At 36.6% G+C, this 72089-nt stretch overlaps 1 protein-coding gene and 1 non-coding gene across 4 annotated transcripts; both read left to right on the forward strand.

The window, feature by feature from the left end:
* The first annotated feature begins 15317 nt into the window (after positions 1-15317).
* Positions 15318-18485, forward strand: LOC141672400 (large ribosomal subunit protein P1A-like). Of its 3 annotated transcripts, XR_012555506.1 has the most exons (6): positions 15322-15414; positions 15509-15586; positions 15812-16021; positions 16232-16410; positions 17168-17233; positions 17934-18001. XR_012555506.1 is itself a non-coding variant. In XM_074478987.1 (5 exons), the coding sequence occupies exons 2-5, from the start codon at positions 15518-15520 to the stop codon at positions 18003-18005; spliced, it is 417 nt and encodes a 138-aa protein (XP_074335088.1). In that variant the 5' UTR covers positions 15318-15414; positions 15512-15517; the 3' UTR covers positions 18006-18485. The 3 variants fall into 3 exon arrangements, 2 of the variants coding, with proteins under 2 accessions (XP_074335088.1, XP_074335087.1); XM_074478987.1 differs by lacking the exon at positions 16232-16410 and having other exon boundaries at positions 15318-15414; positions 15512-15586; positions 17934-18485; XM_074478986.1 differs by lacking the exon at positions 16232-16410 and having other exon boundaries at positions 17934-18485.
* A 31716-nt stretch (positions 18486-50201) lies between these two features.
* LOC141675872 (small nucleolar RNA R71) lies at positions 50202-50308 on the forward strand. Its single transcript, XR_012556500.1, has one exon. It is a non-coding gene; the product is annotated as a small nucleolar RNA R71 (small nucleolar RNA).
* The last annotated feature ends 21781 nt before the right edge of the window (positions 50309-72089 follow it).

Raw genomic sequence — 72089 nt, forward strand, 5'->3', positions numbered from 1 at the left:
TGTATTTTTACTACCCGAAACTCTCCCGAAAACTCCTTCCTAACCTAATCTGATAATTCTGAACACTTTTCATGTTTTGACTTTTTCGATCTGGGGTACGATTTGATCCATATGAGTCCCGGGGTGAAATTTTCAATACGCTAATCATTTCTATAGATTAATAAAACCCGTATTCTCGAAAGACGGGATAATGTTACTGTATTTTGTATAAAATTTTTAATAAGAGGCCCTGTTTTGATAATTATCCAAATCTAGTATTAAAATTGTATCGTTATAAAGTTACTTAGCGGCTAAGTAACCTATTTGCGGATCCAATATGTAAATGTAATTATCGAATTATTAAATAAATAAAATGTGTGATGGTTCTGTCAGCTATGTGTTGCCGTATTATTAATTGTTTGTGAATTGTTGGATGCGAAGATTAATTTTATAGTTAATTATTAAGCTGTATGAATTTAATTCATTTTTAAAGTGATTTCATTGAATATTTATTCTCATAAATGCTAAAATTGTTTTTAAAGTTATTCTTGTGTCTTTATAATTTTATTTATTATCTTTAGGAGTTTATAAAATTTAGAAATCAATATTTTATAGATTATTTATCTCTAAATGATTTTCTGATTTCATTTAATTGTAAAATAAGTATTTAATTCCAGAATGGTTCAAAAATCATGAAAATATTATTTTATTAAATTTAAAATATTTCAAGAATTTTAAAATTTATTCGAAAATTTTCTGGCTTTTAATTAACCGCACATGTACTCGTTAAAATTGTAAAATACGGGTCGGATGCGCGTTTCAAAAATGATTTTAAAATTATGAAATTTTTTATGATAATTAGTTTTAATTATCTCAAGAATTTTTAAATATGTTCGGATAAATTTTCTGATTGTTATTACTTGTAGATTATTATTGACAAGATCGTTAATTGCGTTACAAAACTGGATAATATCGGGAATAAAGTAGAAAGAAAGAAACAAAAAAAAAGAAACAAAACCGCAAATTCACCCCCTCTCCACCCCTGTTTTCTCTCTCACACGCCCCCATCCCTTCTCTCTCGATCTCTCTCCGCGCTAATCTCTCTCTTCTCTTCATTTCTTTCTTCTTTTTCTTTTTCCGTTTCTTCCCTGATTCCTGTCCGGTTTTACTCCCTTGTTCTTCCATTTCCTCCGCCTGCCGCTTCTCTCCAGTAACCGCCGTTGATATTGTCCGATTGTTTCAATTGGTTCCTGATTATACATACATATACGCGTATATATATATGCAGTTTAATTTATGTCCTGGATGTGTCTCTTGTTCTCCGGTTTCGATTTTGTTTTTCGGCCTGTGTTTCCGATTCCGGTTTAGTCCTTTTTGTCGACTGTTCTTTTGTGATGTTGTTTGTTTGGGTCTGTTCGATGCTGTTGGATTATTTTCTGTTATACGTATCTTAATACGGAATTTTTGGGATTATTGCAGGAAATTATTGAGTAATTATTCGTGAAATAAAAGATTTTCGTACATGAAATTAAATTGTATCGGTGAAATTTATTTGGAAACCCGGATATTTTCGGGCACCAATAAATTTTCCCGCCGTCGTCAATGGGCCTTGGCGAGCCGACGTTGGACGATGATGATTCATTCTGAGTCCTAAACTATAAATAAATAAAATTAGTTATAAAATAAAGTCTGAAACAAAAATGAATAATAATAATTAATAAAGTGAATTCGTATCGGTGGATGGGATTGATAAATGAATTTATGAATTGCTTGATGTTGCATTGTTGTTGTGGAGAATTGATTCCGACAGGTAGGCCGATAAACAAAGGAGACACTGCCCGATTTTTGGGAAATTGATTCCGAAAATACGGGAGTGTAAACCATAATTATCAGAGACGTCGAATAACCATATATAATTATATTATATGAACTTAATTGCGGTTGAGACAAGATAATTTATGAATAATCGATTACCCTGTTTTTCAAAATGATGAGTATACGTATTTTCCGAAAATAAATACCGAACTTAGTTTTGAAGGTGCAAGACATAATTGCTATGTGTATTTCAATAATACCTATAAATACGAGACGGGATATGAAATCGTATGGGTAAAAGTGATAGCGATTTGATGTTAAGCTTAAGCGATTATCTGAATTAGGGTATTTCAACCCTGTAGGTCCTAGATGGAAAACCGAGTATTGACATCAGACTAGGAATGATCTAGTGATTAGACGTCGAGATCAACAAAGTTCCAATCAAAAGACATGAAGGATGAAATTGTATCCAGAATAGGCTAGTGGCTTGACGATAAAGCCAAACGTTCAAATGGAACCAAAGTCAACTAGTAGTAGTGGTTAAAGCTTATCAAGGCAAGTATTCCTTACTTTTCTCGTAAAATACTGCAATTACTTTATTCCTATTCTATGTTCAGAATAGTTAACTGTTTTATATTTCGCTGCAATTACTCTTAATTATGCAAGTACCCTTCATTATTGTTCTTTTATTATCAATTGATCTCTTAAGCAAATACCTATTGTTCCGGGTTATTTGCGAACCCTGAATAGGGATGTTTTGAAATCAAAGTGATTTGACATCAAAATACTCTATGGACTAGATGGTTACGATACGGGACGGGTATAACCCGAACCCTTGATTATTAGGCCATAGTTGCCTGGGTACCCCCTATGTTGGTAGGGTCTATGCAGTTGGGTATAGATCCACACTATATCCTGACCGATCAGCAGGTTATAGTGCATATGTTGTTTCTAGTGTCCATTCTATTTTATTGTTGATCGGCATTAATGGCATTCTCTCTCTCGAAAAGTTTTATGATTCCAAAACCGGATAAAACACTGATTCAGGAGATGAATCTGGAAATCGTTTATCAGTTTTGGATAAATAATTAAAGGCTAGTAACAGCCAAATGTTTATTCTCCCAATTCCTTCAAATATATAGAATTGTTTTAAATTGTTTAAAACTTTTGTCCGGAAATTTTCATTTGAAACTAACGCTTAAAACTCAAATTATATACTTGTTGGGCATTTTTGGCTCACTCTTGCTTTGTAAATTCATATTTCTTTCAGAAGCAGATAAGGATAAAAGTGAATAGCTTTCGTTAGGCAGCAGAAGTTTGAGAGATCTCTGCTGTGAGAGACTGAAAATGTTAGAAACATATGATAAGGACGTTAGCATAAAGGTATTTACACTTGTATTGTAATAATTGTGAATTGTAGAAGGTTAGATTCTTGTTTCATACCATAACCTGTAAACGATCCGGATTCAAGGGGTTAACTGAATATTATTTTATTTTATGTAAAGATTGTTTAGTGACACCAAATCTTGACCCCGGATTTGGGTTGTTACACACAATGTGGAGTTTTGATATTTTTCTTGTTAGAGAAGAGAAATCCAACTTAGGCTAACTGAGTGATGCCTCATGTTATGAAGGGAACAGTTGAAATCACAAGATGAATGATTTAGATGAAATTAAAATATTCTTGTGCCTATGTGGATGTGTTCTTCACTTTCATGAAGCTCTAGTAAACTAGAGGGGATTCGAATGTATCTTCCACTCATATAGCATTCTCGAAACCCGGTTCCCTTTAGAGGGGACCACCACAAATGTGGACTTTTTATCATTCAACTTATTGTCTCAAGATTGAAGAAAATTCATCTTAGGGAATAGTTGTGAGGGATGTGGTTCTATCAAGTTGAGCCTCCATTTTGATTGGAGTGAATCTGAATGGCTTCCCCTCAGAAGTACCATTCTCAAACTATATAGTCATTGCAGATCTATTTGCGCCTGACATATGTTGATCATCACATGATCTTTACTAAAAAGTGAATCCCTTGGGTTTAATTTGGTATCATTAGGGTTTACCTCGGCATGTAAACTCTAACCAAGACTAAATGAAGGATCTGGGTTAGAAAGCACAATGCAAGCATTATGTTTCATCAAAGCTTGGCTTGGAATTAGAAAAAAAAATTCATTTTAAATTTTAGTGCAAGCAACTCAACAAGTTAAGCTTCTTGATTACAAAGAAATTTAGATATTAAGAAGAGAATTTGATCAGAAGCTGAGTGTTGGAAACTTCTTCTGAAAGTTAGACTATGTTTCAAGTGAAGTGATCTTATTCAAATATGTGTAATTCACTATTAACTCCTTTTTTCATGAAGTGGTTTTATGAAAATAGTGCAAATATCATAATTTGGTTCACTGGTGTCTTTTGAGAGATGGGTAGTGTTGGCACGAAAGGATGGGAGTTTAATCAACTTGACTCAGAGAGTTTCACTATTTCACTCAACCCACAGGTTCTATTTTCTGGTTTGTGTGTTCTTTATAATCTGATCACTTATGGTTCAAGAAAGATCAGAGGGGGTTAGTAACTTGTGGAATGCCTTTTTATTACCCTCAAAGGCCACGTTACTTGTTTCTGATAACCATAAGTGTCATAGAACTATTTATGATCTCTTTGAAATAATTTCATCGGTGAGATGTGTTAGTTGACAAATCTATTTTGATGTCATTCCTCTTTGTCACAAAGCTAAAAAAGTCAAATTATCATCACAATTAATCATGTCAGAGTTTAATCAATTGTTAGACTATATCAGATATTATTACATGTTAAGTTCAGAAAAATTTGCAAATTAGACTGAATCGGCACACCTGATTAGTTCAATTTAACTCTTAAACATGATTAATCTTGATTTTAAACATCAATTCATTCACAGGAACAAGTATAAACTAGCATAACAATTTAAAAATATAACATTCCATTTGCACACATGGCAACATCATGTTTTTTATGAGAGATCAATAGTTCATAAGGTAGTAAGTTCCATTTATCATGCCCAATTAATCATATAAGATTTAATTAGTTATGATTGAGGCTAAAATGGCAAATTAATATTCATTGACTCAGTAATAGATAAAAGAGCAAAATAAAATCTAGGCTCTAAATGACTTTGGATCATCACTAAAGTTAAAAGTTGTGAGAAATAAGCATAAAAGGTTGTTTCATTAATGGATAAAGATTTGAATTACATAGAAGGGTAAGATAATCAAGGAAATGAAGGAATCCTAATCTATGAAGAGTTCTTCTTCAGTTTTTTCTTCCATCTTTCCAAAAACAGGATAGCTAGCTTGATTATCTATTCTTATTCGCATAGCTTCTCCCTCTCCATTGCTAAGTGAATTCCGTGGTTAAAGGTAAGTAAATGAAGCTCCCTTGTCAGCACACAACCAAATATTTTCCAAACATCTATAGGTATATTAGTGACATAATAGATTACACCATCAACGTGGACTAGAAAACCTAGCATAGTTGATCTGAACCACCATTGATTTGGTTAAGTGTTGAGAAGAAATATGAGATTGATGTGAAGTTGAGAATGAGAGGGTTTTGGGAGTGTGAAGAAAGAGATGAAATATTGGTTGTTTATAAAGATGAGAGAGGGAAATATGAATAGTCATCTTAATTTTGAAGAGAGATAACCAATCAAATTTTTAATCAAAAATTGATTTAATAATTTTTCTCTAAAATTAGGAGTCACTGATAAATGATAATTATGCTAGTGCACATAAATTAAGAATAACCAGGAAAACACATAGCATGCAAACACATTTATCTATTCATACACTTCTAAACTCATCATTACAACATAGCAAGATGTGCAAAATAAAGAAAAACTTACATGAGCAAAAGATTTTAAACCCTGATTAGCCAATCTCAGTAGAACTTCTTTAACAAGTTTCCTCCATTTTTCTTCTTTTTGGCTTGTTATGCTTCTTTCCCTGCAACATTTTCTAAAATAATCTACAAACTAATCGTTAAGGAATTATATTGTAAAGTCTAAACAATAAGAAATTAAATACTTGACTATATAGTAAAATTCATGTAATTTATTCAAGAGATATATTTTATAGTTAATCAATCTTGAACAAACGGATCAAGAATTTGCTGACAATTGATAGAAAGAATTTAAATTAATTTTGAACAACTCGATATATTAGATTAATCTACCATGAAATTTTTCATTATAATACATATTGGATTTAATAAGATAGTGAAGTCCAATATCCATTACATCATGAAGTCCCGAAATTTCATATATTAACTCGAATATGTACCATATCGAGAAGTCCAAAATTTCTCATTCAGCAAATCCTTGTTTATCAAAAAATAAATTATTAATACTCATAATAATTCATGATTAAAATGTCAAGGAATATATTTGAGAGGGGTTGTCGGTTTTACAACGTTAATGCAAGAGCACGTCGCAACAAGTAATACATAAATTCGTTCTCATAAAGACTATTAATAAGTTGTTAAATACCAATTACTATTTGTATTTCAATTAAAGTAAAATAAAAATTAGGTGAGGTTTTTTCATTGAATTACCATTAAATAATTAAAATAACACAAAAGCGAATAATAAATTCCAAGAGAATGGAAACTAGGCCTTTAACTTCATCTTATGTTCTTCAACAAGCTTCTTCTTTACCCTCTATTCTCGTAGTCTAATTGCTAGTCTAAGACAATCATGTATTCACAAGGACCTTTCCAATCTCATGTAACTCTAATGCATGCAATAACCCTCATATTCTTATGTAAGATTTAAAAGAATAAACAACATTATGTTTCATCTTAATCGAACTTTTTAGGGTGTTTAAGTGTATTCCTATCCTAACCATGAATTAATATAAATATTAATCCTAAGATATATTGAATGGGCCTTAACTTAGCATTTCTCTTCCAAGTCCACCCAAATTATGAAATCAATCTCAAGGCTGATCAATCTTTGAGAAGCATTAAACACAAATCAACATAAATAACTAATACCACCACAAAAATAGAGAGAAACGAATAAAGCTTAAATATTAACAAAAGAATCCACTAAAGGCCTAGACATAAAATTAGTTCATTATCTCAAAAGAAAATAATACACAAGAGTATGTAAACATAATGGAAAATCAAGGAGAAAAAAGATAAAATATGTATCCGCGGAAATCTCCTCTTCTTCAGCTTTTTTACTCTTGAGTATAGCCTCTCTTTTTCTTCTCTAGGAACCTTAATACATAATAATCATATATGATATATCTATATATCTAATTAATGTATTTTTAATATTTTGAGGAAAATACAAATAAGTTTCCCAACTAATTATATTTTTCTAGTAAAATTCATAGTTGACTTTTTTTCAGAAAGTTTGGGTCGCTCTAGAGGGAATTTGTTAGGTCCCGGAATATCGTAGAAGGGGGGGGTTGAATATGATACTCACTAAATTAAAAAATTCTCTTGAATCTATCGTGGATAAAAAATTTAGTGTTAGCTTAGTTGTTCCGTGTTCTTTAGGTGAATAGTGTTTAGGACATTAAAACGAGAAACACAAGATATTTTTGCATATATTCTTGCACAAGAACAGCTCTTCTATTCTTCTTTATTACCATTATACCTTGGCATTGTGTCTCTAAGGCATCGAATATCTCTTTTGCAATCTTGCAGAAAATCACCATGTTGGACATCACATTGTCCAAACTATTGTGCAGAATATTCCTGACTTTTGCATCTTTAAGCATTGACGCTTTCTCGGCGTCTGACCATTCTGATTTTTCTTTTTGGATATAGTGCTTAGGAAAATCTGTTGTCATGGGCACATACTTCATAGGATAGTGAGGTCCATCTTTGATGATGTCAATATATGCATCATCAATTGCTTCTAGGAACATCAACATCTTTATTCTCCATGTAGAGTAATCGGCTTTCTTCAGGATGGGAATTTTCATGCTTTTATACTTACTTCCAGATATCTTGACCTTTTCAAATTAAAAGTTAATCTGATTGCTCTGATTCCACTTGTTTCTCAGTAAAGTGATTGTTTAAGGGGGTTGGATACAATTACTAAATAAATCGATTTATTACGGACATATCTAAATCAACTATGATCCTATAAATTAGCACCTTCTTATGTATCTCGCAACTCTAACTTGTCATTCAAGTCATTCTCAACGGATAAGCTGATCAACGGATATATGATGTAGCTTCAACAGATATTCATATATAGATATCAACAGATGACTGAATAGATCATCAACAGATGATAATGAAGCTTCCAACAGATAATCATATCCTGACAATTGATCATATCCTGATTGTTAGACAGTTAATGATTCTTGACTTAGCCAATTCTCAACATTTATTATCAGGGTATCGAAACAAACACAAAATAATTCTTAGAGAGAACAAATCCCAGTATATTGGTAGCAAAAACTCATTAATGGGGTACTAAAATCTCGATGATGAGAGAAATTTATTGATAAACAAAACAAAATCTAAAGAGAACGATAAAGGAGGGGGCTTATTATTAACCAAATGGCTAAACTAGAAAATAAAATTTAGAGTTCTTAGCCACAAAAAAGAGAGAAATTGCATGATTCTTTATAAATAAACTGATTAACACTCACAAATTATACATGTTAACAGAATATTTGCTTTTGAAGTAACGAAAGAAGTCATCTCTCCATTTCAGCCTACTGTTATTTTATTTTAGTTTATTCATTTATATATATACAGACAATCACAAGGTTTAGATTAACATTAAATTGCTAATCAAGGTGGGGTATCTCTAGATTGTTTGTGGTCCATTTTTACCGGCCTCCAACTTTTACATTTTATATTATTCAAACTATTTTGTTGCTCTTGGTTCTACGTGTGGATGAAAATGGTGAAGCCACAATTGGATTAATGGATTGTTACTTTAATATAAATCGAGTGTCATCATTTCTTCCTTTTTCACTTTATGATTGTCTGGTTGTTTTAAATTGTTTTTACAAGATATGCTACCTCTAGGGGCAATCACGGTTTGGGTTAAATTGTATAATTCTCATAAATCGAACCGATATTAAATTGACCCAAACTGAAAATGAAATCGAAATCGAAATGTGATTTGCGATAACGGTTCAACTACCAGATAGTAGGACAGGTGATCACAAGCTTTTGGGTGCAAACTGCAGGATGAATTCAAAGTTCTTCAATGAGGACACCCATTGAACACAAGAATAGAGCTCCTAAAGCACACACCAAGGTTAACCCAGCATCCTCAACGAGGATAGTACTTGAATATAAAAGGAGACCTTCATTCATTAGGCATGCCCTTGGAAGCCTTCAAGCTTTTAACGGACAGCCCCCTCCTTAACCGACTCATGGAGAGAATTCTTCAAAAATACCCACAACAAATACTTTAGTGAAAATAATCTCCATTGATTTCTCCATATTTTCTTGTTCTAAGTTTTCCATGTTGACTTTGTCCGGGATGAGGGCAAGTCCAACCATACGAGCCAAGGCTTTCATCTCCCTTAGTCAGGGTGTGCCCTCACTATGTGGGGTGCACCCCTTCCCTTGAATTAGAATCATATGTATAAATAGCTCATATATCCTCAATTCCATCTTAGTGAGGGCACGTCCTCACCTCATGCATTGTAGTCTATAACCTAATTATTCATCCTTTTGCCCTAATTTAATTCCAATTGACATGTACTTCACGCGAAATCTTTCAACACCAAATATTGGATATAACAACTACCTCCCAAATTCCATATGAAGTTGAAAATAAAATTGGAATTTTAATAGAAAGATATCAACAAACATTTGCATCACTTTTCAATTTTCTGGAGGACGCGTCCTCACTACTAGGCGTGTCATCCTCTCGTTTGATCGTCATCAAAATTTGAATCATTTTTATACGTTGTGTTATAGCCGTCACACATGTCACCTTCCCCCTTTTTCCTTTTTCCTATAAATACCCTCATAAGTTAAAAACCCTAGCTTTGACATCTCCTCTCGAAAACCGTCGTTATCTCCGCTGTAAAAAGTTGAAGCCCAGAATCCAGAAATTTCACCACTTATTCCTCAATGTTTTCCATTCAATCGACTCCATAACTTGCAAGGTATATAATTCTTACTTCATTTTTCAATTTCATGTTTAAAATCGTCTACAATGTGCAAGAAACTGTTCGTGTTCTTCATTTTTTTGCTATTATTCGTGGTATGTTGTATGTATATGTGTATAGATGCATTTTGATTCATATATTGCTTTTGTGATTTTCAATTTCATGTTTCTAGGATTTAGATAATTTCCCCCAAATCGATATAATCATTTCGTATTCTAGTACAATTGAGAGGGTGCGCCTTCCTCCCATTGCGCGTCCGCCTTGAAGTTTTGTTGGTTTCGGTTGTAACATTTATACCATGCATGATAAAATTTATAACGGGGGCGCGCCCTCCAGGTGTGCGAGCCTGGCACTTTCCTTAACCATTATAGACTAGGGTACATTCTTCATTTTGGCGCACTTTTTTATACCATTTCAAATCTATTAACTCACTTGTAAACTGTCTTTCGATCATAATTAGGTTGTCCAACCCTTTTTTATCTTGCCTTCTACTTTCTTTAACATTTTCTTTTCTTTTTAAATCATGGGCGCGCCTTCAGGATTTTATTTTCTTAATTCCACTGGAAGGAGAAAGCACGTCTTCTTCTATTCCACTTCACCCGTTTGAAGGTATCAATAGCAACTTGGGTTTAATTTTTCGTAATCTATTTCATTTCCTCCTTGATTTCTGGTGTATTACAAAACCCCTTCTTTTCTTGAGGCTGAAGCTCAAATTTTTGAGGAAATCAAATCTACAAGATCCATTATGTTGGCCTCCAGTCATGATTTGATTGATGAGATTCCTCTAAGCTCGAGAATGGGAAAAAGGAGACTTGAGCAAAAAATAACTCCCCAGGCTACTCGTGGATCTACTATAGAGGATTGGATAGACGACGAAATTATCCCTTCATCTTCTCAGAAATCCCAGCCCCAAATGATAAATTCTGATCCATAATCAAAGGAGTCACCTATTCAGGATGAGCATGTTCATGAGGACGCGTCAGCATTGAAGGGCACGTCACCCTCCCAGGGTGCGCCCTCTCCTCATAGTGAGAATGAATTCAATAAAATGGCACCCCAAAAATACCTTTATTCCCCTCAAAAATCTGATTCCCCTTTTGAACATTGGGACCCAAAAAATGTGGAACTAGACCTCGATTGGAGGGAGCTTGAGGATATTCCCGAACCAGAAAAGAATGTCTGGAGGAAGAAGGTGAAAAAGCTTGCATGCATTGGTCTCAATTCTATATCCACTGATTTAGAGATTGGCCGGAGCATGGAGACTATGACATTGAGGGCATTTTGGCATGCCCTCTACGTAAGATGAGACCATATATTTTTTATATCGAGAATCTTAGAGTTCCGAGGATGGTGTTGAGCCCAAAACTTCTTTCTCTTGGGGTGGGCGCGCCTTTGCATCCCTATATCAAGTAAATTCTTAAATGTTATAATATTTTACCCCAATTCAACTTTCTCCCAGTTCCTATAAATTGGCATGGGGCCTTTACATCATGTACCATGATTTGAAGTTGGGAGCGCCCTCAATGAAGGAGTTTAGTTTCTTCTTCAGCATTTGAAAATCTATCCCTAGTTATCACTATTTTATATTGACCAAATGGCACAATAATAAGGGCTTCAATGAGGGAAAAATTAGCCATGAAAGGGATAGAAAGGAGCCATTCTTCTATCTTAATAGTGTCAAGAGAGCTCGAGTCTGTATTGACTTGGAGCCAAGTAAATGACAATACGTCTTAGACCTAGGGTGTGTCCACCCTTTTTTATGTACTTCAGTCTTCTTTTTCTTATATTGACTAATGTTCTTTTTCTTTAAACAAGAGAACTCAAAAAGACTTTTCAGGAAAAATAAAAAAGAGAGCTGAAAAGGTTTTGAAGTATGCTGAAAGGAACTTCAACCTTAAGGAAATGATTACAGACGTCAACTTGAAAAGAGTTGGTGCTCTTTCTAGAAGAGTGGGCTCTCTAATTTAATTCTATAAATTTACAAGAGGGAAGCTAGTATCAACAGATTCTGAGGAGAATGGGTATGACGTTTATGAGTTAGTGCAAATTGATATCAACAACAAAGTTGATCTTGGACAAGGTAATTAAGCTGATGAGCATTGGGCACGTCTTCGTTGTAGGGGCGCGCTTTATCAGTATATTTGATCCAAAAAATTGTATATATTATGTACATATCCTTATCTGCATCTTTCAAGTATACTTGCCATATAATTATTTGTCTATCATCAACCACCTAGGGCACGTCTTTGTGTATTTCTCGTATTAAAATTTTCATCATGTTTGCTCATTTTTTGTTTTATATTAGAGCTTAATATAGATTTATCCTTTTATGTGTGTGTGGGGCGCGTCGACACCTTAGGGTGCACCCTCTAAACTATATTGTTTATTTCTTAGTTGTTTTATTCCTTGGTAAATTCAACTTGTTTTGTATATTTGTTGTTGGGTGCGTCTTCCTTTTAGGGTGCGCCCTATCTGATTTCCTTATGTTTTTTCTCAGAGATGACTTATCTATCAAAGAGGTTTTCTATTGGAGCTAGAAAAAAGTATAAGGCTCAAATGACCAAGTATTTAGGCACAAAATGTGACCCGAAAACCAAGGACCAAGCTGGAGTTCTAGAATTGAAGAACATACCTCTCAAGACATGATGAGGGCGGTTGTCAAGCTTCATTTTCATGCCAATCAAAACTCCAACATGGAAGCCAGACTGTGGACGCGTCTTTCCACTGTTGAGAATGAGAATAGCAAATTTCAGGACAAAGTCAAGTTCCTGGAAAAATATATTTCTATTCTCACCAAGGAAAAAGTTGTTGAGATCCTCAGTTTGCAGATGGAGAATACGTGTCTTGAGGGTTAGGTAACTTCTATGGATAAATCTGTTAATTAAGTCATCAACTTTTCAATGCAGATAGAAGTGGATAATTTAAACGATTATAGACTGCATGGATGGAAAGCCGAGAAGAAGTTGGTGAGGCAGGTTGGCTTCACTATTGGGTTCGAAGAATGGTATTCTGTCTTTATTACAAATGACCCAGAATATTCTTTTACTAAGTTTGACGAGGAAACCCAGTAGTGGGTCAGTTATTTTAGAGTGAGAGCAGCTGCCTCCATTAAGGATAAAAGGGTAGCCCCTGGCTTGGGAGAGTCCGAGGAAGAGGATGTGTCTCCACCCCCTTCTCCACTTTAAACTCAACCACATCAGTCTCTTCCCAAAGCTGAAACGCGCCTCCATCTTAGGGCGCACCCAAGCTCTTCAATTTCTAAACAATGATGGGAGCAGATCCATTTAATCCTTACAAGTTGTAAATGATTTATTTTTTGTTGGTATTTTGAACGATAAATTTGCAAGGCTTTATGCCTTTGACTCATTTTATGCACATCCATCATTTTTCATGCCTTTTTTCTGCTATTCTTTTAAATTATTTTACACAATTATAGAATGTAAAGCAGTCATAATACCATAAGGGCACACCCATAGACCAAAGAGCATCTACCTTATTTCATGATAATGGAATTCATGAGATGGCTCATATTATTCCTTAACTCAAATTTCTTGCCTTGTTTTTCCTAAGGAGAAATACTAGAAGAAGGCACCTTGTTTTAAGAAGCCTTGATTTACCATGTTCGATATACTTTTTTCAAATTCTACAAGTGCTTAGCATCCAAAATGGCTAGCATATTGCAAAGGTGTCCCTAACCTATAGGCGCATCTTCCTGTTATACCTTAGTAGTGTTTATTGAATAATGGATATTTTTTTGAATACTCAAAAAAATCATAGCGTGTATCCTTTCATTATAAGGGTTGAAGGCACATCTTGATGTCAAAGTGATCCTTCATTATAGAAAGAATTCAACCAATTTAAATTGTAATTCTTAACAACACGACAACTTACAACAACTTCGAGGGCATGCCCTTGTATAATGGCGCGTCTTCCTCATTATTATGAAGGATCCAACCAACTGAATGGGATTTTTAATAAGACAAAATCTTTGAAGGGATGTTATAAACTATAATAGGTTTGAGGGCGCGCCCTTCTATGACGACGCGTCTTCCTACTTAAACAAGCCTTTAAATGGTAATTCTTTTAGACACCATAATCCCATGGCTACTGTGTTCTGTAAGGAACTTTATTGAAAAATTTGTTCCTTCAACTAGTTCTAAGGAAGAATAGCAAATGCACTACCCCCTAGGCTAGGAGGTATTTTATTTTTTCTAGTCTAATATTCAGGCATAGCCTTACTCAAATTAACTGGAAATATAAATAATAATAAGTAGGGGGCCGAGGCCACACCCTACTGATAATACTTTCAAAGGTGTTTTGCATTTCATGCTCACGGAACTAGCTTCCCTTCTAAGTATTCAAGATGATAGGTTCATTTCTATAGTATTGCTTTAATCTTGTATAGTCCTTCACAATTAGCTCCAAAGACTCCATGGCATGTATTCTTTGTATATGGCATTACCTTCTTTAGGACCAAGTCACCAACTTTTAATTGTTGACATTTTACTTTCTTGTAATACCTTGATGCACGTTGTTTATATGCTGCTAGTTTTAGCTGCGAATTCTCCCTTGCTTCCTCCAAGAGATCCAAATGAAGTCATTGGTTAAACTTTGCGTCTACCTCTGCATAATAATCTCTGTGAACCGATCCTGAACTAACTTCCACAGGTACCATAGCCTCATATCACTACGCCATAGATAGCCTATCGCAACCCCCTACCTAAAGAATGTTATCTAATATGTTACCTTAGATAGGGTAGTTATGAGCTAATTTAACATTGTGTTTTTATATTACCTTAGCCAAAACTATGGTGTTACATTAGGTCGAAAGCGTTGCAGCTTGCAACATTCTGGTCAAAGTGTTACCTTAGAGTATCAAAACATAAATATGATGTTTTTAAGATTAATTATTAATTTAAATTCATTTTCAAGAATTTGGGTGATATACAAATAGAATGAATAAAATCTGTGACGATATGTGAATTTTGTACATATTAAAACTTAAAAAATTTAAAGAGGAATTAATTAGCAAAAAAGTTAAAATAAATATTTTAAAATAAAATTTTTAAAATAATAAAGCATATAAATTGTCGTCCTCTTGATATGAGCACTGTTATATAAGTTTAAAAATAAAAATATTAAAATATACATATTTATATAAAAAATAAAATAAATAAAAATAATATTTAAATATTTGAAAATAGATTTATGGAATCTTAGAAATTTGATAAAGAGGTAAAATTTATGAAAATATTCAAACCTAGCGCCCAATTTTTTGGGTTAAAGGCCGCCTATTTTCAAAACAAAAAAAAGAAACTCACGGGCCTGTAGTTTTGGGCCTTGTCTGAGATTAAAGAGCAGAAAAGAGAGCCCAAAATAAAGTGAATAAACACGAGCGTTCCACAAACCCTAATATTTGTATAGCAACAGCAGCAGCAGCCAGGAGAGCTAATCACATAACTTTGTCTTCAAATCCTTCAAGAGGTAATCAATTTTATATTTTTATTTTTCGATTCATTAATTTACAGTGTTTCTTCGATTTAATTTTTGACGATAATGTGTTTGATTATTAATTTAGTAGTTAACAATGTCTATCGGTGAACTCGGTTGCACTTATGCTTGCCTGATACTCTCCGACGACGGCATCCCCGTCACTGTAAGCACATATTCATATCTCTCTCTTTCTATTTGTATCTATATATTAATTAGTCGCTTGTGTTGTGTGCGTGTGTTTTTTCAGAATAATTAGATGACTGTGTGTGAGAGAGATAAAGAGAGAAATAGAGAGATTGAGAGAGAAAAAGAGATATATATAGAGATTGAGAGAGAGGTTGATTTTGTTTTTATGGTGAGGGGCTGATTGGTTGATTTAATTGTGTAGTCGGAGAAGATATCGACAATATTGAAGGCTGCTAATGTTAATGTGGAGTCTTACTGGCCAAGTTTGTTCTCCAAGCTTGCGGAGAAGAGAAGCATTGATGATTTAGTTATGAATGTCGGAGCTGGTGGTGGCAGTGGTGTTGTTGCCGTTACTGCTCAGGCTTCTGGTGGTGGTGCTGCCGAAGCTAAAGCACCTGTTGAGGAGAAGAAGGTATATAACCATACACACTTTGATTATATTCGATTGCTGTGATGTACTACATTGTTCTAGGCTTGTCATGTTTTTAGATAATATAGCTTTATCTATTTTAGTTCTTTGTACTATATGGGTTACTCCTTGTGATTTAATGATTTGACATTAGGTACTCCAGCTAGTTCTTTGATTAAAGTTAAGTTCAAAAGTAAAAACTTATCTTGTTAGCCTATGGAAGATATGTCGTTCCTATGGAAGATATGCCGTTTTCAAAGACACCACCAGTAAACAAGCAAGTTGTAATTGGCACGCCTGGTACCATTAATAAGTGGTTTACAGGGAAGAAATTAGGCATGAGTGCTATGACTATTCTTGTTTTTGATGAGGCTGACCACATGCTCGCAGAGGTAATTCTATAATCTGATCCTAATTTTAAAGTAATATATATATATAGTCAATTTATCAAGATCATTAGGCATATAATTTTTATTTGTGAGTTCGTTATTTTTTATGTGTATCATTCTCATCTGATCTGTCCAATAGTAGTATGGAATCTTTTTAAATTAATGATCTTAAAATCACGAATACCAGACTGCGGTGCTTAGAATTTATTACTTTATGTTTTCATGGGACTGAATTTTGCATAGAATCCCATGGGTTTATGTCAGCCTGGAACCTTAACATCAGTGTCGGTGCATTATGTGTAGTAGCATTGACAACCCTGCTGAAGGAAAAAAAGGAATGTTCTGGTTCATGTATTTAAAAGTTAAAAATATGCAATTAACTTTTTATATATGTTCAATAAATGTCGTATCTGTAAGGGGATGCTACTGTGCTAGGCATTTAACTAATTCTTTGACAGTCGAAGTGATGTTAGCCCACTAATTGTCCCCTGTATGAATGTTTTGTATATAATATAATGTTCAACTTGCCTCCAAAATGTCCGTCCTAGTTATTAATGTTTGATGGGTTAGAAAGTTTGAAACTGTATATCATGGATAAATTTCCATTGCTGACGTTTTACATTTTTTTTGTCATGAACGTTTTGCATTTTAAGTATTTGTTCTCTACATTTGGTTCAGGTCTGTGATGTATTTTTAACTTTTGAAGCTGATAAACTTGTCAAGTTAAGCTTGGTTTCTTATTAAGTTAATGATGATGCAGGGTGGCTTCAAACTGGATTCTGAGAGGATAATGAAAGGCATTGTTAAAATCAGGCCCAACTGTCAGGTTTGTAAATCTTTATTTTCAGGATTATGAGCTAGCATTTAACTTGCATGATCACTTTATTTGACTCATGAATATTCCTGAAGTTAAGTTATAGTTCTTTCATTTATCCACCATATGATTTCCTTGGTACAACTAATGAATCCTAGTAATCCTTGGTACTTTTATATTTGTGATTGTGACTTTATAGTTTACGGTATCTTTTACTTCTTGAGACAACATCACACATCTCTAAGCGATTAATATGTAAATTTTCATCCTGATGAAAAGAAAAAGAGCTTTAGTTTCAGTTTATGATTTTGACTGGATTGAACTGAATAACTGTTAAGATATTGTTTTGTAATCTCTTTTATTTTTATTTTTCTTGGTGGCACTGTTTCACCAGATGTTTATGCTTGGTTAGTTACTTATTGCCTATAAATTATCAAACTTGATTGGAAATAAGATGTATTTTAACAATTTTATGGGTGAATACTATAGTAAATTAGTAATGAACTTCTGGTGCTGTTAATGCATTCAAACAAACAATATGGATCACAGTGCCTGGGATGAATCTGCATTCATATATCTTGCCTTGTCTTTCACAATTTTAAAAGTTAAAGATTGGACTCTACATTTGTTTCGAAACCTTATCTTTCTGATAACCTGCTTTCCACTCCATAATTCACTATCTTGATAATTTTATTGTATGACATGTCTCAAGTGCTTTGGAGGTCAAGGTCATGTTTTTCGAGTTTGCAGCTTTGTTTCAGTCACCAATTTTGGAGTTCAATAAACCGAGCTGACTACATGGCTTTGCGACTAGGATTCATAACAGTGAGTTTGCATTTGGACTATAAAGAAATCATTATTTGTAAAATCTGACAAAATATTTTAAAGATCAAATTATCATGTAAAATGTAACAGGCTGTACAGGCTGTATATTAGTTAAAATTTGTAAAAACTGATGAACAGGCCAGGAATCAAATTTAACAGACCAGAAGCAAAGAATAAAGTATGTCATTTGTTCCTTTGTGATTTATTTCTTTAGTGGACTTTAAGTACAGAATGGTGTCATGGCAGAGCAGCAACAAGATTCTACAGAAATGGGTAAAATGGAAGCCAGACTTGTTAGCACAACTGAAGAATCTGATATATGTGCTCTCTCTTTTCCGTGTTGCTAAAGATAGCTGCCAGATTAAGTTAATTACGATTCTCGTAAATTAGACTTTTAATGTTTGTGTTTAGTAGATTAAGAAGTTTGGGATGTATTAGATATAGTATATTTAATTTGTACATCGGTTTTATGAAATGGTATAGTTGGATGGATCATTGGGTTAATGAATTTGTTTTTGGGATTGCATAAATATCAATAACAAATTTTCATTTTTTTTATTAGCAAAGTGTTATATTAGCTTTATAAAATATTACAATAACAAAAAAATGGGACCTATATTCCACGTAATAACTGTGGGCCCCAATGTGGATCCCACTTTTTTAAAAACATTTTGGAATTTTAAGGTAACATAAAAAATAAGTTACAACTGTTCTATCTTTTTGTTGCATTAGCAAGCTAAGGCAACATAAAAACAAGTTAAAACATGATGTTGTCTTAGGCACCAAAGATGTTACCTTAGACCCCTAAGGCAACATGGAAAAACCTATCTTTAAAAAAATGTTACCTTAGCTTAAAAGTGGGGCAAGAGCAACATATTTATCCCCTAATACAACGTTTTTTTGGTGTTACAGTAGGCATTTTATGGTGTAGTGTATCCATATATAACTATAAAAGAGGACTCTAAAATAGTAGACCTTGGAGTTGTGTTGTAATACCACAAGACTTTCGGAAGCTCTTCGGGCCAATTTCACTTCCGCTCTTCCATCTTAGTCTTGAGAGTATGATTTATGATCTTGTTGATAGCTTTAGTTTGCCCACTGCCTTGCGGTTGATACATCATAGATAGCCTTTTTTTATTTTTATATCATCACATAATTCACGCAACTCCTTGTTGTCAAACTGTTTCCCATTATCAGAGATTGTTTGTAAGAAATTCCAAACTGGAAAATAATGGAGTTAAATACAATGTTCCTAATTTTCTTAGCAGCGATGGTTGCTAATGGCATGGCCTCGGCCCATTTAGTGAAGTAATCAACTGTAACTACCACATATTTGACATCCCCTTTAGCTTTCGGGAGTTCTCCTATGAGATCAATCCCACACATGGAAAATGTCAACGGGCTCATCATAGATGTCAATGATATTGCAGGAGAAGATGAGTAATTGGCAAAATATTGACATCGATCATATGCTCTAGTAAAGTTTACAGCATCTTCTTTAATTGTAGGCCAGTAGTATCCATGGGGTTATATCTACATTGCTAATGAGCTACCCCCCGAGTGATTGCCATAAATTACTTCATGTACCTCCCTCAAGATGTAATTTCCTTCTTGCTCATCAAAACATCTAAGTAACGGTTGATTAAAACCCTTCTTGTATAGCACTCCATCATACACCACATACCTTGCAGCTTGGTATCGAAGTTGCCTAGCCTTAAACTTCTTATCCGAAAGTGTTCTCTTATTGATGTAAGCTAAAATGGGTGTCATCCAAGTTACTTCAGGAGTATCATCTACTTGCATCACTTCCATTTATGGAATACTTGGAACTTCTTGAATTTCCAAAGATATGGAGCCTAACAACACAACTTTCTGATGAGATTCCATTTTAGCTAAAGCATCCACGTTACTGTTCTTATCCTGTGGTACACATTCGAACCTTACTTCCTTAAACTTCCCAAGTAAACATTGTGTGCATCTCAGGTATAATTCTTTCTGGGGCCCTCGAGCTTGGAACCCCCCGTTTACCGGATTAACAACCAACTCTAAATCGCTCTTGGCGATAAAACTGACAACATCCATCTCCAAGGCGATCTTCAAACCACTAATCAAATACTCATACTCATCGTCATTATTTGTAGCACAAAACTTAAAGTGAATAGCACTCATGAAATTATGTCATTCCGGAGAAATGAGTACTATGCCTGCACTTCCCCTTCATTATTTACTGCACTATCTACATGCAAAGTCCACCAAGTGGAAGCTCTTCCTCTTGCGACAAGCCAAAATTTCCTTCAAGACAAGGTAGTTATAGGGCTACCATGGTTCTATCATCAATTTTAGAATCAAGTTCAAAGAAAAAATCTGTTATGGCTTGTCCTTTGATTGTTGTGTGTGGCATGTACTCTAAATAAAATTGTCCCAACTCCATATCCCACTTCAACATCCTTCTTAACCATTCAGGTTTATGAAGGACTTATCGGATACAATGTGTGAACTTCAACCCTGTGAGCTTAGAAGTATGGGCATACCTTCCACGTTGCAAGGATTAGTACATTAACTAACTTCTTCATACTGGTGTAGCGAATCTCAGCATCATGCAACCTCTTACTCACATAAGACACTGGTGATTGTTGTACATCTTCCTCTCTTACCAACGCGGAGCTGATTAAATACTCGCAAAATCAAAGTTTCTCTATCCACCGGTTTTGATAACATGGGGGATTCCTCAACTGTTCCTTTATCTTCTTAAAAGCTTCCTCACACTCTGATGTTCATGCAAAGTATTTCCCCATGCCTTTGATTGCTTTGAAGAATTATTTACATATGTCAGATGTTTTGGACACAAAGCTATTCAATGTAGTAATTCTTCCAGTCAAGCTTTGCACTTATAACAAATTCTTGAGGAATTTCATATCGAGCAGAGCTTTAATGTTCATAGGAATAGCTTAATCCCTCTATGATTGACAGTGAATCCAAGGAACTTTCCCAATTTAACATTGAATACACACTTCTGCGGGTCTAACTTCATGCGATATCTCCTCAAGATGTTGAACATATCCCTCAGGTGTTTTACATGGTCTCCTGCTTCCTTAAATTTTACCAGCATATCATCCATATAAACTTCGACGGTTTTCCCAGTCTGGTTCTTGAACATCATGTTCACTAATCGTTGATAGGTTGCTCCTCCATTGATCAGGCCAAACGGCATTCCAATGTAGCAACACAGTCCCCTATCTGTGATGAAGGATGTATGCTCCTGATCAGGCCCGTACATGGGGATTTGATTATAGTTGAAATATACATCTATGAAACTTAGCAATGCATGTCCTGCCATTGCATCAACCAACTGATCAATCCGCGAAAGTGGAAAGTTATCCTTTGAGCAAGCTTTATTCAAATCCGTAAACTCTACACAAGTCCTGCACTTTCTATTTAGTTTCTTCACAAGTACTGGATTTGCAAGCCAATTAGGATAAAAAGAATCTTTTATTAACCCAACATCTAGCAGTTGATCCACTTCTTCTTTCAAAGTGATTGCTCTTTCCTCACTCATAAGACGACGTTTTTATCGTATGCACGTCCGGTTGGGAAATATGTTCAAACGATAGAACATCACCCTTAAATCAATTCCAACCATGTATGAATGAATTCATACAAAGATATCAAGATTCTTCAACAGAATTTGAGTGACCCTCTTCCTCATCTCATGGCTTAGATGAGACCCAATATTTAGGAACTTACTCGGGTCATTTTTGTCTACAGGAATAGATATCGTATCTTTAGTTGGCCCGTCTTCTTAGTAGGCATAAGAATTCATGGATCTAGATTATAATCTAGGGGATCTTTTATATCCATCCTTTCATTTGAGGGCGTATCGTCATTAATGGGAGCATCTACCTAAGGACAAGGCAAAGTTTCAGACACTGCACAACTAGAATGCGCATCCTCACTTGTAAGAGCATCAACCTCCCATGAACTTTTTATTTTCAACATCTCACTCCTTGAGGGCATGTCCTCCATTAGGAGATCATTAAACTGAGGATGGTTATTTAGTATTTGAAAGAATTGGTGCATTCCTTCAATCCATTCTCCATTAACATCTCGTTGTACAACATCTCATTCATACTCTACCACTACCTCCTCAATAATGCTCCTCTCCTCTTGATCATCTACAAAGTAATTGGCATGAATTTCACCACTTAGTTGGGATTGTATGCTCGCTACGTCCTCTTTGGAGAGACTTCTTCTTGCATACCTACTTCTACGAAACTCCTTAACAACCTTGTGATAACAATCATGTAAGTCATATTACAAACCTCGCATACTACCCACTCTTTTGAGTGTAGGGAGCTTTATCATCAAGTGGTGGATTGAATTTATCGCCCTATAAGCCCTCAACTAAGGTCTTCCTACCAGTACATTATGCACAGAATCTTGATACAACACCATGAACTCTATCATCTGAGTAGCAGAAAAAGTTCCTTCTCCCAGTGTGATAGGCAACCTGATCGAACCTATGACTCTAACTGCTTCTCCAATAAAACCATAGACATGTGCATATGTGTAGTTCATATCGTTGTTTGGAAATCCCAACTTCTTGTACGTACTAGAGCAGGGAATGTTTGTGGAACTCCCATTTTCAAGAAAAACTCAATGGATATTCATTGCCCTGATAAGTGTGCTTATAACTAGTGCATCACTGTGAGGATGATGCACCCATCTTCATTCCATTTCTCTAAAGGAGATATCGACGGACTCTCCCTTCAACAACTTTGGTGGCCTATCCTCCAAACTGCTAATATTAGTAAGAGGTTGATACCTTGCTTCTCTAGCATACCTATCCAATGATCGGTTACTATCACCTACTAGCGGATACCCCCCAAAGATTTCTCTAATACTCCCTACTCTCTAGAATTTTATATCTTCAAGATTTCATCGAGTTCTGCTCGCGGAGGATGTCCTCCATCCTTTTCTTTGCCATCGTTTCCTCTGTGTCGCTTCACCTCCTTAAAATCCACTCTCCGAGATACCCAGCTTTGATCAATTCCTCAATCTCATCCTTTAAGTGGTGAAACTCATGAGTATCATGCCCAGAGGATTCATGATATTCATGGTATCTCTTCTTATCCCGGCTCTGCTATGAAGTTAAATGTTCTGGCATTAAGAAGAATCATATATCCTTGTTAACTTTAAAGACGTGATCAATGGATACAACCAAAGGAGTATAGTTGTTTACCCTTTTCTCATAGTTTGATTGCGGGCTCCAATCTCTCCGCGAGCTTGTAGCATTCACTCAATTAAGACTTCGAGTGTTTTGTCAATATTCCATATATACAAACATCTCTCTCATTTTATCTCGTCCCTTCAGGTTGTTCACATTGTCATTCTTTTTAGTGTCAGCCAACAATGGTTCTATAGCTTTGAAGGACTCGTCTTGAATAAGCACATCATCGAAAAACGCTTGAACTTTTCCTTGCAAATATTTTCAAAAATCGGTCCCCTCCGGAAATCCTGCTATGAGGAAACTTTTTAATGTTTCATCTGTTGCTCCTCTTACCAATGTAGACTCTGCGTTGAACCTCTTGAAATATGAAGTCAAGCTTCCATTCTCCTTTTGCTTAATATTGCCAACATAGAAACCAGGGGAGCATACTTCACAGCATATTGGAATTGAGTTAAGAATAGAGTTTTCATCTATTTCCACGATGTAATAATTATAAGACCAAGCTTCTATAACCCCTGCTGAGCACCCTCAGTGAAAATAGCTTTCAAGAGACAAAATCTAGATAAATCAGGTACCTGATACATATCCCTCTCAATATTAAACCTTCCCAATAATTCCACGAGATCATAATTCCCATGAAAACACAAGCCATTGGTTGTTTTTTATATCCAGCAGATAACTGCGCTTCCTTCACAATAGCAGAAAAGGGAGATGGAGCTTGTGCAGTTATTGTGGCCTTCCTTCCTTCAAGATGATTGAGTAACTTATTTAAATCATCCATGTTAAATGTTCCAACTCCCAGAATGGTTTAAATATTGTCTTGCATGGTTACCTGTTGCCCCATTTGATCACCCCCCAGGTGTACTGGAGGATCTTGTCACCCCTCGCCCTGAGGTTGCAGCTAAGGAACATTTTAATTTTTGTTTAGAACTTCCCTCGAACATCTCCATTATTTCAAGGTCTTTTACAAGTCCGTCCACCATCTCTTCCTTGAGGATGTGCCCTAGTCCCATGGCCTGTGACACTTTAGGAACCGGCAGGAATAACAATGGGTGCTCTCTCTTATCTAGAGGGGGCGCCCTTACGTCTTCCCCGCGGGGAAGCCCTTCTATCGCCATATCCCCATCTTTCACGACCATATCCCTAATAGCCTCCTCCATTCCCACCAATCAAACCAAGTGGACAGGCATGTTCATACTCATGGTGCCACTCCCTATCATTCATTTAGAATGTAAGAGGCACACACATTGCATCACGCGGCCTCGCTTTTCCACCGTTTCCTTCTTTTTGCGACTCCAGCAGTAACATTTTCAAATCATTATCTCTCAACCTAATGTCAAGCCTTCTTTTCAAGGCTGATAAATCTCTCCTTTATTTCCCTTGATTTTGAATGTTTTCTGCATGACAACGTTCATTCATCACGCGCCCAGATCTATGAGGGTGCGGGGTTACAAGATTTTTAATGTGAGGTTTGTCTTTGTTATCAAGCTCCACAATATGCTCGATGTCATCAGAATACTCCAACCGTCTCGGGGTAATCCGAGGGTTTCCATCATTAGCCTGACCACGAACATCTTGAGTATTCCCTTCGACCATAGGGGCTTTTCTCGCAACACGATTATAGCAGGGATAACGACAGCCTCTCCTCATCTTGTGATGCTCCATGGTGTTCAATATTAAATTGAAGTTATTTGAATTATTTCCCATGCGATACAACTGATTCAAGATATCAGTGTTGCTAATAAGAACAGGTGGTCTTCCTCCAACATCCAAATTTCATGGAGGATTCGACAGATTCCTTGGAATGTAGAATTTATGCTATATGAAGCCGTGCCCCTTCTGATGATTATGAGATATCTTATCCTCCTTAAGATTATGATCTTAATCAGTGCCCCTTCTAGCACCAATGTTTTGACGGTATAACCTGGTAACAACAAAGTTTGAGGTTCTACACCGAAAACAAGATCCACAGATAAGTGGATTTTATATCTACTTGGAACTCTTCATTACAAGCTTAAGTCGGTGCTTTGAACCCAGGTTGTTTTTTGGACTCAGGTTGTTGGTATGTTTGATATATTTTTGTGTTTGTACATTACAGGAACTAGTTGGAGGAAGAATGGAGCTTTTATTGAATATATGCTGAAAAGAGCCAAGAATCTGAAGTCAAGGTCATTCCTAAATTATAGAGGATCTCGAGAATTTTGCGTGGACTGCTTATTCATCAAATTCTGACGAGTGCAGCAAAAGTTACAGCAAAAAGAAGAAAATTCAGAATTCCAATTACAGTAGCACGGCGCGCCCGCGCTGGTATGCGGGGCGGCCGTGCCAGACTTTTAGAAATAGCACACACCCGCGTTGATATGCGGGACAGCCACGCGGGTCTGTTCAGCCAGAATCCTGATTTGATTCCGTTTTGGAGATTTTGAAGCCCAGTTCGATCCTGAAGCCTATATATACCCTAAATAAGACGTTTTTAACAACAACGAGACCAGGGAGAGAAATACGAGGACCTACAGAGCATAAGACGGCTATGACGAAGAAGACTTTCATATTCTTCAATATAGTTGATACTTTGGATTCTTTTTTTCGATTTGTCTTTGAACCCTAGTATATTATATTATTTATATCATGCTTTCATTGGAACCCATGGTGACGATGAGTTCGGTTATAAACTAATCGTTATCGTGGGGTTCTAACGAATTTACTTATTGATTTCTATAGTTAATTTGTTTCAATATCTTGGTGTATGGTGATTGATTGATATCCTAATATTGGTTGTGCTTATTCATCTTATGTGCGTAGCTAACATGTAAGATAGCGTGTTAATCTCTGTTGTGTATATGTTGTGTACTTGATGATTTCATGAACAAAACACCTTAGTAGACTTTACTTAGTGAAATAATGTAGCACTCGACGACTAAGATTTATAGTCCCGACAGATGACTCATTATAGTCCCGACGGATGATGACTTTTTATCCATCAAGTGAGTAGCTTATGTAACAATAAGTCTGTAGCACATTTATGTATTCACCATTGTATAGATTCTATAAGTAGTATTCAAGTCATGTTGACTTTAACTAGATATGCAGAATAGGTTGATTAATTGTACATAGATGATGTCTTGTAATTCTGCATAAATGAAATAAAGTCAAGTGCCAATTGGCTACCCGACGGATAACCTACAATGAAGTCGACGGATGATCAAATAGACAACCCGACGGATGATCAATAACTCGACGGATGAGACGGATAAAGAATTCAAATATCAGTTGACAGTGACAACACAGTCACATGCGTCAAGTGGATGCAAATGGAATGCGGTAGCCTATTCAACTGGGTTTTCGAGAACAAAGAAGCATTACCATTTCCATGCTATTATGAAGATATACAAAAATGCTGGAATAGAGTAATGAAGTAGCATTGTAATAGACTAGATAGTTTTTGTTTTATTATCTTGTCTTATTACTTTGTAATCTTGGTGATATATAAACCAAGTAGTAGCAACTAAGAATCTATCGATCTAAGCAAGAAAGCAGAGAAACATTTGAAAGCAGGATTCTTAGTATTTCTCTATAGTCTTAGAAGTTCAATTGTTGTAAGCACCTGTGAACATTTCTGCACACAGGGTTCTCTCGATATATAATATATATCTCTGGTGGAATCATTCAAATCCACCAGAAATTTTTTAAAGACTCTTGTTTTTAATTACTTGTGTCTTGATTCACTTAAGTTTTTTATTCCGCATTGTGCTAATCAATACACTTATATTTATATTCGAGTTAGAACATTTTTATTTCAAGAAAAGTTTCAAGAATTCCATTCAACCCCCCTTCTGTAATTCTTGTCATATTGTTAAGGGACTAACAATTGGTATCAGAGCAAGCTCTTAACTCACAAAGAGTTTAAAGATCAAAACAATACAGCAAGATGAACAAGAAGAATGTTGGAGTCAAGATCCCTTTTCTGGATAAAGATAATTACCATCATTGGAAGGTAAAGATGCATCTTCATTTGCTTTCTCAAGATGAGGCCTATGTTGACTGCATAGAAAGAGGCCCTCATGTTCCAATGAGAGAAGCAACAGGAAACGAGCCATCAGTAACCAAGCCAAGGCATGAATGGTCTGATCCTGACATTGAACAAGTCAGGAAGGATTAAAAAGCCATGAACATCCTGTTTAATGGAGTTGATGGAGATATGTTTGACAATATTATCAACTGTAGAACTGCCAAGGATGTTTGGGATACAATACAGATAATCTGTGATGGCACTGAGCAAGTTAGAGAAAACAAGATGCAGCTCTTGATTCAGCAATATGAGCATTTGCACAATGAAGAAAGTGAGTCTCTCACTGACATTTTTAGTAGGTTTCAAAAACTACTAAAAGCTCTAAAGTTACATGGAAGGGTCTATCAGACAAAAGACTCCAATCTGAAATTCCTTAGATCTCTTCCAAAGGAATAGAAACCAATGACAGTCTCATTAAGAAACTCGCAAGATTATAAGGAGTTTACTTTGAAGAGATTGTATGTCATCCTGAAAACCTATGAGCTTGAAATAGAGTAGGATGAAAGGATGGAGAGAGGAAAGAAGAAAGGAGGATCCATTGCACTAGTTGCTGAGTTGGAAAAGGAGAAGAAAGTGAAGATGGAAGCTGTTGAATCAACTTCAAGGGTCTGTGAGAACTAGGGCAAGGGGCTTGCAGTAGAAAGTGAAGATTCTTTGAGCCAAGATGACATGGAAGACATTGATGAACACCTAGCATTTCTTTCCAGGAGATTTTTGTTAGGGCGAAATCACGCACTAATATTCACGCAAGTATACGCGTTCGCAAGTAATATAGAATACTTTCTAGTTCGTTCCCTCAGAGACTCAGACTAATTTATTGTCTAATTTAACTCACTCACCAATGTATGATTACTTCTCAATGTTAAGATAATAACACTTAAAATTGTTGATTAAATATTAACTATAATTAACTACTTAATTAACCACTTAACTAACACTTCAATTTATCAATAATAAAACACTCATGAGATCACAACTTCATTATTACTTCCTTCTATAGCCATAGTTATTACCTTTAGCATGTGACAGTGATGATATTAATCGAATAACACAAAACTGATAAAAGCCAACTTTCATTGTACTAATACCATTCTACCAAACATCCACAATTAAGATAGAAGTTGAATAGTCATCAATTATGTTGAGTTCCTATATGTCTACAGAAATTGACAACACAACGATTTAAGCACGAGTTATTCCTTTTGATTACATAGGGCAAATAAAACTGTTAGAGTTACCTACTAATCATGCACAACGTACATGAACCTATGCTAGCATGGCAAGTTCTAAATCTCAAGATCCACTGTCACTTCACAAGAGATTAACACCCTATCTTATATGTTCGCGACGCACATAAGACGAATACGCACAACCAATACTAGATATCATGCAATCATCACACACTAAAGTATTAAACAATTAACTAAAGAATTCCATAGTAAATCCGTTGCAACCCCATGATCACGATTAGCCCATAATAGAACTTATCGCCATCATGGGTTCATATAAAATCATGATAAACGAACACAAGAAAATAACAACTAAACTAATTATATTAAAACAGAGTACGTTACAAGAGTAAATAAGTCAAAGCAAGAAAACTAGCATCCAACATTACAACGAAACAAAAATCACAAGAATATATGCTTCCTCTTCGTTGCTGTGTGCTAAATCGGTCTTCTTCCTTATCTCCTTCGCTTCTTGCAAAACACAATCTAAAACATAATCCCCTCTTAATACTCTGTGAAAAACGTCTCAAATCTACTTATATAATAGTCCTATAAAACTCAGATTACATAGAAGTTGGAAGCCAAACAGAAGTAGAAGTCTAAAACAATATATTATTTTCCCCGACCCTGCGCGGCCGCTCAGCATTTCTGCGCGGGCGCGCAAGGCTGCTGCGCGACCGCTCAGCATTGCTGCGCGGGCGCGCAGGACCCTACTGGAAAATTTCCAGGTTTGCTCCGTTTCTTCACCGTAATCTGCCCGTTCTTTTCCTCTCGCAATGGTGAACACATGTCAAGGCTTATTCTTGATGATTCCTCCTCCGAAATGCAACTAATACCCTGAAATGCATAAACACTACAAAAACGCATCAAATACACAAAATACTTGATTTCAAGACACCAATTTAAGCCATTTTAAGACGTTCTAAGTGGTATAAAATGCCACTTATCACACCCCCAAACTTAAATCGATGCTTGTCCTCAAGCGTCACAGACTCAAAAACAAATAAAAATATGCATGAATGCAATCTATATGAAAATGCAACGATCCCCCTTACTACAATTAACCAACCAAATTGTCACGTCTCAACGAATGCAGTTAGACACTAAAGATCAAGAAACTCATACAAACGGACATACCGCCAGAAATGTGGTGTGTGCAAATGCTTAACAGATATGCTTCGGAACTAGACCAATTACTATGACTAGACTATCCTCAAGGCAATCCTACGATTATACAAAGAATAAAAATTCTAGGCACAAAGTGATATACAACACTACAAGAACTTTGGAGCTTACTACGGAATCGTGCTTTTTATTTACAACGCAAATGCTTATTTGACCGTGCAATGAGTGAGGTCCACAAAAGACTTATACAATGGTATCCATGTAACGAGCGTTAGGTTAGCGGATCCCAGACTCTAAAAGCCTTAGGTCACTAGGCACAAAGTCCCCTAAGAACTTAATAACTCGAATACCAAAGAGCCCACTCTTGATCAATTACGCAATTTTTTTTTTTTTTAACTCTGAGCAAGTGCGTTTCGCTCCATCTTGCTCAACCCTAGACTACTCGCATAACATGCGAGCCGGCTACTAGCCATTTGACGCCTAGCCACAACTAGCAACAAATTCCATTTTTACTCCATTTTTTTTTCTTTTTCATGCCTTTACCACTAAGAACCTATTATCAAATTCTAAGCATAATAAATAGATTATCCTCGAAAATAATCAGATCATAACAACAATCTAGTCCTTCAGCATTCTCTAAGACTTAGTGACAATACAAGTGCTTCTAGCATGCATATCAACCTACACAACTAAATATCACTTTAATGCTATCACTACACTCGCATCAATATCACAATTCAGTCGATAAATCATTGCAAAAGGGATCATGGTATATGCATGAGCTATATGATATGACAACAAATAAAGCTATATATAAAAAAAACTATATGGCAAAAATTATGCAACTATATGAACTAACTATCATGAATATGCAACTATATGACACACACAAAATATTCCTTAAATACCACCCCCAAACTTAAAATCTTCACTGTCCCCAGTGAAGGTAGTAGAAAGGAACACAGGGTATACCTACTCGGAGTCATCATCATCATCACCCTCAGTGGGTGGAGTATCAGGCGGCGGGTATGCAGAGTCCTCACCAAAAACTGGCCACTGGATATCAGCTCCAAGGCCTCGAAAAGCAGTCCCTAACGCAAGGGTGAGCTCCTGAGCAAACCTGCTCTGCGTCTCATACATGGCATCCATCCACCGTGAAAGCCTCCTATACTGGGCATCACCCATCCCAGCACCCTCCTGAGCTCTCGAAGAACTAGCCTCACCACGCCCTGGCCTGGCCATAGTAGCACCTCGTGCTGGACGCCCTCCTGGAAGACGATAACCCAGCCCATGCTCCTCAGGCTCACCACCGGTCCACTCCTGCATCCCATTCAGAGTGCCAAAATCTATAGGAGCTGCTGGCAACTGCAACTGCTCATGAGCCGGCCAGTTCACTCCTACTGCACGGCATAGCTTTGTAACCGTGGATGCATAAGGGATGTTCATATGCTTTGCTCCCCTCAAAAACTTCAGAATTCCTTGGTAGATAAACTCACCAAGGTCCACATAGTATTCCTCATTCAGAATTCCCCACAACAACTGTGCTCTCTCAACTGTGACCTCGTGTGCATGTGAAGAAGGCAAAATATTAGCACATATAAATGCGTTCCATGCACGGGCATACCTGTTCATTTGATCGCCAGAAAGTGACGATACTCATTATTGGCTGGACTGCGTTTCCAAACTGTGCCCGGTCGACAGAGAGTCGCACAAATCAAATCCAAGTCAAAATCCTCAGCAGTCTTTTCATTCCAGTTCTCCTCCTCGGGCTTCCTCTCTCGCTGTCCAATCACACGGCGAATCGCCGCAGGATGATAATCAACCGTCAGCCCACGAACTACAGAAAACCCATTCTTTTCAGCCTTCGCGTTCACGTAGAACTCGCAAACAACACTCATCGGTACTGCTTCGGGTGACTCACAAAAAGCTATCAACCCTTTCTCTACAATCATGGGCAACAACTCACCATCCCTCCCTGATGGTAAAAACCCCCTCTCTTTCAGAATTGGCTTCCCCAACAGCCTAGTGTACTCCTCCTCCACGGCTCTGTCAGTTAACCGAGGCCTTGCAGCAGTACCCCTTGATGAATCAGCAGTAGGAACTGTGCTGCTGCTGTCAATAGTGCGTGCTCTCTTGGGTGCCATTGATTTGTGAATAAAAGTGTGTAAGAACTGATTTTTGATGTTTTATGAGAGGGTTTAAGTGTAGGAAGTTGTGGGAGATATGTAGGATAGGTGTATGTATATATAGGGTGTGGAGTAGGTTAAATTAGATTAGGAGTGGGGTTGAGGGATAAAATCATGGGGTAATGGGAAAAGAATTCGTGGGTTTATGGGCTGTAATGGGTTTTTGTGTTTTTTTTTTTTTTCTGAACTGTAAAAAAAAAATTCTGGAACTCGACCCCTGCGCGGCCGCTCAGCATTTCTGCGCGGGCGCGCAGAGGGTCTCTGGAAATTTTTTTTTCAGCCCCTGTTTTCTGATTTTTTTCTGTTTTTGGATAGGTTATTAACTTCTAAGGGTTCCTGTAACAACAATTCATGGGTTGCCTCCCACGCAGTGCTTCTTTTTCGTCATTAGCTTGACGTTCCGTTCCTTTCTCACGTAGTCAACAAAATGGCACTAACCACCTCTCGGTTTGCCATGTCCCCATAGTAGTGCTTCAACCGCTGACCGTTAACCTTGAATGCTTGGTCCGAATCATTCTCAAAAATTTCCACCGCTCCATGTGGAAACACAATTTTGACAATAAAAGGTCCAGACCACCTTGATTTCAACTTCCCAGGAAAAAGTCGGAGCCGAGAGTTGAATAACAGAACTTGTTGCCCTGGCACAAACAACTTAGGATGTAGCTTCCTATCGTGCCACATTTTCACCTTTTCCTTATACATTTTGTTATTCTCGTACGCTTAAAGTCGAAATTCATCAAGTTCATTGAGCTGAAGCGTTCTTTTCTTACCAGCTGCATCTAAATCCAGGTTCAATTTCTTCAATGCCCAGTAGGCCTTATGCTCAAGCTCCGCCGGTAGATGACATCCCTTACCGTACACCAACTGAAACGGTGACATCCCAAGTGGAGTTTTGTATGCTGTTCTGTAAGCCCAAACAGCTTCATCGAGCTTTAAAGACCAATCCTTCCTTGATGGACAAACAACCTTCTCTAGAATGCGCTTTATCTCTCTGTTAGACACTTCCGCTTGACCATTTGTTTGCGGATGATAGGCAGCAGCTACTCGATGATTCACATTATAACGCTGCATCATAGAAGTGAACTTACGGTTGTAAAAATGCGATCCTTCATCACTTATGATTACCCGAGGTGTTCCAAACCTTGTGAAAATTTGCTTATGAAGAAAATTTAGCACTGCCTTTGCATCATTTGTCGGTAAAGCTTTAACTTCGACCCATTTTGAGACATAATCGACTGCCAACAAGATGTACTGATTATTGCAAGACGAGATAAAAGGCCCCATGAAATCGATTCCCCACACATCAAAGACCTCGACTTCAAGCATCACATTTAATGGCATCTCATCCTTCCTTGACAAATTTCCCACTCTTTGGCAACGATCACACCTTAAAACAAACTGATGAGCATCCTTGAACAAGGTGGGCCAGAAAAAACCTGCTTGCAGAATACGAGTTGCCGTTTTCTCACCTTCATAGTGTCCACCATAAACCGTGGAATGGCAGTCTCGTAATATCCCCTCCGTCTCACAGAACGGGATACATCTCCTGATGATCTGGTCAGCTCCCTGTCTAAACAAATATGGTTCATCCCACATATTCCACTTCACCTCATGCAGAAACTTCTTCTTTTGCGCGGATGTCAAATTGGGAGGCATTATATTGCTGACAAGATAGTTTACAATATCTGCAAACCATGGTTCTTCCTCCTGAATTGCAAACAACTGCTCATCCGGAAAAGATTCATTGATTAACGTCCTATCTTGTGAAGTAGAATCGGGATTCTCCAACCTAGAGAGATGGTCAGCTACTTGATTCTCGGTACCTGTTATATCTTTGATCTCTAACTCAAATTCCTGAAGTAAAAGCACCCAACGAATGAGTCTCGGCTTCGAATCCTTCTTAGAAACCAGATAGCGAATAGCTGCATGATCAGTGAATACTGTCATTTTCGTACCAAGCAGATAAGATCAAAATTTCTCACAGCCAAAGACTATAGCCAAAAGCTCCTTCTCAGTAGTGGTGTAGTTCAATTGGGCCCCATTTAAAGTCTTACTCGCATAGTAGACCACATGGAAGAGATTTTTCTTGCGCTGTCCCAGAACTGCACCTACCGCATAGTCACTCGCATCACACATCATCTCAAACGGTTCTGTCCAATCTGGTGCTGTAATAACTGGGGCCGTGATCAAACTCTCCTTGAGAGTCTCGAATGCTGTCAAACATTCATCATCAAATTTGAAAGGCACATCTTTCTCAAGTAAATTGCATAACGGCTTAGATATCTTTGAAAAGTCCTTGATGAATCGCCGATAAAAACCCGCATGACCGAGAAAACTACGGATTCCTTTCACTGAATTAGGTGGGGGAAGATTTTCAATGACTCCCACCTTGGCCTTGTCCACCTCCAGACCTTTGCTAGAGACCTTATGCCCAAGGATAATGCCTTCACGCACCATAAAATGACATTTCTCCCAATTAAGCACCAAATTAGTTTCCACGCATCTTTTGAGTACGGCGCGCAGATTATTCAAGCATTCATCATATGAGTGTCCAAAGATGGAGAAGTCATCCATGAACACTTCGACGTTATTTCCAATCATGTCAGAGAATATAGCCATCATACATCTCTGAAAGGTGGCCGGGGCGCCACATAACCCAAACGAAACTCTACGAAAAGCAAATGTGCCAAATGGACAAGTGAAGGTAGTCTTTTCCTGATCCTCTGGTGCAATATAAATCTGATTATACCCGGAATACCCATCCAGAAGACAAAAATACTCATGTCCCGCCAATCTGTCAAGCATTTGATCAATGAATGGGAGAGGGAAGTGATCATTTCTTGTGGCTTTGTTCAATTTTCTATAATCCATGCATACTCTCCATCCTGTAACTGTTCGAGTAGGGATGAGCTCATTCTTTTCATTTGCGACCACAGTGATACCTCCCTTCTTAGGAACACATTGTACAGGGCTCACCCACGAGCTGTCAGAAATAGGATAAATGATGCCTGCATCTAGCCATTTCAGAATTTCTTTCTTCACCACCTCCTTCATGATTGGGTTCAGTCTTCACTGTTGTTCCACAGTTGGCTTACTACCTTCCTCTAACAGAATTTTATGCATACAATATGAGGGACTTATCCCCTTGATGTTTGCTATAGTCCATCCTATAGCCGATTTGAATTCTCTCAAAATCCTTAAGAGCTTGTCTTCCTCACTACCTGAAAGGTCAGCTGAAATAATAACAGGTAACGTAGATGAATCACCTAAAAAGGCATACCTCAAGTGTTCAGGTAATGGTTTGAGCTCTAAGGTAGGCGCTTCCTCTATTGATGGTTTGAGCTTCCCTTCAGTGTTCTTGAGGTCAGAAGTACCAAGAGATTCAAATGGTATATCTAGCTTTCGCTTCCAGGGAGAAGCGTTCAGATATTGTAATTGCTCGTTGCTCTCTTCATCATCACTATCAAATTCCCCCACTAAGGCCTTTTCCAATGCATCAGACATTAGCATGTGATCGAGTTCCGAAGTAACCGCAAAATCAATCACATCCACTTTTAAGCACTCCTCATCTTCTGTAGGGAATTTCATTGCCTTGAATACGTTGAAGGTCACATCCTGATCTTGAACCCGCATAGTAAGTTCTCCTTTTTACACATCTATCAAGGTACGGCCAGTCGCCAAGAAAGGCCTCCCCAAGATTATGGGAATCTTTTTATCTTCCTCAAAATCCAGAATAACAAAATCAGCAGGAAAGAAGAGCTTATCCACCTTGACGAGCACATCCTCAACTATGCCCCTTGGGTAAGTAATGGAACGGTCCGCCAATTGTAGCGACATGTATGTGGGTTTTGGATCAGGTAGGTCCAGCTTTTTAAAGATCGACAACGGTATCAGATTAATGCTTGCTCCCAAATCACAAAGGCACTTGTCAAAAGTTAGATTGCCAATGGTGCAAGGAATGGTGAAGCTTCCTGGATCTTTCAGTTTTGGTGGTAACTTTTGTTGCAGAACCGCGCTGCATTCTTCCGTGAGAGCAACGGTTTCAAGGTCATCCAGTTTCACCTTCCTTGAAAGAATAGTCTTCATAAACTTCGCATAACTAGGCATTTGTTCCAGAGCCTCAGCGAAAGGTATATTGATGTGAAGTTTCTTGAACACCTCCAGAAACTTCCCGAACTGTCTATCCAGCTTTTGTTGCTGCAATCTCTTAGGAAAAGGTGGTGGAGGATAGAGCTGTTTCTCCCCTGTATTAGCCTCAGACAGAGTGTGTTCAACAGTAGTCTTCCTTGGTTCCGCCGCTTTCTCCCTTTGCTTAGATTCTTCATCTCGAACTTCAGCTTCGACTTCTTTTGCCTTTTCAGCATCAGCTACTTTTCCAGACCTTAAGGTAATAGCCTTGACTTGCTCTTTAGCTTCCTTCCTGCCTGGTACTTCCGTGTCACTGGGAAGAGTGCCAGGTTGACGATTGAGCACTGCATTGGCTAATTGACCGATTTGATTTTCCAAGGTCTTGATAGAAACCGCCTGACTCTTGCACAACAGCTTAAGTTCCTCAAAATCAGCACTAGTAGGTGCAGTTGCACTTCCCTGTTGAGGATATGATTGTCTTGTAGCATACTGTTGTGGTTGCTGGAATCCAGGTGGGTTAAACTGTTTACTCACTCCTTGTTGATATGGTGGCTGAATAGCATTCTGATTATTTCCCCAGCTGAAATTTGGATGATTTTTGTTGTTAGGATGATAGGTCGCTGGCACAGGCTGCTGTTGTCGCTGATAATTATTCACATACTGAACAGATTCGTTGAAAAGAGAACACTGATCCGTAGCATGAGAACCTGCACAAAGCTCACAAACCATAGCTATTTGATTAACTCCATACGTAGCCAAAGAATCAACCTTCATTGATAGCGCTTGGAGCTGGGCTGCAATAGCGGTGGCTGCATCAACTAATAGAATACCTGCTACCTTGCCTGATGTCATCCTCTGAGTTGGGTTTTGATGCTCATTTGCAGCCATCGTCTCAATAAGATTGTACGCCTCAGTATAGCTTTTAGCCCATAAGGCGCCTCCAGCTGCTGCATCGAGCATGGGCCGAGATTGAGCCCCCAAACCATTATAAAAACCAGTGATTACCATCCAATCCGGCATTTCATGATTTGTGTAACGACCGAGGAATTACGCTTGTATTATATTATAATAATAATAAATTATGTGTATTATTATGTGATTAAATGTGTTAAGTCGTTGAACCCTGACTGCTATGTGTTATGTGTTGGTTGTTTTGATCCAAACGTGTTTTGGATATTTATTGAACGTTTTATCGTCAGTTATATATATTATATTAAAACCTGTACAGCTCAAAACTATGTTTTAAAAGCCCGTATTTCAAACAAAATCATTGGCCCTATTTTGCCAAAAATGCCCTATACCGTATCGCTATTCTGAACCCCTAGATGTTTTTCAAATTGACCTTTTTCGCGAAAAACGACTTTTCCGGACCCCTTCGGGTACCAAAAACCCCACAAAAATCACATTTCTATTTTTATATGATTATGAAATTATCATATATCATTTTTCTTTGTATTTTTGTATTTTCCACAATTTTTGGGAATTTTTAGTATTTATTTTGTATTTATTGGATATTTAAAAATTCAATATTAATACCCAAAAATTATAAAAAATTGGGGCCAAATATTTTTAATAGGAGTGTAATTAGACCCTTAATTTCATTTAGGGGTATTATTTTCATAAATATAAATATCAGAATTGTTATTAATTTTTTTCAGTTAATTAATATTAAAAATCAGAAAATTAAGAAAAGGGGAATTAGGGTTCTTGAGTGTTCTTGCGGATCAAAGCCAATTTGATCGTGATAGGAGTGTCAGAAATCGAAGTGTGAGTAACCGATTTGAAGCCCGAAGCCTATTCTATCAGATTATCACGTCAAAATCATCATCAGAGGTATCGATTTTTATTTTATAATTTTCGGATTTAAACTCGAATTAGGGGTTCTTATTTGATTGATTGTTAGATGTTTTCGTTGCCATAAGCTTGTAGATCGTTGAATCCTCGATCGATTGGTACCAGTTTTGTATGTTTTGGTTTCCGTTTTAGCGTCGCCGGAATGCCGCCGCCGCCGCCCTGTTCCTGAGTTTTCCGGTATCGTTAACAGCAGAGGAAGGAGGAGGAAGGATGTTACGTTGCTATGGTGTTGCTCTTAGTTGAAAATGTGAAGAAACGAGGTGTCTTCGTGGTTCGCTTGTTCGATTCAAAGTCGCCGGAAAACAGCCCGCCGGCGTCGGGTTGAGTTCAGGCAGCCGCTGTTCTTCATCAACCCGGAGTCGACCCGGTTTCGACCCGGGAAACGACCCGGGATTGATCCTTACAACCCTAACCCCTTTCCCTGTTGTGTGTTTTTGATAAATTAATTATTTATTTATATTTTAGTATAATAAAATTTGTTTTTAATAATTCTAAAAAGTAAATAAAAATTAGATTTAAATTCTGAAAAATAGTATTATTAATTTCTAAATTATTTTATTAATTTATAAATTCGAATTTAATTATTTAATTAATTATTTAATTATTTATCTAATTATTTATTAGTTATCTAATTAATTAATAATTGGGTAATTAATTAATAATTAGGTAATTAATTAATAAATAAGAATTAGAAATAATTAAGTGATATGATTAATAATCTAATAATTAGTTAATAATGCGAATAGTAATTCGATAATTAGAATTAGTATTCGAGCGATAGTTATTCGAATAATATTGTAGTGATTATTTGTATCGTATAATTAAATACCGATAACTAATTAATTAACGAATCGTATAAGTTTCAGTAATAATGTAATAGTTCGATAATTATGTGAGGATTACGAGTAGCTCGTATTTATACGAGTAATTAATCGTTGAGTTAGATTATAATTCGAGCACATAGTAGATATTCGATAAATAGCGTATCCGTTAATAGAATCGATTGATTATTTGTAAATAATCGATCTGATCGAGTAAGTATTAATAATTAGTAAATTAGTGTAATAAATTGTAATTAATCCTAATAATTAGGGATTAATTATTTTAAAATGCAATAATTATTAAATAATTATCTAAAAATATAATTAAGGATTATTTAATTATAATTCATTATTTATAATTAGTTATTAATTAATTAAATCTTGTTTAATTCATAATAATTAAACCGTTAGTCCGATTTGAGCAAAACGAAGACCTCTAGACTCAGAAAAATGAGACGAATCCAATAAAAATGGTTGTAAGTTATAATTTCTTCCGGAAGAGAGTGATCTTGTGATAATTAATAGTTCGTAGGTCCTAGTAGGGATATAACTGAGTTGAATAAATCCCGAAAAATTATAATAAAATCAGATACGACTAGTAATGCAGGTATAAGCCCAGAATTGATTCTAAAAATAATTATAAATCTAGAAATTAATTATGTGCTTTACGTGCTACGTGCTTTATGTGATTATGTGAATAGATGTGCTGTATAAATGTATGTATATATATATGCGAGGCAGATAGAAACGCATGGGTAGACTGATAAGGTTGCGTGATATCAATTCAAGATACACGTATATAGTAAATTATCTAAACACCTATCTTTCCATGATTTGTTCAGTGTTAGCAAGGCAGAGCAAGCTAGGGTCAGAAGGCAGTGAGTTAAACCAGGTTAAGTACGCGCAAGGCAAGTTTTTCCCCTATTCTAAATTCAGAATAGTGATTTATATTTCCTTTCTATCGTATCGATTCTCTTTGCTAATCATTGTTCATATACACTGTTACCTATTTATTATCACTTGTTCCATTTCATTTCAATTCTTGATTTACCCAATTTATTGAATTCCCTGTTCATATTTCAATTCCTTTACCCAATTTATAGTCTGGTATATCCTGGTGTTGGGATCTATCAATAGCATTCTGATTATTCCGGATGCTAAGCCTTGGACTGGATGGTTACTTTACGGGCTGGGTTTTACCCAGACCATTATTTAATAGGCCATAGTTGCCTGAGTACTCCTAATGTTGGTTGGGTCTATGCAGTTGGGTATAGATCCGCACTATATTCTGACTGATTAGCAGGTTATAGTGCATATGTTGGTTCTTGTTTCCAGTCTTGTTCATTTGGCACTCGCCATCATTGGCAAATTATTATTATATACAGATACAGATGGTTGTTCAAACCAGCAGCTTATTGGTTCATTTATTTCTCTCTCTTTATAATATATATATATATTGTTGCAGGCTTGTTGAGCAATTTTGGCTCATTTCTTTTATTGTCACTCCTATTGTTTTACAGTTAAGGTAGAGAATGAAACCCATCAGGACCCTCATAGTCAAGAAGCGAGTCAAGCAGCGGGACCCTCTTATACCAAGAGTGTTCCTTCCTATTCCCGAAGAGAGTTTTGAATTGCCAGATCAGGTGTAGCAGGATAAGTAGTAATGTTGGGTTGAATAAAAGTGTTGTGTAGTTTGAATAAAAGATTGCGTAGTGAAACTGTAGATAGAATAAAGTTTTGTAATAAAGAGAGTTCTTGAGACAGTTTTATTTAGTTGGGTTTGTAATAAAGTGTAGTGCATGATTCTTGTTTCCAAACTCAAACCTTAAAAGATCCTGAGTAGTGATAGTTCGGGGTAATTATTATATTTATATTCCGCTTGTGCAGGTATAGTTGGTAATTGTTGTTAATAATGCCCCAAATCTATACCCCAGATTTGGAGGGTGTTATAGTTGGCATCAGAGCTTAGGATTGACCTTGGAAAACAAGAATGTTAGGGTTAAGATAAGATAGGAAAATAAGGTAGGATGAGAGTAAGAGTGTTAGGACTGTTTGTCTATGTGATTAGAAGTTATGAGTTATAGAATTGTGATTTGATTGTTTTTATGTTATTATTTTTATGTATATTAGATGGCTTCTTTATCATCGTCTACGGAGAGGACCGAGACAGATCCAGTGGATGCACCGATAGTAGCCCCAGTGTCAGAGCAGATCTTACCTCCATTGCCACCTGAGCCAGCACCAGAGATACCACTTCCTCCGGAGGTACCAGGTTTTGCAGATTATTTTCCATACGTTGAGCCAGAAATACCAGATATTCCACCATTAGAGTTTCCGATGTTTGATATTCCTGATATGGTTGATCTTCCGCAGTGGGAGGATGTAGAGCCTCAGATTCATATGCCACCAGTCGAGATTCCAGAGATGCCACCGATGGAGCCAGAGGCAGAGCCGCCCGTGTATGCGCCTATGGAGCAGCCTGTCTTATTTCCTGCCCCATTAGCTATTTATGCACCTGTTCCAGGAGTTTATCAGTTTCCTCAGCCAGAGTTTATGGATGAGATCGTGGTGGATGGACCATTACCTTCTCGAGGGTCCAGCACCGATCTTCATGAGCATCATACCGTGACTTACCAGCGCTTTGAGGCAGAGAGGGAGGAGAGGATTAGATGGCAGAACCAGTGTAGGGAGATCCTTGGGTTGTATGAGACACAGACGGATGGTCCTGTCAGAGCATTACGACCGGATTATATACTGAGAGAGAGACTACATCATATTCACCGGGTTAGTTCGCAGCAGCTTACTGATTTGAGACAGCAGGATCTTAGTGCGGAGACAGCATATCGCAGAGCATTGGGACTTACCGAGGCAGTGCTAGAGGCAGTGCAGGAGGAGTTGAGCCATGTACCACCAGGATTTTGAGATCAGCAGATCGATGAGTGCTGTATTATGTATATTTTATAGATAGAGGCAGTATAGTATTGTATGAGTGTAGCTACTGACTCTGACTGGTAGTAGTAGCAGTACGACTGTTATATCATAGGTTTTTGTATCAAGCACTGACACCAGTAGCTGGTGTTCTACCTATATATATATGAGATAATCTTTTGCACATTTTCTTTATTTTATTTCCAGTCATTTAAACATTTACATTTATTTCAGTACCATTGCATATTTACAAATGTAGTTTTATTCACGATCATGTTGTAAAAAAAAAAAAAAAATTTTTAAAACATATCATACTGTTTTATCTATTCAGTTATTTAATAAGTTATTTTATTTCTCGAATCGACTGTTTTAATATATGTTTAATATACTATTATTAAATAAGATCCATTATTTATTTACCAGAAAAATGGCACCTAAGAGAAAAGCGCAGCCCGACTCATCGAATGGAAACACCGATGGCCAAAACAATAATAAACAGATGGATCAGATGTTTAATCTCATGCAACAGCAGATGTTGATGATGCAACAACAAATGCAGCAGCAGCAACAGCAGTTCCAGCAACAGATGTTACAGCAAGCCGCTCATCCAGGACATCAAATACCACCAGCAGCACCTATGATTACTTTCAAGCAATTTCAGTCGGTGAAGCCACCGGAATTTATGGGTTCCACAGATCCTACAAAAGCGAGAGCTTGGCTGAAAGAGATGGAAAAGGCTTTTTCGTAGGTAAAGGTTGAGGAAGAGCAGAAGACAGATTTCGCTAGCTATTTTCTAAAAGGCGAAGCTAATTACTGGTGGGAATCAAAGAAAGCTTTGGAAGAAGGTATGGTGACCTGGAACAGATTCACTGATCTTTTCTTGGAGAAATATTTTCCTTGTTTTATGAAGAACCAGATGGAGATCAAGTTCCTGGAGCTGAAACAAGACAACTTATCGGTTGCGGATTATGAGATTAAGTTTACTGAATTGGCAAGGTTTGTTCCTGAGCAGGTGGATACGGACGAGAAGCGGGCCAAGAGATTTCAGCAAGGACTGAAACCATGGATTCGTAGCAGGGTAGCTGTGTTTGAATTGACAACTTATATGGCTGTTGTTCAGAAGGCTATGATTATTGAAGGAGAAAGCGAAGCAGCTCAGAAAGAGAAAGGACCAGGAAATTTTCAGAATCGTTTCAACAAAAGGCCGGGATTTCAAGCTCGGGGAAAAGTAAATTTCAAAAGGCCAGAGCAGAACAATCAGAGGATGGGAAATCGACTTCCAGCCCCAATTCAGTAGAGACTTATCCGACCGCTTATACCTGATTGCAGAACGTGTGGTAGAAAGCATACAGGAGTTTGCAACAAGCTAAATGTTACGTGTTTCAAGTGCAAGCAAAGGGGACACTATTCTGGAGAATGTCCAATGGGAAAGGCAGAAGTTACTTGTTTCCAATGTGGGAGAAAAGGACATATCGCCAAAGACTGCAGAGGAATTGCAATGGCTGCCAGTATTCCAAGAATTTTAGCATTACCTCCACCTCCACTACCACAGCAAAATCAGCCCAGAGCAAAGACTTTCAACATGTCAATGAAGGAAGCGGTACAGAGTCCGAATGTGGTTGCAGGTACACTCCCTGTAAATTCCGTAAATGCTTTGGTATTGATTGATTCAGGAGCTACTAGATCTTTTATTTCTGAAGCTTTTATCTCTAAGATAGATTGTGAGATTCAGTGGTTGGATGAAGTGTTAGTCATAAAATTAGCGAATAATGATCAGGTTGCAGTAGATCGAGTATGTCCGAGCTGTGATATTGAGATAGGGAGATGTCATTTTTCAGTTGATTTGATACCTTTTAGGTTAGGGGAGTTTGATATTATTTTAGGAATGGATTGGCTGTCTAGTAATAATGCTCAAATTGATTGTGCGAATAAGAGAGTGAAATTGCAAACTGAAGAAAATGAAACGGTAATATTTAAAGGTGAGGAGCAAAAGCAGAAATTCCTATCAATAATGCAGACGAGAAGATTGCTACGTCAAGGATGTCAAGCTTATTTAGCCTATGTACGGGATATGGATAAGGGAAATTTGAAGATTGAAGATATTCCTGTAGTTTGTGAATTTCTTGATGTTTTTCCAGACGAATTACCAGGACTTCCACCAGATCGAGAAATCGAATTCACTATTGACTTGACGCCAGGGACTGAACCAATTTCGAAAGGTCCATATCGAATGGCACCTGTTGAAATGAGGGAATTAGCAAAGCAGTTGCAAGAACTTCTTGACAAAGGAATTATAAGGCCAAGTGTATCCCCATGGGGTGCGCCAGTATTGTTCGTGAAAAAGAAGGATGGTAGTATGCGACTGTGTATTGATTATCGTGAGCTGAACAAGTTAACTATCAAGAATAAATATCCTTTACCTCGTATTGATGATTTATTTGATCAACTAAAAGGAGCAGCATGGTTTTCGAAAATCGACCTACGATCAGGCTATCATCAGTTAAAGATCAAGGCCGAAGATATTCCAAAGACAACGTTTAGAACAAGGTACAGACACTATGAATTTCTTGTAATGGCTTTTGGATTGACGAATGCACCTGCAGCGTTTATGGATTTGATGAATCGAATATTCAAGAAGTATTTGGATAAGTTTATCATTATATTTATTGATGACATCTTGATCTATTCAAAGACGGAAGAAGAGCATGCAGCGCATTTAAGAACGACATTGGAGATATTACGGAAGGAGCAGCTTTATGCAAAATTTTCCAAATGCGAATTTTGGTTGAAAGAAGTGCAGTTTCTAGGGCACATCATCAGCAGAGAAGGCATTCAAGTTGATCCAGCAAAGATTGAAGCTGTGTTGAATTGGGAAAGACCAAAGACGCCGACAGAGGTTCGAAGTTTCTTAGGTTTGGCAGGATATTATCGAAGATTTGTTAAAGATTTTGCGAAAATAGCAACACCGCTGACCAAGTTAACTCGACAAAGTAAAAAGTTCGAATGGAATAGTAAGTGTGAAGAAAGTTTTCAAGAGTTGAAGAATCGGTTGGTGACGGCACCAGTATTAGTACTGCCAGACGAGCAAGGAAATTTTGTTATTTACAGTGACGCTTCATATCATGGTTTAGGATGTGTGTTGATGCAACATGGTAACGTCATTGCATATGCGTCGAGATAACTTAAACCTCATGAGCAGAAATATCCTACGCATGATCTGGAATTGGCAGCAATTGTATTTGCATTGAAGCTTTGGAGACATTATCTGTACGGTGAAAAATGTGAAATCTACACGGATCATAAAAGTCTGAAGTATATCTTCACGCAAAAGGAACTGAACATGCGACAATGTCGATGGCTGGAATTGATTAAAGATTACGATGTTACAATCAGTTATCATCCAGGAAAAGCAAATGTTGTAGCGGATGCGCTAAGCAGAAAAGAGAGATTGAATCGGTTAACTTCATGCGAAGAATTGGCCAGGGAATTCGACAAATTGGAAATCGAGATTCGTATTCCCAATGAATCTGCAGGAACTATCTACGCTATGACTTTCCAACCAGAATTGCTGGAAAAGATTCGCTGTTGTCAAGAAGAAGTGATGAGTCAAGACGATAACTTAACAGGAGAAGAGATTACAACTCAGAAAGATAATGAAGGAATTTTACGCTTTGCATCGAGAATCTGGATCCCTAACGTGGCAGAATTAAAAGAAGAAATTATGCGAGATGCGCACAATTCGAAGTATTCCATTCATCCAGGAAGCACGAAAATGTATCGCGATTTGAAGGAAAACTTTTGGTGGCCGAATATGAAGAAGGAGATAGCAGAATGGGTGAGTAAATGCTACACATGCCAGCGAGTTAAAGCAGAACACCAACGTCCGAGTGGGTTATTGCAACCATTAGACATTCCAGAATGGAAATGGGAACATCTAGCGATGGATTTTGTGGTAGGACTACCGAGGACTAGGGCAAATCATGATGCGATATGGGTAATCATTGATAGACTTACGAAGTCGGCACATTTTCTACCAATTAATGAAAGATTTTCGTTCGACAAATTAGTGCACATGTATCTCAAAGAAATTGTGATGCGTCATGGAGTACCAGTATCAATTGTATCGGATCGAGATCCTCGTTTCAATTCAAGATTTTGGAGACAATTCCAAGAATGTCTAGGAACGAAGTTGAATATGAGTACAGCTTATCATCCGCAAACTGACGGCCAAAGTGAAAGGACAATTCAAACGATTGAAGACATGCTACGAGTTTGTGCGATCGATTTTGAAGGCAGTTGGGATGAACATTTACCCCTAGTGGAATTTTCTTATAATAATAGCTATCACGCCAGTATTGGAATGCCACCGTATGAAGCATTATATGGGAGGAAATGTAGATCACCCGTGCATTGGGATGAAGTTGGAGAACGCAAGATTTTGGGTCCAGAATTAATTCAGCAGACAAAAGAAAAGATTAATCTTATTCAAAAATGAATCGAGGCAGCACAAAACAGACAAAGCAGATATGCAAACCAAGCCAGGAAGGATATGGACTATCAGGAAGGAGAACACGTATTGCTCAAAATATCGCCATGGAAAGGATTGACCAGATTTGGCAATAAAGGGAAATTGAAGCCACGATACGTTGGACCATTTGAAATTTTGAAGAAAATTGGGAAGGTTGCGTACGAGTTAGCTCTACCACCCCATATGCAGCACATTCACAACGTATTTCATGTATCTATGCTTAAGAGGTATAATCCTGATACAAGGCATGTAATAGAGTATGAACCAGTAGAACTTCAGGCAGATTTGTCCTATGTAGAACTACCAATAAGAATTCTAGATAGGCAAGAGAGGGTATTAAGAAATAAGTCTGTGTCATTAGTGAGAGTTTTATGGAGAAACCCAGTGGTTGAAGAATCAACCTGGGAGCTTGAAAGTGAAATGCTAGAAAAGTATCCTCAGTTATTTGCATAATTAGATTCTGAGGACATAATCTTGTTAAGGGGGGAGAATGTAACGACCGAGGAATTACGCTTGTATTATATTATAATAATAATAAATTATGTGTATTATTATGTGATTAAATGTGTTAAGTCGTTGAACCCTGACTGCTATGTGTTATGTGTTGGTTGTTTTGATCCAAACGTGTTTTGGATATTTATTGAACGTTTTATCGTCAGTTATATATATTATATTAAAACATGTACAGCTCAAAACTATGTTTTAAAAGCCCGTATTTCAAACAAAATCATTGGCCCTATTTTGCCAAAAATGCCCTATACCGTATCGCTATTCTGAACCCCTAGATGTTTTACAAATTGACCTTTTTCGCGAAAAACGACTTTTCTGGACCCCTTCGGGTACCAAAAACCCCACAAAAATCACATTTCTATTTTTATATGATTATGAAATTATCATATATCATTTTTCTTTGTATTTTTGTATTTTTCACAATTTTTGGGAATTTTTAGTATTTATTGAATATTTAAAAATTCAATATTAATACCCAAAAATTATAAAAAAATTGGGGCCAAATATTTTTAATAGGAGTGTAATTAGACCCTTAATTTTATTTAGGGGTATTATTTTCATAAATATAAATATCAGAATTGTTATTAATTTTTTTCAGTTAATTAATATTAAAAATCAGAAAATTAAGAAAAGGGGAATTAGGGTTCTTGAGTGTTCTTGCGGATCAAAGCCAATTTGATCGTGATAGGAGTGTCAGAAATCGAAGTGTGAGTAACCGATTTGAAGCCCGAAGCCTATTCTATCAGATTATCACGTCAAAATCATCATCAGAGGTATCGATTTTTATTTTATAATTTTCGGATTTAAACTCGAATTAGGGGTTCTTATTTGATTGATTGTTAGATGTTTTCGTTGCCATAAGCTTGTAGATCGTTGAATCCTCGATCGATTGGTACCAGTTTTGTATGTTTTGGTTTCCGTTTTAGCGTCGCCGGAACGCCGCCGCCGCCGCCCTGTTCCTGAGTTTTCTGGTATCGTTAACAGCAGAGGAAGGAGGAGGAAGGATGTTACGTTGCTATGGTGTTGCTCTTAGTTGAAAACGTGAAGAAACGAGGTGTCTTCGTGGTTCGTTTGTTCGATTCGAAGTCGCCGGAAAACAGCCTGCCGGCGTCGGGTTCAGTTCAGGCAGCCGCTGTTCTTCATCAACCCGGAGTCGACCCGGTTTCGACCCGGGATTGATCCTTACAACCCTAACCCCTTTCCCTGTTGTGTGTTTTTGATAAATTAATTATTTATTTATATTTTAGTATAATAAAATTTGTTTTTAATAATTCTAAAAAGTAAATAAAAATTAGATTTAAATTCTGAAAAATAGTATTATTAATTTCTAAATTATTTTATTAATTTATAAATTCGAATTTAATTATTTAATTAATTATTTAATTATTTATCTAATTATTTATTAGTTATCTAATTAATTAATAATTGGGTAATTAATTAATAATTAGGTAATTAATTAATAAATAAGAATTAGAAATAATTAAGTGATATGATTAATAATCTAATAATTAGTTAATAATGCGAATAGTAATTCGATAATTAGAATTAGTATTCGAGCGATAGTTATTCGAATAATATTGTAGTGATTATTTGTATCGTATAATTAAATACCGATAACTAATTAATTAACGAATCGTATAAGTTTCAGTAATAATGTAATAGTTCGATAATTATGTGAGGATTACGAGTAGCTCGTATTTATACGAGTAATTAATCATTGAGTTAGATTATAATTCGAGCACATAGTAGATATTCGATAAATAGCGTATCCGTTAATAGAATCGATTGATTATTTGTAAATAATCGATCTGATCGAGTAAGTATTAATAATTAGTAAATTAGTGTAATAAATTGTAATTAATCCTAATAATTAGGGATTAATTATTTTAAAATGCAATAATTATTAAATAATTATCTAAAAATATAATTAAGGATTATTTAATTATAATTCATTATTTATAATTAGTTATTAATTAATTAAATCTTGTTTAATTCATAATAATTAAACCGTTAGTCCGATTTGAGCAAAACGAAGACCTCTAGACTCAGAAAAATGAGACTAATCCAATAAAAATGGTTGTAAGTTATAATTTCTTCCGGAAGAGAGTGATCTTGTGATAATTAATAGTTCGTAGGTCCTAGTAGGGATATAACTGAGTTGAATAAATCCCGAAAAATTATAATAAAATCAGATACGACTAGTAATGCAGGTATAAGCCCAGAATTGATTCTAAAAATAATTATAAATCTAGAAATTAATTATGTGCTTTACGTGCTACGTGCTTTATGTGATTATGTGAATAGATGTGCTGTATAAATGTATGTATATATATATGCGAGGCAGATAGAAACGCATGGGTAGACTGATAAGGTTGCGTGATATCAATTCAAGATACACGTATATAGTAAATTATCTAAACACCTATCTTTCCATGATTTGTTCAGTGTTAGCAAGGCAGAGCAAGCTAGGGTCAGAAGGCAGTGAGTTAAACCAGGTTAAGTACGCGCAAGGCAAGTTTTTCCCCTATTCTAAATTCAGAATAGTGATTTATATTTCCTTTCTATCGTATCGATTCTTTTTGCTAATCATTGTTCATATACACTGTTACCTATTTATTATCACTTGTTCCATTTCATTTCAATTCTTGATTTACCCAATTTATTGAATTCCCTGTTCATATTTCAATTCCTTTACCCTTGTTACATATAGTCTGGTATATCCTGGTGTTGGGATATATCAATAGCATTCCGATTATTCCGGATGCTAAGCCTTGGACTGGATGGTTACTTTACGGGCTGGGTTTTACCCAGACCATTATTTAATAGGCCATAGTTGCCTGAGTACTCCTAATGTTGGTTGGGTCTATGCAGTGGGGTATAGATCCGCACTATATTCTGACTGATCAGCAGGTTATAGTGCATATGTTGGTTCTTGTTTCCAGTCTTGTTCATTTGGCACTCGCCATCATTGGCAAATTATTATTATACACAGATACAGATGGTTGTTCAAACCAGCAGCTTATTGGTTCATTTATTTCTCTCTCTTTATAATATATATATATATTGTTGCAGGCTTGTTGAGCAATTTTGGCTCATTTCTTTTATTGTCACTCCTATTGTTTTACAGTTAAGGTAGAGAATGAAACCCATCAGGACCCGCATAGTCAAGAAGCGAGTCAAGCAGCGGGACCCTCTTATACCAAGAGTGTACCTTCCTATTCCCGAAGAGAGTTTTGAATTGCCAGATCAGGTGTAGCAGGATAAGTAGTAATGTTGGGTTGAATAAAAGTGTTGTGTAGTTTGAATAAAAGATTGCGTAGTGAAACTGTAGATAGAATAAAGTTTTGTAATAAAGAGAGTTCTTGAGACAGTTTTATTTAGTTGGGTTTGTAATAAAGTGTAGTGCATGATTCTTGTTTCCAAACTCAAACCTTAAAAGATCCTGAGTAGTGATAGTTCGGGGTAATTATTATATTTATATTCCGCTTGTGCAGGTATAGTTGGTAATTGTTGTTAATAATGCCCCAAATCTATACCCCAGATTTGGAGGGTGTTATAATGTGGACATTTTCTCAACATTTCCTTGTAGCGTTCCCAAGCCTCGCACATAGATTCTGTAGGTTGCTGCGCAAACTGAGTAAGAGCACTCCTCATCGCAGCAGTCTTTGCCATTGGATAAAACTTCACCAGAAAGTTTTGCGCAAGATCTTGCCACGTAGTGATTGACCCAGCTGGTTCAGAATGTAACCAGTCTTTAGCCTTATCCCTCAGTGAGAATGGGAAAAACCTCAACTTGATAGCCTCATCAGTCACACCATTATACTTAAAAGTGCTGCAGATCTCGACAAAATTCCTTATGTGCATGTTGGGGTCTTCAGTTGCCGCTCCTCCAAAAGAAACAGAATTCTGCACCATCTGAATAGTGCCCGGCTTGATTTCAAAGGTGTTAGCTTGAATAGCCGGATGAAGGATGCTTGACTGAATGTCATCAATTTTAGGCCGAGAAAAATCCATAAGAGCTGGATCAGCTTGAACAATATGATCTCCCATGTTTACTGGTTCTTTCTGCTCAGTTCCTGAATCCGAATCCTCAAAATCTAACTTCTCCGGTGTATCAAGAACTTCGTCTTTCTCCTCAGCTGTATCTAAGGTCCTCTTGCGAGCACGAGAACGAGTTTGCATAAACGTTTGCTAAAGTACCTGAAACACAACCGAAAAGAGTAATTAACTACTACGTCCTAATCACTGAGTCCTAATGACCAATGATGGTAAGTACATAAACTAAACAAATACGCCGAGTCCCCGGCAGCGGCGCCAAAAACTTGTTAGGGCGAAATCACGCACTAATATTCACGCAAGTATACGCGTTCGCAAGTAATATAGAATACTTTCTAGTTCATTCCCTCAAAGACTCAGACTAATTTATTGTCTAATTTAACTCACTCACCAATGTATGATTACTTCTCAATGTTAAGATAATAACACTTAAAATTGTTGATTAAATATTAACTATAATTAACTACTTAATTAACCACTTAACTAACACTTCAATTTATCAATAATAAAACACTCATGAGATCACAACTTCATTATTACTTCCTTCTATAGCCATAGTTATTACCTTTAGCATGTGACAGTGATGATATTAATCGAATAACACAAAACTGATAAAAGCCAACTTTCATTGTACTAATACCATTCTACCAAACATCCACAATTAAGATAGAAGTTGAATAGTCATCAATTATGTTGAGTTCCTATATGTCTACAGAAATTGACAACACAACGATTTAAGCACAAGTTATTCCTTTTGATTACATAGGGCAAATAAAACTGTTAGAGTTACCTACTAATCATGCACAACATAGATGAACCTATGCTAGCATGGCAAGTTCTAAATCTCAAGATCCACCGTCGCTTCACAAGAGATTAACACCCTATCTTATATGTTCGCGACGCACATAAGACGAATACGCACAACCAATACTAGATATCATGCAATCATCACACACTAAAGTATTAAACAATTAACTAAAGAATTCCATAGTAAATCCGTTGCAACCCCATGATCACGATTAGCCCATAATAGAACTTATCGCCATCATGGGTTCATATGAAATCATGATAAACGAACACAAGAAAATAACAACTAAACTAATTATATTAAAACAGAGTACGTCACAAGAGTAAATAAGTCAAAGCAAGAAAACTAGCATCCAACGTTACAACGAAACAAAAATCACAAGAATATATGCTTCCTCTTCGTTGCTGTGTGCTAAATCGGTCTTCTTCCTTATCTCCTTCGCTTCTTGCAAAACACAATCTAAAACATAATCCCCTCTTAATACTCTGTGAAAAACGTCTCAAATCTACTTATATAATAGTCCCATAAAACTCAGATTATATAGAAGTTGGAAGCCAAACAGAAGTAGAAGTCTAAAACAATATATTATTTTCCCCGACCCTGCGCGGCCGCTCAGCATTTCTGCGCGGGCGCGCAAGGCTGCTGCGCGGCCGCTCAGCATTGCTGCGCGGGCGCGCAGGACCCTACTGGAAAATTTCCAGGTTTGCTCCGTTTCTTCGCCGTAATCTGCCCGTTCTTTTCCTCTCGCAATGGTGAACACATGCCAAGGCTTATTCTTGATGATTCCTCCTCCGAAATGCAACTAATACCCTGAAATGCATAAACACTACAAAAACGCATCAAATACACAAAATACTTGATTTCAAGACACCAATTTAAGCCATTTTAAGACGTTCTAAGTGGTATAAAATGCCACTTATCAATTTTCCAAGCTCAAGTTCAAGAAGAACTTTGGAGCGGCCAAGCCAAATAGAAACATGGTGGATAAATCAAAATTCAAATGTTTCAAATGTGGCTTGGCAGGGAATTTTTCCAGTGAGTGTAGGAAGTCAGATTCCAGTAAGAAAAAGTTTGAGCCAGTGGATTATAAGCAAAAATACATTGAGCTGCTCAAATAAAAGGAAAGGGCTTTCATAACACAAGAAAATGACTGGGTAGCAGATGGTCTGGATGAAGATGAAGATGTCAGCTATGTCAATCTAGCCCTAATGGCCAAGTCTGATGAGACAGAAATAAGTTCTTCAAGCAATCAGGTAATTACTACAAATCTTGCATATTTATCTAAAGCTGAGTGTAATGATACCATAAATGACATGTCTACAGAGTTATATCATTTACGTGTTACACTTAAGTCTCTTACTAAAGAAAATGCTAAAATCAAATAAAACAATTTGTTTTTGAGTGAGAGAAATAATGTGCTTGAGTATCAGTTTTTTGATTTTGAAAAATTAAGAATTGAGTGTAAAATTGCCAAGGAGGAATTAACTGAGTCCTTGAAGAAAGAGGAAATTTTAAAGAAGCAGCTCGAGCGTGAACAAGAGGTGATTAAAGCATGGAAAACATCCAGGGATGTCCATGCTCAAATCACCAAAGTTCAAGGAATTGAGTCTTTCTGTGATGCAGCCTGGAAAAAGAACAAAGAGAAACTAGAACCAAATTTGGTAGATGGAGTGCTTACAGATGTAGACTCGACGGATCATGAGGATCATTCGTCGAATAACAAAAAGGGTTATCCATCGATTAATGAAAATCCTCATCCGTCGGCTGTGAGCAAGCCTATCTGTAAAGCCAAACTTGTTAAGTTGAATGAGAAGTATGGGTCTATTTCCAAGAACTTTGTTTCAGGAAAATCGAGTCAAGTTAAGAAAGGGAAGAAGGTTAATGTTGGTCACATGACTGTCAAACAGTTAAGTGACAGACTTGAAAAGATTGAGGTAAAAACAGAGACTAAAAAGAAAAACAATAGGAATGGTAAAGTAGGGATTAACAAACACAATAACTACATACCTGATAAATATGCTCCTAGAAAAATCTGTGTCAAGTGTGGTAGTGTAAATCATTTATCTGTTAATTACAAATCTGCCTTGCCTACTTCTATGTCTGTGCCACCTCAATTTCCTAACATGAATGCCATGCCTCCCATGCCTGTTAATGCTATGTCTACACAGAACATGAATGCACAGTTTGCTAATATGCCATTTGGACCTAATCCTTATTATGCTGCATATAGTATGCCATAAATTCCATTTAGCATGCCTTACTGGAATAACATGTTTACACATAGCATGCCATTTCCTGTTAGTCATAATATGCATGATAATTTTGTTGCAATGAATGGTTTCAAAGGCCCAACTCAAATGACTAAGGATGAATCTGAAATTCCTAAGTCAAATGAAATATAGCCTAAGAAACATACAAAGAAAGTTAGAAAGACAGGACCCAAGGAAACTTGGGTACCAAAATTAACTTGATTTGATTTTGATGTGTGCATGGAAACCAAAAGAATCTTTGGTACTTGGATAGTGGTTGTTCAAGACACATGACTGGTGATTCTACTCTGCTCACAGAGTTTAAGGAGAGAGTTGGCCCAAGTATTACTTTTGGAGATGACAGCAAGGGTTATACTGTGGGATATGGCTTGATTTCAAAGGACAATGTCATCATTGAGGAGGTTGCCTTAGTGGATGGTCTCAAACACAACTTGTTGAGCATCAGCCAACTTTGTGATAAAGGCAACTCAGTAACCTTCAACTCAGAAGCCTGTGTTGTGACTAATAAAAGAAGCAACAAAGTGGTTCTCACTGGTGTGAGAAAAGGAAATGTGTATCTAGCTGATTTCAACTCTTTTAATGCAGAATCTGTAATTGTCTTCTCAGTAAAGCAAGTCAAGATGAAAGTTAGCTATGGCACAAGAAGCTATCCCATTTAAACTTCAAGACCATGAATGAGCTAGTAAAGAAAGAACTGGTTAGAGGCATTCCTCAAGTGGAGTTTTCTAAGGATGGACTGTGTGATGCCTGCCAAAAAGGGAAGCAGATTAAAGCATCATTCAGGAAGAAACTTTATTCAACAATTGAAGAGCCTTTGCAACTGCTTCACATTGATTTATTTGGACTAGTCAATGTATGGTCCATGTCAAGGAAAAGATTTTTCCTAGTAATTGTAGATGATTTCTCAAAGTTCTCTTGGACATATTTCCTAAAGTCTAAAGATGAGGCTAGTGAAATCATCATCAATCACATAAGGCAAGTCAATAATCATCCTAATTTCAAGGTTAGAAGAATCAGGAGTGACAATGGAACTGAGTTCAAGAATTCTGTCATGAGAGCATTTTGGGAGGAAAATGGGATTCTGCATGAGTTTTCAGCAGCAAGGACTCCACAACAGAATGGAGTAATGGAAAGGAAGAACAAATCACTTATTGAAGCTGCAAGGACAATGTTTGAAGAATCTAAACTGCCAACATATTTCTGGGCTGAAGCTGTAAATACTGCATGCTACACTCAGAATATTTCTCTGGTTAATCAAGCAAGATGCATGACTCCCTATCAATTGTTCAAGAACAAGAAGCCAACTCTAAATTTTCTTCATGTCTTTGGCTGCAAGTGTTATATTCTGAGAAATCAAACTGATCAAAATGGGAAGTTTGATGCTAAAGCAGATGAAGGAATTTTTGTTGGGTATGCTGTTGGTAAAGCATATAGTGTCTACAATCTAAGAACCAACATTGTTGTGGAATCAATACATGTTGTGTTTGATGATAAAAAGATTGAAGGACTGAAAGATGGAGATTACCATGAAAGCCTCAAATTCGACAATGTGGAGATGGTTAGTGATGACAGTGATGATGAAAGTGATCAAGAAACAGAATCTAAGGATAATGCAGATAAATCTACTACTAATGAAGCACAAAACTCAACATATGTTGAGTTGCATAATGCTTCATCCGTCGGGAGGCAATCTGTGTTATCCGTCAGGAGACAACCAGCTTCATCCGTCGGTACTCAAAATTCACCATCCGTCGGGTTATCAAAAGGAGCAGGAAGTCAAGATAGATCACCTATAGAAAGTTCCCCATTCTCAAATCAAAGATTCACAAACTCAGGGGAAGTTTCTACCAATCAAAACTCAATCACACATCAAGACAACAATGAGGTTTCTTCATCTAGAGCTAATCTACCTCAACAAAGGAAATGGACAAAAGATCACCCCTTTGAGCTTATCATTGGTGATGTGTCTTCTAAGGTTCAAATAAGAAGAGCAACTCAGGAAGAATGTCTATACAGCAGATTTCTTTCCAAGGAAGAACCAAAGAAGGTAGAAGAAGCTTTGTTGGATCCTGATTGGATTTTAGCTATGCAGGAGGAGCTAAACCAATTTGAAAGGAATAATGTATGGAAGCTGGTGCCCAAGCCTAAAGGAAAGAATCCAATAGATACCAAATGGGTATTCAGAAACAAGATGGATGAAAATGGCATAGTAGTCAGGAACAAAGCTAGATTGGTTGCTAAGGGCTATTGTCAGCAAGAAGGAATAGATTTTGATGAAACATTTTCTCCTGTTGCAAGACTTGAAGCCATCAGAATCTTCTTAGCCTATGCAGCCCATGCCAATTTCAAGGTCTATCAAATGGATATCAAAAGTGCCTTTCTTAATGGAGATTTGGAGGAAGAAGTCTATGTCAGTCAACCTCCTGGTTTTGAAGATCCAAATTTTCGAGAACATGTCTATTATCTTTTGAAAGCACTTTATGGACTGAAGCAAGCACCTAGAGCCTGGTATGACACTTTATCAAAGTTCCTTTTGGAAAATCACTTCACAAGAGGTACTGTAGATAAAACTTTATTTTTCAGAAATATTAATGACTCTAATATACTTGTTCAAATTTATGTAGATGATGTTATTTTTGGTTCTACAGATGAGAAACTTTGCAAAAGGTTTGCCAAATTGATGCAAAGTAAGTATGAAATGAGTATGATGGGAGAACTAACTTACTTTCTTAGTTTACAAGTTAAGCAAGTTAGTGATGGAATATTCATTAGTCAAACTAAATACATTTTTGATCTTTTAAAGAAGTTTGATCTAATGGATTGCACATCTGCAAAAACTCCCATGGCCACTGCAACTAAGCTTGAATTAAACACTACTGAAAAGTCTGTGGATATTTCAAGTTATAGGGGCATGGTTGGCTCACTTCTGTACTTAACAGCTAGTAGGCCAGATATAATGTTTGCTACATGTTTATGTGCTAGATTTCAGGCTGATCCTAGAAAATCTCACTTAACAGCTATTAAGAGAATTTTCAGATATCTCAGGGGTACACCAAATCTTGGCATTTGGTACCCTAGAGATTTTGGTTTTGATCTAACTGGTTATTCAGATGCAGATTATGCAGGTTGTAGAATTGATAGAAAAAGTACAACAGGAACCTGTCAATTTCTAGGAAACAAGCTTGTGTCCTGGTTCAGTAAAAAGCAAAATTCAGTTTCTACTTCTACAGCTGAAGCTGAATATATTGCTGCCGGTAGTTGCTGTGCACAGATATTATGGATAAAAAATCAATTGCTAGACTATGGTTTGCAAGTTGAAAGGATTCCTATTTTCTATGATAACACAAGTGCAATTGCCATCACTGAAAATCCAGTACAACATTGAAGGACAAAGCACATAGATATCAAGTACCACTTCATAAGGGAACATGTAATGAATGGTATTGTGGAACTACATTTTGTTCCAAGTGAGAAGCAGCTTGCAGATATCTTTACCAAGCCACTGGATGAATCCACCTTCTCAAGGTTGGTAAGTGAGTTAGGTATGCTTAATTACTCTTAAATCTATCTGAGTTAATTTGCAAGTTGAAATGCAGCCAGAAACTTAATTGATTTTTCAGTCTTGGATGAAATTTTGGCTAAGTCAAAATTTACATCTCGACGGATGATCTTTATCCATCGAGTTTGATCATCCGTCGATATATTGTTTGCTAACAAAAATTAATTATATTTCTGGAATATTTTATGTCTCGACGGATAATAGTTTTTCCTCATCCGTCGAATTGTCTTAATCTCAGCCGTTAATTCCCTATACATTATCCATCGAGTATACTTACAGTTTGTAAGCATAAAACGATGGATAATGGGTAGAATTTTTACAGTTTATTTTTAAACGGCTATTTTAGGCAATTTCTATTGGTTACTTTATTTTACTTTATTATTTTTATCAGTTATTTTTGAAATAGTATAAAAGCTTATTCCATTGCAATTGCTTTTCTTTTATCATTCTCAATTCAACTACTCTAATTGCATTCTCTCTCAAAGCACTTACTCTCTTTCTCTCCAAGCTTTTACTCTCTAACAATGGCACCTGTTGTAAAGATTATGTCTCAAACTGGGTTCATTTATGAGAAGAACAATTTCACCGCACTAGTGAATAAGGGTATTCAGCAATCTGGAGACTATCACAAGATGATGGACTTTGTGAAGAATTGCAAGCTCAACTATACCATGTTGGAATCACCCACAATCTTTTGTGAAGTTGTTGAAGAGATGTGGACCACTGCTACCTACAACTCTACAGATAAGACCATCACTCTAACCATTAAAGGTAAAGAATTATGTATCAATAGTGATGAGATAAAAGCATGTTTCAAAATTCCTGATAAATATGTGACTTCACCACACATTGACACTGATATAATCAATATGCTTAATTCCATGCACTATGCATTTCCTACTTCTAAGCTGAGTGATATTAGGAAAATGGGTCTTAGGAAAGAGTGGAGTTTCTTGTGTGATGTCGTTACAAAGGTTTTCTCAGGAAAGATAAGTAATTTTGATTCAGTGAATATTTCCATGCTTAACATGCTCTACATGCTAGTTACAGATAAATTCTACAATTTCAGTGATCTTGTCTTGTTTGAGTTAGGTTTTAAATTAGGAGAGTTAAATAAAAGAGGTAAGAATGTGTATTATGCTAGATTTCTTATGTTATTAGCTAACCACCTCTGTGAAGAGATTGTGCTTGAGAACCCTAACAACAAACTAGATTGATGGGTTCAAGAGAGAAGGCTCATTGCAGATTTGAACAGGGCCAATCATCACAAGGATGTGCCAATGTTCTATTTTCCTGTAATGCAAGCACCTCAGGTAAGTGAGGTAGGTTCACCTATCCCTACAACTATTCCAACCTCGACAATTTCTTTGAGTTCAAGTGTGGCTATGACAACTGTGTCAATGACCAAACAGATGCCTACCAAAGCTGCCAAACCTTCAATTATTTCAAAATCCAAATCAAAGAAAGCCCCCTCTGGTATCTCTCAAAAGATGCCAGTTGAAAAATCCACTAAAGCCAAAGAGGGGAGTGTGAAGGAGAGTAAGTTAGGTGAGGGAAGGGGTGAACATTAAAAAAACCCCAAGAATAAGGTTGGAGAGTTGAGTGAATCCCAGCCTAGCCACACTGCAGTTTCCCAACAAACTGTAGTGCTTGAAAAGGACAAAAGCTCATTTCTAGCTGCATCCTCCCAAAAGGATGTAACTATTGAACAAAGCTCTCAACCAAGAGCACATACCAAGAGGGTTAGGGACACAATCTCACCCCAAACTTATACCAGAAAGAAGGAATCAAAAACCTTTGGGGATGCACAGGGTACACACCTGTGCAAACTGGTGCTAAAGACACAGTCAATGCACCTTCACAAATTCAGTTTGATGTGGCTCCAATAAATGTGGAGTCACAGCCAAAATCTCTAGTTATAGAAGCACCTCAAACACCAAACTTACCAACAAATTCTCTGGATGTGGATATGATAAACACATCAATTCCTGATTCCCCTTCTTTAACTCTGTTGGGGAAGCCAAAATCTAGTGCAAGTGAGCATCATCTTTTAGATGATTTGTTGGCTCACTTGCCAATTCTTTCAGGAAATGTTGTATCATTTGTGCCTAGAATATCTTCAATCAGCACAGAGCCAATAATAGTTTCTATTCCCAGCTCATTCATTTCTACTCTCTCGACGGAATTGCTCATCCGTCGAATAGTGACTGTATCCCGACGGATAAGCCTAACAACAGTTATCCGTCGGATAGCAAAACCACTCACTCGATGGATATCACTCATCCATCGAGTATCTCTGCACAACTTCAAACTTCAATTATTTCTAGTGCAGAAGATTTAGTGGTTGTACAGTCACTCTTAGGATTGAGAGAGAAGAGTGTTTTGAGTGAGAGTTTGGGTTGCTCCCAGAAAAAAGGAGAGGAAATAAGTGAAAATATGCAATCCATTTCTTCAGGATTGGCAAAAGAGAGTGAGAGGAGTCCAACCTTAGTAGGTGAAGGTGAGGGTGTGAGGGTGGGGAGCCAGGGTGAGACCCTGATGCAATAAAAGGGAGAAAATGAGAGAAATGCAGGTACTGGAGCAATAAGGATGGACTATCTCATTATCCCAAAGCTGTTATAGATTCCACTTCGCTTGATGCTGAGGCATTTACTCACCCTATTCCAGCTTATCAACTTCTAGCTGAACAGGGCAATGACAATGCAGAGAGGATGCTGAATTTAGTACATACCACACAGTCCTTAATGAGAGCTAAGGATGCCATCACAGCTTTGCCTTCTACAGCTGGTGATGTGGACTATGAGACTGGTAATTCAACTAATTTCTTTGGAGATGGGAGTGGGGATAGTGAAGATGAAGCAATGGACATAAGGGGAGAAGTAGGCTCAAGTTCAAGGTCAGGTATGCCATCATGGGCATTCTCAAAGCAGTGTGATGAGCATTACTTCAAGACAACCCTGATCCAATTAATCAATCAGACAAATACTGCTCTTCAAACCACTACCAATGCCAGCACCAAGAAGCTCCTTCAGGCACATCTAGCCTCCCTGCAACTTCAACAAATCCAGGGCTTCCAGACCCCTAGAGATGTGAATACTATGAAGAATGATATTGAGGAGATGAAAAAGGCTATTTCAGACAGGATAGACTCTAAACTTCCAGAAGCTACAATGCTTGACATCAAGAGGAAATTAAGGAAAAATTCTGATCTGTCAACCAAGATAGATGTCTTGGACACAAGAATGTCAGTCATGGAAGCATCTTTAACTGCCATTCATCTCCATCAAGCCCAACAGACTGATCTACTTCAAAAACTGGTGGCTGCTCAAACCCCCTCCTCTACTCAACTTGATGAAAGAGATATGTCCTAAGTCCAATCAGTATGAGGATTTAGGAATAACTTTTATGTAATCTGTTTTGATTTCATTAATAATTAATAAAAGACTTGTTTTGTTTTTTATTACGGGCTCTATCTATTTAAATGTTTAAATAAGATATACCATAGTTTAGAGTAAAGCTTTTTATGGATTATGATGAGATCATAATAGTGAGACCTAAAAGATGATAACTCTAAACTTAAATAGTTCCCGGTCATAGGATTACTAACTGGTAATTAATAATCCGCAAAGATTGGTACATACTATGCTTGCTCCCTTCAGGAGGATGTCTGTTCTCATAGGCATTTGTGTGGTGACACTATAGCTAGTATGTAGGTGCTTATTATAGAATAAGTTCACTGAACATGACTCGCACAGCTGAACAACTGATGGAGTTCACTCACGTGTCAGCAGTTGTTCACATAGTGATAGTTGTACAAGTATCCTTAGACTTGAGGTCATCATAGTCATCTTGTGTACACTGAACTATGCTTTGGTTTAGTTCTTAGTCTCCAGGGACAATTATTAGGGCTCTACTGGGTATAGGAATTTGTACACGAAGATAGTGTATGATCAATAAAGGATCTACCCCTTCCAGTGAAGGAAGAGAATGTTCAAAGCTGATCCACTTATGCTAGTTCGAGAATCTCTGGCCAGAGTGAATGAAATTAGAAAGGAGTTTCTAATTTACATAGAACTGAGCATAGTGAATGGGAAAGCAAATGATTAAATTAGATAGGCTTGACACAAGATCCATGCCTTGTATTTAATCAGGACATTGGAGGGTAGAAGGAGTTAATTGTACGGTAACTATTCACTGAATAGGTTCTTGGTATTCTAAGCAGTGAATTAATATTATCCGGATAGTCGCGATATGTTGAGAAGCATCACTCACGATGTAGAATAAATATAATTAATCAGTTAATTATATTTAGTGAATTTTAATATTCATATAAATAATTAATAATAGTTTATTATTATTTATTTCTACTACCGGCATAATTTTGAACCTACAGGGTCACACCATAAAAAAATATTTTCTTTGATGAAAAATGAGAGAGAGAATTATTTTCTAAATAGTTAAGAAAAACAAATAATGATTAAAATAGTTTTAATTATTATTAAAGCATTTTATGAAGATAAAATGTGGGGGTTAATATATATAAAGATATATTATAAAACCCTAGGAGAGTCCTATAAATAGAATGAGATGGATGGCTCATAAAATATAACACACAATTTTGGTTTTGTGAAAACCCTAGCCTCCATCTTCTTCTTCTCTCTCTCTCTCCCAAAACTCCATTTTTATAAAAGCTTAGTTTTATAAAAAGGTTCATCGAAGCAGATCGTTCTTGGTGGATACCGGTAGAGTGCTTCACACACTGAGGAGCAACTGCTAGCACTCTAATTTTTAAAGGCTTCGATTCACGAGGTATGATTTCGATTCCTCAGCTTTTCCCTTTTATATGTTTTTTTCTATGTGTGCGGTATATGGTTTTTACGGAATAATTGTTATTTCACGCTTCCGCTCATCCGTAAATTCCATCATTGGCATCAGAGCTAGGTTCTGCATATAGAGATTCATATAAAAAATCTCATGTATGGATTTATTATGATTTTTGCAAGTTTATTTGGATTTAATTATGAATTAATTCGAAATAATTTTTGCATGAGATTTTGACTACTGATCTGGGTTCTACAAGTGTTGTAGATCATCTAGGTATTTTTTTCATAATTTTGTGATGTGTAGATTATTTGTTATGAATTTTTTAAAATTGTTTTAATTAAAATTTATGAAATAATTATGCATGTGAATAATTATGATTAAAATTTGCACAAGGACCCATGGCTGATTTGGTATTTTTCTGCTACTCCCTGATTTAAGAAATCATATTATTTTGATTTTTATTAATTTATTAATTAAATGTTAATTAATTTATTAATAATAAAATTAAAATAATATATTAATAAAGAGTTATTAATAAGGGAGTAAAGGGAAAGGGGGTTACATCTCCTAATTGTAACAGCAGGAAGACAAACAGTCAACGGCAGGGAAGAAACAGAAAAAACCTGATGCGGCTGTGCAGGCGCGTGCGCTGCACGCGGGGAAGGGGTGTGTTGCGCATTTCGTGAATGCGTTACATACTGTTGCGCATTTACGGAATGCGTTACACGCGTAAATGGCTCAACAGTGTTGTAACGCATTACGTACATGCGTTACAGCCCGTATGTCCACATTAAATTTGATTTTTTGGGAGTTTCGTAACTCCGTTTTAGGCGTGCAATATATCGTTGGATTCGTTTTTCCGAGACGGATCTAATGGAGTGGTCAAATATTTTTTATTTAAAAGTTTTGAACTGTTTATATTCCCGAAAGTGTTTTAAAGCATGATTTAATTGTTTTAATTGCTTTTAAATGCTATAATAAATCCATACATCATTATATCAATGTGTGACATGATATTACTTGCATGCTTACTTGTTTATTTATTTTTATATATGAGATATATGCCTGTGTTTACCATGCGATGATAGATTTAGGTGAACTTAAATCAATATAAGGCGTGCTATAGAAAATCTAGAATAAGAATCGTTTCTTGCCTTGACAATAATATTATGAATACAATCATGAGATTCTTGTGTTTATGAAACACGTAATTAAATATGAATTTTCAATTTTGAGAGAAAGGATGATTCTGTCAACAATAGATTTCTATCTGTAAGAAAGGGTTATTAAGTGACGCCTCTTGACAATGCTCCACCCGATCTGGGAATCATCTGATTATCGATTATTGATTTGAAATATCTAATTTAAAAGGAAGAATCTCTTTATAATATGATTATGATTGTAACGTAATATAATCCCTCTAATATTAAATAATATCAAGTAGTAATTGGCCAATGACACAACGGGCTTGTGTCGGTCATAGCCTTCCAACATGATAGAAAGGGGTTCTTATTTTTAAATCATTGTCGTTTCGTGCTACAACCGAGGGCTTTGATTTCGAAATAAGGAATACTTGTCTTTTACATAGAGATGTGTACATTAAATTAGAATCTAAAGGTCGTTACGTGCTACAGTCGTGGGCCGTTGGAGACTGATTCAATTGTACGGAATGTTGGGTTAGACTTGACTTAGAATATTGAGTTTGTCGTGCCACAGCCGTGACTCAAGTATTCAAGAGGCTAAAATTATATTAGGGAATAACATAAGATGTAATTGACAAGAGTTGTCTGCCTATTGAACATCACATGACGTTTCGTGCTACAGCCAAGGTTATGTAATGGAATATAGGATCCCTATTCCCACTAGCATTATGAATGCCTAATTTTGACTTAGGGGGTGTATAAATTAGATAAACTACTGGGAGCCACTTATGAATAAACACCCGATTCATATAGTGTTTTGAAATAAAATTGAATATTTGCTAAGTGTTGTTATGTGTTTATCATTTACAGATTTACTATATTCGTTATGTCTTCTGCACTATCACTCTGGAGTATACTAGATGCTCACAAGTTGACTGGTCCTAATTTTGCTGACTTGCTTCGAAACTTGAGAATTGTTCTCAGGGTTGAGAAGCTGGAATATGTGCTTGACTCACCTAAGCCTACTGAACCTGCTAACGATGCACATAATGATGAACATGTTGTGTGTTGTAAGTGGATAGATGATGCAAATGTTGCTCAATGCATCATGTTAGCTTTCATGAACATTGAGCTACAGAAGCAGCATGAGCATATGGATGCTCACACTATCCTTATGCATCTACAAGAGTTGTATGATGTGGCAGGGAGGACAGCTCGATATGAGATATCGAAGGAGCTGTTCCGTTGTAGGATGTCTGAGGGATCATCCGTGAATGACCATGTACTTAAGATGATCAATTTGATTGAACGTCTTGGACAACTTGGTTTTGCCATGAATGGGGAGCTGAGCCAAGACTTGGTCTTGCAATCACTTCCAGGTTCGTTTTCGCAGTTTGTTGTGAATTTTCACATGAATAAGCTGGATGTCAGCCTGGCTGAACTCCACAACATGTTGAAGACTGCGGAATCGAATTTCCCCCTAAGAAGAGTTCTGTTCTTCTAATTGGTGAAGGTTCCAATCCTAAGATAAGGAAGAGGAACCCTTCCAAGAAGAAGAAAGTAGGTGAAGAAAAGCCGGTTCCACTAAAAGATGAAGACCCCAAGAGCAAAGTTGTTTGCTTTCACTGTAACAAGGTGGGGCACTGGAAGAGGAACTGCAAGGTTTACCTTGCAGAGTTGAAGAAGAAGAAGGGGAGTGAGACTACCGCTTCTGATTCAGGTATGTTCATGATAGAAATGAATATGTCATTAAGTCAAATTTCTACTTGGGTATTAGATACCGCCTGTGGTTCTTACATCTGCAATTCGTTGCAGGGACTAAGGAGAAGTAGGACTCTTGAGGAAGAGGAGGTGATTCTACTGATGGGAAATGGAGTAAGAGTTGCTGCTGAAGATGTAGGATCATTTCATTTACATATGCCTACGGGCAAGACTATTATTTGAAATAATTGTTATTTTGTTTCCTTGATTGTTAGGAATATTGTTTCTATTCCTATGTTGGATTTGGATGGTTTTTCATTTTATTATTAAGAATAATGAATATTCTATCCTTAGAGATAATATTCTTTATTGACGTGGTATTTTAAATAATGGTGTGTATGTATGTGACATAATTTATTTCAGATTGAACAAACTAATAAAAGAAAAGGGATGATGAAAATCTCACTTTCTTTTGGCACTGCAGACTTGGTCATATTAGTGAAAATAGACTGCGAACATTGCATAAGGAAGGGTTACTTGACCCCTTTTTGATTTTAAATCATATCCTACACGCGAGTCTTGTCTATTGGGTAAAATGACCAAATCTCCATTTAGTGGACATGGAGAGAGGGCTGCAGATTTGCTAGGATTGGTACACACAGATGTATGTGGACCAATGTCTACGCAAGCCATGGGTGGATTTTCATACTTCATTACTTTCATAAATGATAGATCTAGATTCGGATATATGTTTGATGAAACATAAGTCTGATACCTTTGAAAAGTTCAAAGAGTATAAGTATGAGGTGGAGAAACAAACCAAAAATGGTATTATAACTCTTCGATCAGATCGAGGTGGTGAATACTTGAATGGAGAGTTTCTGGATTATCTCAAAGAAAAGGGTATAGTCTCCCAGTGGACTCCTCCAGATTGGTATCTGAAAGGAGAAATCGAACTTTGTTAGACATGGTTCGGTCCATGATGAGCTATGCAAATCTTCCAGTATTCTTATGGGGTTATGCATTGGAAACCTCAGCATATTTACTGAATAAGGTGCCTTCCAAATCTGTTCCTCAAACTCTATATGAGATATGGAAAGAAAGGAAACCGAGTCTTAAACACGTTAAGATTTTGGGATGTCCAGCTTATATCAAGAAAGTTGACCCAGATAAGCTGGAATCTCGATCCGTAAAATGGAGTTTTGTGGGATATCCTAAAGAGACTTTAGGGTATTACTTTTACACCGATCATCGGGTGTTTATCTCCAGACATGCTACCTTCTTGGAAAAGGAGTTTATCCTTGAAGGAAACAGTGGGAGCAAAATTGAACTTGATGAAGTTCAAGAAGCACAAACTACTACGAATCAAGTGGAAACACCTGTTCAGACTGAACAACCTTCTGTGGAACAGCCCATTCGTAGGTCAGGGAGAGTGTCTCGCCAACCTGAGAGGTATTATGGCCTTGTCATTGAGAATGACAATGAGTTGTCAATCATTGATGATGACGACCTTATGACCTATAATGAAGCTATGAGTAGTGTTGACTCAGAGAAATGGCAAAGTGCCATGAAATCCGAAATGGAATCTATATATACGATATACAAAAGAAAGATTAGAGCAGATGGCCAGGTGGAGACCTTTAAAGCCAGGCTTGTGGCAAAAGGATTCAAACAAAGGCAATGGATTGACTTTGATGAAACCTTTTACCTGTAGCCCTGTTAAAATCAGTTCGGATTTTGCTTGCGATTGCTGCTTACTACGACTATGAGATCTGGCAAATGGCCAGATGGTTTTTTTTCCAAGGGAAATGAAAACCTAGTATGTGTAAGCTGCTGCGAACCATATGTGGTTTAAAGCAAGCTTCTCGTAGATGGAACATCCGTTTTGATGAGACAATCAAAGAGTTTGGTTTTATCAAAAAATGTAGATGAACCATGTGTCTACAAAAGGGTTAGTGGGAGTGCGGTAACATTTCTTGTATTGTATTGAAAGAGAGTCGACACACATAATAACATAGCAAACCCACTCACAAAGCCACTTTCTAAAAGTCACTTTGATCGTCATAAAGACAGGATGGGTATTAGATACCAAAGTGATTGACTTTAGTACAAGTGGGAGATTGAAAGAGATATGTCCTAAGTCCAATCAGTATGAGGATTTAGGAATAACTTTTATGTAATCTGTTGTGATTTCATTGATAATTAATAAAAGACTTGTTTTGTTTTTTATTACGGGCTCTATCTATTTAAATGTTTAAATAAGATATACCATAGTTTAGAGTAAAGTTTTTTATGGATTATGATGAGATCATAATAGTGAGACCTAAAAGATGATAACTCTAAACTTAAATAGTTCCCGGTCATAGGATTACTAACTGGTAATTAATAATCCGCAAAGATTGGTACATACTATGCTTGCTCCCTTCAGGAGGATGTCTGTTCTCATAGGCATTTGTGTGGTGACACTATAGCTAGTATGTAGGTGCTTATTATAGAATAAGTTCACTGAACATGACTCGCACAGCTGAACAACTGATGGAGTTCACTCACGTGTCAGCAGTTGTTCATATATAGTTGTACAAGTGTCCTTAGACTTGAGGTCATCATAGTCATCTTGTGTACACTGAACTATGCTTTGGTTTAGTTCTTAGTCTCCAGGGACAATTATTAGGGCTCTACTGGGTATAGGAATTTGTACACGAAGATAGTGTATGATCAATAAAGGATATACCCCTTCCAGTGAAGGAAGAGAATGTTCAAAGTTGATCCACTTATGCTAGTTCAGGAATCTCTGGCCAGAGTGAATGAAATTAGAAAGGAGTTTCTAATTTACATAGAACTGAGCATAGTGAATGGGAAAGCAAATGATTAAATTAGATAGGCTTGACACAAGATCCATGCCTTGTATTTAATCAGGACATTGGAGGGTAGAAGGAGTTAATTATACGGTAACTATTCACTGAATAGGTTCTTGGTATTCTAAGCAGTGAATTCATATTATCCGGATAGTCGCGATATGTTGAGAAGCATCACTCACGATGTAGAATAAATATAATTAATCAGTTAATTATATTTAGTGAATTTTAATATTCATATAAATAATTAATAATAGTTTATTATTATTTATTTCTACTACCGGCATAATTTTGAACCTACAAGGTCACACCATAAAAGAATATTTTCTTTGATGAAAAATGAGAGAGAGAATTATTTTCTAAATAGTTAAGAAAAACAAATAATGATTAAAATAGTTTTAATTATTATTAAAGCATTTTATGAAGATAAAATGTGAGGGTTAATATATATAAAGATATATTATAAAACCCTAGGAGAGTCCTATAAATAGAATGAGATGGATGGCTCATAAAATACAACACACAATTTTGGTTTTGTGAAAACCCTAGCCTCCATCTTCTTCTTCTCTCTCTCTCTCCCAAAACTCCATTTTTATAAAAGCTTAGTTTTATAAAAAGGTTCATCGAAGCGGATCGTTCTTGGTGGATACCGGTAGAGTGCTTCACACACTGAGGAGCAACTGCTAGTACTCTAATTTTTAAAGGCTTCGATTCATGAGGTATGATTTCGATTCCTCAGCTTTTCCCTTTTATATGTTTTTTCTATGTGTGCGGTATATAGTTTTTACGGAATAATTGTTATTTCACGCTTCCGCTCATCCGTAAATTCCATCACTTGATGATAACAAAAAGGGGGAGAAAGGATCAAGTGAGGGGAGAGGCTTCAAATTCAAATCAGTAAAGTAATTGTACCTTTAATTACTATCTCAAAGCCATCAGTTACAGACAGTATAGATCTGATTAATACAGCAGCAGCCATCATAAGAGCAGCTGATAAGGAAAAGTTAAGTTTAGTCAACTGGGAGAAGATTGATGAGGAAATACAGAAGAAGTTTGAACTTGTCAAGGAGCCAGTTAAGTCAGCCATCCATCATTCTCAAGTCAAGCAAATTAGTGTGAATGAGATGAGCATGAATTATCTGGAAAGAGGACAACCTTCCTGCATCAAATCTTCAAAAGCTGAAACAATTCTGAAACCAAGGGTAAACTACTCAAAATCATCATTGAAGAACCCTTTGGAAACTGTGTATGAGACACCAAAGCCTGATGAGAAAAAGCTTCTGTCAAGGTCAATTGCTTTATGCAAAGATCCAGGTGATTCAGCTTCCAAAAGGAGAATTACCAAGATTTTCAAAAATGGGAAAGAAATTTGTGTGGTGGCTGGACATCCTCAATTTGCTCAAGGAAAGAGAGAAGAAAAGACTAGATTGAAGCAGGAAAAGAAGCAAGCTGCTCTGGATGCTAAAAAGACTATACAAAAGAAAGAGCAGATTGCAATCTTGGCCAAGATACATGCTTAAATTCATCACAACAAATTCCTTCTCAACCATCTGAAGCTATTGAATCAAAGAAGCAAGATGAACAACAGAAGAAATCTCCAAGAAAGAAGGAATTGGCTAAAAGAACTAAAAGGAAACTGGATATTATTGACAAGGAATTGGAAGATCAATTTCCTAAGAAATCCACACCATCTACAACTCAAGCATCAAAGCCCTCTATGGTATTTGAAGATATCATGGTGGTGGATCCTTACAGGAATATTCATGGTGAACCTATTGTGCCCAAGGATGAGCCAATAGAATGGGAGAACATACCAATTCCTGAATTCAATCTACCAATCCTTAGCAAGCCAAAAAGAACAAAGTCAAGAGCAGTCAAGAGCAGTCAAGAAAGTGAAGCTGTCACCTCTCAAATCCAAGTCTGAAGTCAAAGCTCAATATAAAGTCAGTAAGGGAAACTATCTGTACTTGTGTGACATCAAATAATTTTATGATCTAAACCTCTAACTGGATGAACTAGATGAAGTGAGAGGAATTGATGCATACAGAAACCTACGTGAAAGGTTAGTGTTCAAGTACAAAGGAGGAAAGGAGATTCAGTGGCCTCTTCACAGGATCCTTCAAGAAATCCAAGCTATACTGATTAAAGTTTATTCATCCTTTAAGAAGAACTTTGGGTTCAACATTACTGCAAAAAGATTAGTATTGAAGAAGATTGAAGAACTAAGGAGTGTTAGAGCTAAAGATGCACTCCCAAATACTCTAATCATCCCTTACACAGGGGGAAGAGTGCATCTAAGGCCCTACTGGCTGATGGAGTTCATAGATGACAAAGGTGTGAGAAGATTCTTCAGATTAGAAGACCAATTGAGCATCTCTAGCAATGAGACTCTTTTGGAAATGCAAGGAAAGCTAAATCTCTCAAATCTGATGAACTCGAATACCACAGGCAGCTCCAAAATCAGATTGAGGAAAACAACAGAAAGCTTGGAAAGAGATCCAGACCTTCAAGAAACTAGACAAATCTGCTCAGGCTAGAGGAGCATCTTGAAAATTGACTGTGAGCAAAACTTTGTACATTTTTGTTTTTTGAAGCACTTTTCAGTAATATCTACTTTCTCCTAAAGTTATATTCTTAGGGTGTTTTGTTATCATCAAGTATCTCTTAATTTATGGCTACAATTCCAGTAGACATAAATTGGGGGAGATTGTTGTGTATATGTTGTGTACTTGATGATTTCATGAACAAAACACCTTAGTAGACTTTACTTAGTGAAATAATGTAGCACTCGACGGATAAGATTTATAGACCCGACGGATGACTCATTATAGTCCCGACGGATGATGACTTATTATCCATCGAGTGAGTAGCTTATGTAACAATAAGTCTGTAGCACATTTCTGCATTCACCATTGTATAGATTATGTAAGTAGTATTCAAGTCATGTTGACTTTAACTAGATATGCAGAATAGGTTGATTAATTATACATAGATGATGTCTTGTAATTCTGCATAAATGAAATGAAGTCAAGTGCCAGTTTGCTACCCGACGGATAACCTACAATGAAGTCGACGGATGATCAAATAGACAACCCGACGGATGATCAATAACTCGACGGATGATCATGAACCCGACGGATAAAGAATTCAAATATCAGTTGACAGTGACAACACAGTCACATGCGTCGAGTGGATGCAAATGGAATGTGGTAGCCTATTCAACTGGGTTTTTGAGAACAAAGAAGCATTGCCATTTCCATGCTATTATGAAGATATTCAAAGATGCTGGAATAGAGTAATGAAGTAGCATTGCAATAGACTAGATAGTTTTTGTTTTATTATCTTGTCTTATTACTTTGTAATCTTGGTAATATATAAACCAAGTAGTAGCAACTAAGAATCTATCGATCTAAGCAAGAAAGCAGAGAAACATTTGTAAGCAGGATTCTTAGTATTTCTCTATAGTCTTAGAAGTTCAATTGTTGTAAGCAGTTGTGAACATTTCTGCACACAGGGTTCTCTCGATATATAATATATATCTCTGGTGGAATCATTCAAATCCACCAGAAAGTTTTTAAAGACTCTTGTTTTTAATTACTTGTGTCTTGATTCACTTAAGTTTTTTATTCCGCATTGTGCTAATCAATACACTTATATTTATATTCGAGTTAGAACATTTTTATTTCAAGGAAAGTTTCAAGAATTCCATTCAACCCCCCTTCTGTAATTCTTGTCATATTGTTAAGGGACTAACAATCTCTATTGAAGCGACAGTGAATATAGAGGTTTAGAACTTCCCATGCTAGTATAAGTTCATGTATAATTGTTATACATGATTTGTAGGTAATTTTAACCATCTTACTTGCCCTATGTAATCACGATAGATAACTTGCGCATTAATTATGTTGTTAAATTCTATAGACATATAGGGTCTCAACATAATTGGTGTCTATTCAGCTTATATCTCTTTTGTGGATGTCTGGTAGTAGGGTATTCATAAACGAAAGTTGGCATTTACTAGTTTTGTGTTATTTGATTAGTTGTCATCACCATTACATGCTAAGATTAAGAACAATGATTTGGAATGAAGTAGTAATGAAGTAAGAATCCCATGTTTGTCTCATATAGTTAATTCAATCATTTTTAATGCCTTAGTAATTGCATGTTAGTTTAATCTTAGTTATAAAACATATTAATTTGTTACTTGTCTTAGCATTGAATGA

This window comes from Apium graveolens, chromosome 7, assembly GCF_009905375.1.
Source record: "Apium graveolens cultivar Ventura chromosome 7, ASM990537v1, whole genome shotgun sequence".
NCBI lineage: Eukaryota > Viridiplantae > Streptophyta > Magnoliopsida > Apiales > Apiaceae > Apium > Apium graveolens.

Coding starts and splice junctions, on each gene's coding strand:
- LOC141672400 (XM_074478987.1), top strand. CDS start 15,518: ATGTCTATCGGTGAACTCGGTTGCACTTATGCTTGCCTGATACTCTCC. Junction 15,587..15,811: donor ACGACGGCATCCCCGTCACT/GTAAGCACATAT, acceptor TTAATTGTGTAG/TCGGAGAAGATATCGACAAT. Junction 17,234..17,933: donor AAATCAGGCCCAACTGTCAG/GTTTGTAAATCT, acceptor ACATGTCTCAAG/TGCTTTGGAGGTCAAGGTCA.